This window comes from Haliotis rubra, unplaced genomic scaffold, assembly GCF_003918875.1.
Source record: "Haliotis rubra isolate DU_JTF1 unplaced genomic scaffold, ASM391887v1 Scf923, whole genome shotgun sequence".
Taxonomy (NCBI): domain Eukaryota; kingdom Metazoa; phylum Mollusca; class Gastropoda; order Lepetellida; family Haliotidae; genus Haliotis; species Haliotis rubra.
The window spans coordinates 214,562-286,650 of record NW_025767661.1 but is presented as its reverse complement, the minus strand read 5'-3'; the positions used below and the strand labels follow the sequence as shown (position 1 = coordinate 286,650).

At 39.7% G+C, this 72,089-nt stretch overlaps 3 protein-coding genes across 3 annotated transcripts; 1 reads left to right on the top strand and 2 right to left on the bottom strand.

Moving 5' to 3' along the window:
• The first annotated feature begins 4,719 nt into the window (after positions 1 to 4,719).
• On the top strand, positions 4,720 to 19,511 carry LOC124264426. The gene is made up of 4 exons (XM_046699167.1): positions 4,720 to 4,851; positions 10,064 to 10,132; positions 11,968 to 12,219; positions 19,227 to 19,511. The coding sequence occupies exons 2-4, from the start codon at positions 10,090 to 10,092 to the stop codon at positions 19,457 to 19,459; spliced, it is 528 nt and encodes a 175-aa protein (XP_046555123.1). The 5' UTR covers positions 4,720 to 4,851; positions 10,064 to 10,089; the 3' UTR covers positions 19,460 to 19,511.
• A 5,295-nt stretch (positions 19,512 to 24,806) lies between these two features.
• On the bottom strand, positions 24,807 to 29,361 carry LOC124264440. Its single transcript, XM_046699183.1, has 4 exons — positions 29,231 to 29,361; positions 27,687 to 28,075; positions 26,957 to 27,166; positions 24,807 to 25,255 (listed from the first exon to the last, which is right to left on the bottom strand). The coding sequence occupies exons 2-4, from the start codon at positions 28,042 to 28,044 to the stop codon at positions 25,008 to 25,010; spliced, it is 816 nt and encodes a 271-aa protein (XP_046555139.1). The 5' UTR covers positions 28,045 to 28,075; positions 29,231 to 29,361; the 3' UTR covers positions 24,807 to 25,007.
• A 19,349-nt stretch (positions 29,362 to 48,710) lies between these two features.
• On the bottom strand, positions 48,711 to 67,117 carry LOC124264422 (orphan steroid hormone receptor 2-like). Its single transcript, XM_046699163.1, is given in 13 exon segments — positions 48,711 to 49,771; positions 50,371 to 50,508; positions 51,235 to 51,374; positions 52,188 to 52,344; positions 53,637 to 53,733; positions 54,505 to 54,689; positions 56,938 to 57,106; positions 58,223 to 58,356; positions 59,451 to 59,504; positions 64,113 to 64,292; positions 64,907 to 65,036; positions 66,962 to 67,026; positions 67,029 to 67,117. Coding segments are annotated over 13 exon segments (1,926 nt in total). The 5' UTR covers positions 67,072 to 67,117; the 3' UTR covers positions 48,711 to 49,337.
• Between the last annotated feature and the right edge of the window lie 4,972 nt (positions 67,118 to 72,089).

Sequence of the window (72,089 nt, the reverse complement as noted above, 5' to 3'; positions counted from 1 at the left end):
TATAGGTGTCACAACTGTCGATGTTTTATACTTTTAATGGGATAAGTAGTTTAGCACTTTAACAAGCTTTATAGAGGACACCTGACATTGGATTTGCGTCAGTCTAAGAAAGTCAGATGACCATAGATTTTGATGTTCGCCCACTGTCCATCACGAGATTTACCATAAAATCTATATCAATATCGCGTGAGTTCACCTCTATTCTCTACCCGTCAAGATCCGGGTTAGAATTGATCTTCAGTAACCCATGCTGGTCGTAAAAGGCGACTAACGGGATCGGGTGGTCAGGCTCGCTGACTTGGTTGGAACATGTCATTGGTTCCCAATTGCGTAGATCGATGCTCATGCTGTTGATCACTGGATTGTGTCGTCCAGACTTGATTATTTACAGACCGCCGCCATATAGCTGGAATACTGCTGAGTGCGGCGTAAAAGTGAACTCACCTCTATTCTGAAGACAATCCCGGATTCGACTAGGCATACTCCTAATCAAGTGTCCAATGTCAGTTTGGTTCATCCCATCCCACTCTTCATGCTGGGCAGCACCAAGTTCCTAGGGAGAGATCGGGTGAGGTAAGGGAAGGTGAGGTAAGGTGAAATTGGGTTTAACGTCGTGCTTGTGAATATTTCGCTTATATGACGACGTGCATGCGTGTGTATGTGTATGTGTGGCTGCTTGTACTAGCCCAGACTGAAGCTGGTTTTAGTCCACTGAGATACCATGCCGCAGTGAAGCATGAATACCCCACTCAGACACATTATACTGACTCCGAGCCGACCAGTCCTTGTTGTACCCATTAATGCTGAGCGCCAGGCAGGGACCAACAAGTACCATATTTTAACGTCTTTTGGTATGACGCCGTCAGGGATCGAACTAAACTACACTCACTAACGAAATTAGACACTGGATTATCTCCTTTTGATATACCTTTATTCAGCAGTGTAATATTTTTAAAACACTGTAAGTGTATTACATTGTTTCTGTTTAGATTCTGTGGAAGTTCATTACATTTTGTTTTAACAATAATTAGTTGTCATGTATGTATTACTATCTAATGTAAGCAGCGGTGTGGAAACAGTATGTTTCGAAGTTATCGGCATATCGGCCTGTTGTTTGCACACCGTTTATAACGGTGTGAACAACGAGTGACACTTATCAGCAGTGATGTGGAACCGTAACATTAACGGTAAATCTGATGCGAAACGGCAATCTGATATTCCACTCACCTGGCTCACAACTGTTAGAAACTGTGAACAATACATCCATGAAGAGTGAAAAGTCCAATCAGCATGAAAGGTGACAGGTCCTGTTCAGATAAACTCTGTCAAAAAAGAAACGCAACCCCTGTCCTCAGATATGAAAAATTCGTTTGAATGAAGTTATTGCTTCCAAACTAAATTTTATTCGAATGTATTGAAATGATACACGTAATTAATGAAGATTACCATCCAAACAACTGCATTTGTACGCATAAGTGTATTTTATTGCTTATTCCGTCACAACGCATGAAATGACCCTCATGGTGACTTCGCACAAAAAAAACACATGCAAATCATGAAAATGGCAGTTAATGTAGGGGTGTATAAAAGCCCATGTGCTTCCGTATTATATTCATTCATTTGTCGCGAAAAGCTGTGTTAAAAATGCCACGATTGAGTGCTGCCGACCGAAATATCGCCATTGGTCGTGTTCAAGCCGGAGAAAGTTTTGGAACTGTTGCACGGCACCTAAATGTTCACAAAACAACGATATCCCGACTTTGGAGCCGCTACAACAACTTCAATTTGACCAACGATCGCCCGAGAAGTGGAAGGCCAAGAATCACGACCCCCCTTCAAGATCGGTACATCCGGGTCCATCACCTGCGTAATCGGCATGCCCTACCAACCGTGACTGCCACACAAATACCAGGTTTGAGGAGAGTGTCAGCTCAAACGATTAGGAACCGTCTGAAAGAAGCGGGTTTACGTGCCTGTAGACCAGTTGTTGGACCTGTACTACGCCCCCTACATCGACGCCGACGACTCAGGTGGTGCAACAACGTAAGGATACGGACTTTACAAAACTGGAGGCGAATCTGGTTTTCTGATGAATCACGTTTTTCTTTGCAACGTCACGACGGAAGACAGCGTCTGTATAGGAGACGTCATAAACGTTTAGCGCCCATCTGCGTCCGACAGGTGGACAGATTTGGCGGAGAAAGCGTAATGGTTTGGGGAACCATCTCATACAACCAGAAATCTGACTTGGTGATCGTTCCAGGGAACCTGACAGCCCAACGTTACATCAACCACGTGTTAGAGCTTCACCTTCTCCCGATTATTGACCAACAGACACAGATTTTTCAACGGGACAACGCCCGGCCTCATACTGCACGTGCAACAATGAACTTTCTGCAGAATTCCAACGTCAATGTCTTGCCATGACCCTCTAAATCACCAGACCTCAACCCTATTGAACACCTGTGGGATACTCTGGATCGACGCGTACGTCAACGTCAGCCGCCGCCACAGACGCTGCAACAGCTCGCCGTTGCACTGGAGGAGGAGTGGAGAGCCATTCCCCAGGAGAGAATCCGGCGTCTTATCCGTTCTTGTCCAAGGAGATGCCGTGCAGTGATTGCAGCGCGTGGTGCTCATACGAGATACTGAGACAGACGCCCCCCTGGTGACAAACTGGTGTCTGTGAGATGACTTTTGAAATTACAATTTTAAACATGCCCATCTGGGTTATTATTCTGCCAAATTTCAGACTTCTGTCTTAAATAATAAAAATGCCGTGTCGTCCTAAAACTTCAGATCAAAATCTCTAAAATACAGGGGTTGCGTTTCTTTTTTGACAGAGTTTATGATGGCGTCGTCACAGGTTGTGCGTGTTATATACTCAGAGGCAAAAGTTATTGTTACAGTATTTCATTGGTAATCTTGAATATTTGGATTTGAACCCGAGAAAGTGTTTTAAAATGGTTGAAGAAAAGGAACCAAGCAGTTGTTGTTCGAATTGCACGAATTTTGCAAGAAGCATGACCTATTCGAGGAAAATGTCAGACAGCCAAACACTTACCATTTGTACTGAATGCTGTCTTAAGAAGTGGACATGTCAGAAAACACCTGTATTCGTCGTTCCGGACCTGCCAAGTCTCAGGGAAAATGGCAGATTGAGAGCTATAGGTATGCTTCAGTTTGGATGGTCGTCGATTCAACGTCAATAGAAACACCATTTGGCACTTATGATGACGTTTTCACCAAACCAAGTTATAGACCGTCCACGTCGTGGCCGCACACCAGTAACGACCCCACGTCAAGACTGATGGATTCGAACCACACAACACCGACACAGGTTCCAGCCAGCAAACATTACAGCGGTACCATACCTGGGTACAGAGGAGTATCTGCAGGAACAGTTCGACGACGTCTACGGCATCCGTAGAAGACGACCGGCCACTGCTGACACCAGAACAGCGACGTTGACGTATCCAGTGGAGCAGACAACACTTGCGATGGGGGGCCACGTGTGTGGGAAACAGTTCTCTTCAATGATGAGTCACGTTTTCGTCTTCATCGAGCTGAGGGCATGTCACCTGCCCTGAGTTGTCACCCACTGAGAGAGAGACTGTGTGTGTGAACAACTTTTGCATTTGGGGAATTACATTTCCTTAGTAAAGTACAAATACATGATGGTTGAGTCCTATTCAGATTCGAACCTAAACTCTCAGAGTAAGAAGGCCAATCTCCAGCTCACTGTCAGTGAATACAACCACTCAGCTTCCACGTGAAATGGAGAACTGGTCCAGATCACGTTCTTTATGCCAACTATTACTCGTTGAGAACGGCCAGTGAATATTTGGAACAGAATCTAGGAAGGACAGTAGTGTGACCACATCATATTGGTTAATATTGTTATATACTTCATACTACATGTAATATTGTTATATACTACATACTACATGTAATATTGTTATATACTTCATACTACATGTAATATTGTTATATACTACATACTACATGTAATATTGTTATATACTACATACTACATGTAATATTGTTATATACTACATACTACATGTAATATTGTTATATACTATAAACTACATGTAATATTGTTATATACTACATACTACATGTAATATTGTTATATAATATATACTACATGTAATATCGTTATATACTATATACTACATGTAATATTTTGGTAAGATACTCCATGTATAGTTGGGCTGGGGGTGGAGGGTGGGGGGACGCCGTGGACTCAATATACATAAAGTTATCACACGGGCTGCTGGGGTAGCCGAGTGGTTAACATTTCTCATCGTTCCTCCGAAAAAAAGGTTAAAATATAGCATGATCCTATTGATCAAGTTTTTGCTTGGCTACTGGCTATTTGTAATTGCTGCAATCAGGATCAGACAATCGACTGATTGACATCATGGGCAGCGATCTGTGTAAGTGGGATATCGATACAATGACATGTGTTAAGCAAGTCAGCGAGCTTGACCACCCGATTCCGTTACTCGCCTCCTACGACAAGCATGGGTTCCTGAAGATCAATTCTTCACGGGTATCCTACGTATCATTGTTATATATATAACACGATTCAATTGACAAACAGATACTCTCGTCAGCTTCATCAACTATCAAAGTACACTATGGTATTTGAAGGTGTTGACAATGTAACGTAATACTCTTCCCAGCTGTTGAATCAATGTGTCTATACACTATTGAAACCTTTATTAGTTGTCATATCTGCTGGTGTCACTTTGCTGGATGCAGGAGAGATGACGAGTGTCACATCCTGCTGTTATATAATGTAGAACTCATCAAGCCATCCATAACCGCTGTGTCGACGTTACGGTAAGTCCTCTTTCTACAGTATCTGGTTTTTTTATGGCAGGGAAGTCAGCGATAGCTTCACATTAGCTTAAAATCATTTGACGGAGAATGAGTCAGTATGATCGTTGAGTTAGCACAGTCTTGAGATCATTTAAAGGCGAAGGAAACAGAATGATAATTACGTTAGCACTGGGTTAAGATCATTTGATAGCAAAGGAAACAGCATGATCATTTCGATCATACTGGATTGAGATCATTTGGTAGCGAAGGAAACAGTATGTTCGTTTCGATAGCACTGGATTAAGATCAATTAATGGCGAAGGAAACAGTATGTTCGTTTCGATAGCACTGGATTAAGATCATTTGATAGCAAAGGAAACAGTATGTTCGTTTCGATAGCACTGGATTAAGATCATTTAATGGCGAAGGAAACAGTATGTTCGTTTCGATAGCACTGGATTAAGATCATTTGATCGCGAAGGAAACAGTATGTTCGTTTCGATAGCACTGGATTAAGATCATTTGATGGCGAAGGAAACAGTATGTTCGTTTCGTTAGCACTTTATTAAGATCATTTGACAACGAAGGAAACAGTATGTTCGTTTCGATAGCACTGGATTAAGATAATTTGATGGCGAAGGAAACTATGTTCGTTTCGATAACACTGGATTAAGATCATTTGATGGCGAAGGAAACAGTATGGTCGTTTCGATAGCACTGGATTAAGATCATTTGATGGCGAAGGAAACAGTATGTTCGTTTCGATAGAACTGGATTAAGATAATTTGATGGCAAAGGAAACAGTATGTTCGTTTCGATAGCACTGGATTAAGATAATTTGATGGCAAAGGAAACAGTATGTTCGTTTCGATAGCACTGGATTAAGATAATTTGATGGCGAAGGAAACAGTATGTTCGTTTCGATAGCACTGGATTAAGATCATTTGATGGCGAAGGAAACAGTATGTTCGTTTCGATAGCACTGGATTAAGATCATTTGGTAGCGAAGGAAACAGTATGATCATTTCGTTAGCTCTTTATTAAGATCATTTGATAACGAAGGAAACAGTATGTTCTTTTCGATAGCACTGGATTAAGATCATTTAATTGTGAAGGAAACAGTATGTTCGTTTCGATAGCACTGGATTACGATCATTTCGTAGCGAAGGAAACAGTATGATCATTTCGTTAGCATTGGATTAAGATCATTTGATGGCGAAGGAAACAGTATGTTCGTTTCGATAGCACTGGATTAAGATCATTTGATGCCAAAGGAAACAGTATGGTCGTTTCGATAGAACTGGATTAAGATCATTTGATGGCAAAGGAAACAGTATGTTCGATTCGATAGCACTGGATTAAGATCATTTGATAGCGAAGGAAACAGTATGTTCGTTTCGATAGCACTGGATTAAGATCATTTGATAGCGCCGAAACAGTATGTTCGTTTCGATAGCACTGGATTAAGATCATTTGATGGCAAAGGAAACATTATGTTTGTTTCGATAGCACTGGATTAAGATCATTTGATGGCAAAGGAAACAGTATGGTAGTTTCGATAGCACTGGATTAAGATCATTTGATGGCAAAGGAAACAGTATGTTCGTTTCGATAGCACTGGATTAAGATCATTTGATAGCGTTGAAACAGTATATTCGTTTCGATAGCACTGGATTAAGATCATTTGATAGCGCGGAAACAGTATGTTCGTTTTGATAGCACTGGATTAAGATCATTTGATAACAAAGGAAACAGTATGTTCGTTTCGATAGCACTGGATTAAGATCATTTGATGGCAAAGGAAACAGTATGGTCGTTTCGTTAGCACTGGATTAAGATCGTTTAATGGCGAAGGAAACAGTATGATCATTTCGTTAGCACTGGATTACGATCATTTGATAGCGCCGAAACAGTATGTTCGTTTCGATAGCACTGGATTAAGATCATTTGATAACAAAGGAAACAGTATGTTCGTTTCGATAGCACTGGATTAAGATCATTTGATGGCAAACGAAACAGTATGTTCGTTTCGATAGCACTGGATTAAGATCGTTTAATGGCGAAGGAAACAGTATGTTCGTTTCGATAGCACTGGATTAAGATCATTTGGTAGCGAAGGAAACAGTATGATCATTTCGTTAGCACTGGATTAAGATCATTTGATAGCGCCGAAACAGTATGTTCGTTTCGATAGCACTGGATTAAGATCATTTGATGGCGAAGGAAACAGTATGTTCGTTTCGATAGCACTGGATTAAGATAATTTGATGGCGAAGGAAACAGTATGTTCGTTTCGATAGCACTGGATTAAGATGATTTGATGGGGAAGGAAACAGTATGTTCGTTTCGATAGCACTGGATTAAGATCATTTGATGGCAAAGGAAACAGTATTTTCGTTTCGATAGCACTGGATTACGATCATTTAATGGCGAAGGAAACAGTATGTTCGTTTCGATAGCACTGGATTACGATCATTTGATGGCGAAGGAAACAGTATGTTCGTTTCGATAGCACTGGATTGAGATCATTTGGTGGCGAAGGAAACAGAATGATCATTTCGTTAGCACTATATTAAGATCATTTGATGGCGAAGGAAACAGTATGTTCGTTTCGAAAGCACTTTATTAAGATCATTTGATACCGAAGGAAACAGTATGTTCGTTTCGATATCACTGGATTAAGATCATTTGACAACAAAGGAAATACTATCTTCGTTTTGATATCACTGGATTAAGATCATTTGATGGCAAAGGAAACAGTATGGTCGTTTCGATAGCACTGGATTAAGATTATTTGATAACAAAGGAAACAGTATGTTCATTTCGATAGCACTGGATTAAGATCATTTGATGGGGAAGGGAACAGTATGTTCGTTTCGATAGCACTGGATTAAGATAATTTGATGGCGAAGGAAACAGTATGTTTGTTTCAATAGCACTGGATTAAGATAATTTGATGGCGAAGGAAACAGTATGTTCGTTTCGATAGCACTGGATTAAGATCATTTGATGGCGAAGGAAACAGTCTGTTCGTTTCGATAGCACTGGATTACGATCATTTGATGGCGAAGGAAACAGTATGTTCGTTTCGATAGCACTGGATTAAGATCATTTGATGGCGAAGGAAACAGCATGTTCATTTCGATAGCACTGGATTAAGATCGTTTAATGGCGAAGGAAACAGTATTTTCGTTTCGATAGCACTGGATTACGATCATTTAATGGCGAAGGAAACAGTATGTTCGTTTCGATAGCACTGGATTACGATCATTTGATGGCGAAGGAAACAGTATGTTCGTTTCGATAGCACTGGATTGAGATCATTTGGTGGCGAAGGAAACAGTATGATCATTTCGTTAGCACTATATTAAGATCATTTGATGGCGAAGGAAACAGTATGTTCGTTTCGAAAGCACTTTATTAAGATCATTTGATACCGAAGGAAACAGTATGTTCGTTTCGATATCACTGGATTAAGATCATTTGACAACAAAGGAAATACTATCTTCGTTTTGATATCACTGGATTAAGATCATTTGATGGCAAAGGAAACAGTATGGTCGTTTCGATAGCACTGGATTAAGATCGTTTAATGGCGAAGGAAACAGTATGTTCGTTTCGATAGCACTGGATTAAGATTATTTGATAACAAAGGAAACAGTATGTTCATTTCGATAGCACTGGATTAAGATCATTTGATGGGGAAGGAAACAGTATGTTCGTTTCGATAGCACTGGATTAAGATAATTTGATGGCGAAGGAAACAGTATGTTTGTTTCAATAGCACTGGATTAAGATAATTTGATGGCGAAGGAAACAGTATGTTCGTTTCGATAGCACTGGATTAAGATCATTTGATGGCGAAGGAAACAGTCTGTTCGTTTCGATAGCACTGGATTACGATCATTTGATGGCGAAGGAAACAGTATGTTCGTTTCGATAGCACTGGATTAAGATCATTTGATGGCGAAGGAAACAGCATGTTCATTTCGATAGCACTGGATTAAGATCGTTTAATGGCGAAGGAAACAGTATGTTCGTTTTGATAGCACTGGATTAAGATTTTTTGATCGCAAAGGAAACAGTATGTTCGTTTCGATAGCACTGGATTAAGATCATTTGATAGCGACGAAACAGTATGGTCGTTTTGATAGCACTGGATTAAGATCTTTTGATGGCGAAGGAAACAGTATGTTCGTTTCGATAGCACTGGATAAGGATCATTTGATAGCGACGAAACAGTATGTTCGTTTCGATAGCACTGGATTAAGATCATTTGATGGCGACGAAACAGTATGTTCGTTTTGATAACACTGGATTAAGATCATTTGATAGCGACGAAACATTATGGTCGTTTCGATAGCACTGGATTAAGATCATTTGATAGCAAAGGAAACAGTATGTTCGTTTTGATAGCACTGGATTAAGATAATTTGATGGCGAAGGAAACAGTCTGTTCGTTTCGATAGCACTGGATTAAGATAATTTGATAGCGACGAAACAGTATGTTCGTTTTGATAGCACTGGATTAAGATCTTTTGATAGCGACGAAACAGTATGTTCGTTTTGATATCACTGGATTAAGATCATTTGATAGCGACGAAACAGTATGTTCGTTTTGAAAGCACTGGATTAAGATCATTTGATAGCGACGAAACAGTATGTTCATTTTGATAACACTGGATTAAGATCTTTTGATAGCAACGAAACATTATGGTCGTTTTGATAGCACTGGATTAAGATCTTTTGATCTCGAAGGAGTTGGTAATATCGTTCCGTCAGCATTTGTATTATTTCGTATGATAAACACACGTGGCTTGACATGTTTGCCCACTCTGTATTACATTTGATTGAATTTCTTAGAATTTGACGGATTACAAAGTAGGCATAATAACAGTTAGTTACATACGATAACTAACTCTAATAACATCGTTTCGGTCGAAATCCATATACCGCTTTTGTTAAAGTTAATGTTGGCTTTAAAGTTAACATTTGTCTTACAACTGTGCTAAGGGCCATGTTGTCTGGATTTCGAAATAGACTTGCATTGATTGTTAAAGTTTATGTTATTGTACTTGGGCCCAGGCCTTGTCCGAAATAGACTAGACTGAATTGATTAACCGATTGACTGATTAACCGATTGATTCACTGATTAATCGATTGACTGATTGAGTGAATGGCTGATTTGCTGACACTATTATCCCAACTGATTATAACTGATTGATATTTTCAGGCTACACTCGAACAGAAACAATCGCGATGCTTCGTGTCTTCATTGTGATGGTGATTGCCATGGGCATGTGTAAGTTGTAAATTATCACATCTTTCTTTGAAGGGGGCGGTGGGGTAGCCTAGTGGTTAAAGCGTTCGAACGTCACATCGAAGGCCCGGGATCGATTCCCCACACGGGTACAATGTATGAAGCCCACATCTGATGTCCCCCGCCGTGATATTGCTGGAATATTGCTGAAAGCGGCGTAAAACCCAACTCACTCTTTCACTCCCTTGCTTTCAAGGGAGGGGCTGGGTTTGAGGAGGTGGAGAGAGGCGTTTGGATGTGAGAGTTGATTGTTGCTGTGAGAAGTGGGTGAGTTGAAAAACGACTACTTTTATGAACATAGATGGTTGATGTTCGAACATAAAGGGCTGAGAGAGAGGGCTGCGGTACAGGTTAGGGTCCTTGTCCGTTTTGGATAGAAGTTGGGGAGTGAAAAGCGGGATGCGCTGGTAGGCCTTGATAATTTCTGTTTGGAATAGGGAAGATGGTGAGAGGGCTGCGCTGCTAAGCGTTAATTGTTGCTGGTGAGAAGGGGACGCATGGAGAGAGGGGTGTGCTGTTGGACCCTTGATCCGTGATGGTGAGAGAGTGCAGTGATGGCGAGAGGGGTGCGGTGAGCTCGAGAGGGGTGCAGTGAAGGCGAGAGGGGTGCAGTGATGACGAGAGGGGTGCGGTGAGAGTGAGAGGGGTGCGGTGATGCGAGATGGGTGCAGTGAAGGCGAGAGGGGTGCGGTGATGGTGAGAGGGGTCCGGTGGTGGCGAGATGGGTGCGGTGATGGTGAAAGGGTGCGGTGAGGGTGAGAGGGGTGCAGTGATGGCGAGAGGGGTGCGGTGATGGTGAGAGGGTTGCAGTGATGGCGAGAGGGGTGCGGTGAGGGTGAGAGGGTGTGGTGAGGGTGAGAGGGTGCGGTGATGGCGAGAGGGTGTGTGGTGAGTGAGAGGGGTGCGGTGATGCGAGATGGGTGCAGTGAAGGCGAGAGGGGTGCGGTGATGGTGAGAGGGGTCCGGGTGATGGCGAGATGGGTGCGGTGATGGTGAAAGGGTGCGGTGAGGGTGAGAGGGGTGCAGTGATGGCGAGGGGTGCGGTGATGGTGAGAGGGTTGCAGTGATGGCGAGAGGGGTGCGGTGAGGGTGAGAGGGGTGTGGTGAGGGTGAGAGGGGTGCGGTGATGGCGAGAGGGGTGTGGTGAGAGTGAGAGGGGTGCGGTGATGCGAGATGGGTGCAGTGAAGGCGAGAGGGGTGCGGTGATGGTGAGAGGGGTCCGGTGATGGCGAGATGGGTGCGGTGATGGTGAAAGGGTTCGGTGAGGATGAGAGGGGTGCAGTGATGGCGAGAGGGGTGCGGTGATGGTGAGAGGGGTGCGGTGATGGCGAGATGGGTGCAGTGATGGTGAGAGGGGTGCGGTGATGGCGAGATGGGTGCGGTGATGGTGAAAGGGTGCGGTAAGGATGAGAGGGGTGCAGTGATGGCGAGAGGGGTGCAGTGATGGCGAGAGGGGTGCGGTGATGGTGAGAGTGGTGCGGTGATGGCGAGAGGGTTGCAGTGATGGCGAGAGGGGTGCGGTGAGGGTGAGAGGGGTGTGGTGAGGGTGAGAGGGGTGCGGTGATGGCGAGAGGGGTGTGGTGAGAGTGAGAGGCTGCGGTGATGGCGAGATGGGTGCAGTGATGGCGAGAGGGGTGCAGTGATTGCGAGAGGGGTGCGGTCAGGGCGAGATGGGTGCAGTCAGGGCGAGAGGGATGCGGTGAGGACAAGAGAGGGGCCAGTCGGAAAGAGGTCCAGGGTGAAAAGAAAGAGTGAAGTGCACTTCAGAGTCTTCACTCACAACATAGTTTTAACCTCCCACTTTCAACCCATTCTAGCATCAGTTCTGATCGCACCAACAAGCGACATGAACCCCATTTGCAAGACGACGACGGAGACGCTGATCGCCCACCCCACTAATTGTGCCCAGTACTACAACTGCAGCACTCCCGTCAGGATAATCGACAGCTACCTTAGAGAAAAGAACCTACGGGAATGTCCCTACCCACAACTGTACAACTCTGACACACAGAGATGTGAGCACTATAGCATGGTCCAATGTGGCAACAAATTTGAGCCCCTTGGTATATGTAAGTAGCCTGCTCCTATCTATTCTTCTCGGTAGAAAGCAAGTGGATGAGCTCAGTCCATGCATCTGTTCAATAAAATGACATAGGAATGTGAGCATTACACTCGTAAGAGGCGACTAACGGGATCGGGTGGTCAGGCTTGCTTGCTTGATCAGTGGATTATCTGGTCCAGACTTGAATATTTATAGCCCACCACCTTATAGCTGGAATACTGATGAGTGCGGCGTTAAACAACAAACAAAATAGTGAGTGAGTGAGCGAAGTTTTACGCCGCACTCAGCAATATTCCAGCTATATGGCGGCGGTCTGTAAATAATCCAGTCTTGACCAGACAATCCTGATCAGATCAGATCAACAGGATGAGCATCGATCTGCGCAATTGGGATCCGATGACAAGTGTCAACCAAGTCAGCGAGCCTGACCACCCGATCCCGTTAGTCGCCTATTACGACAAGCCTTTTGTGGCAAGCATGGGGTGCTGAAGACTTATTCTACCCCGGATCTTCACGGGTCACAAACAAAATAGAACACACATGTTTTAAATAGATAGTGCCAATGCTTTATTTACTGATTGGTTTTTCAAGATTTTATGGTGTTCGGGCTACTAGGCCCACTTACACATAATACATCCTTTATGAAGTCCTATATGCACAATAAAGTAGAAAAACCGCCATGTACTTTGATATCAGCAATTACTTTCTGAAGTTCATGGCGAACGATCTTCCTGGAACAAAATCGTCCTGTCAATGAGAGGTCAGTATTGAGAATTGTTAAAGACTCCACCTGATGCTGAGATATTTATTTTGGGTCAATGCGGTAATAATTAACCAAATTGTCAAGCTGACCTGGCAAACTGTATGATTGTATAGAATGTCGAGATATGCACCAAGACCACACTGACCAAGACAAAGTCTGTGGATGTGATCTTCTTGCTTTGGACAATCGTGACTTTTCTGACAAACGTACGATGTACATAGTCGACCACAGTCAAGGGGAGACCTCTGGAAAACACATAGAACATTAACATTCTAACTGTTTGGCGGATGTTTTTGATGGAGTAGCGCCCTTTCGACTTGGCATAAAGAAAAGATGCGATTGGTAGAATGGGTAAAGGTAACAAAATTAATCTTGGCTACGATAGGCCCATCGTATCGCAATATTCGCTCTGCAGCCAATCTCAGTTAAGGTACCAGGGGCGGTGGGGTAGCTTAGTGGTTAAAGCGTTGGCTCGTTACGCCGAAGGCCCTGGTTCAGTTCCCCACATGGGTACAATGTGTGAAACCCATGTCTGGTGTCCCCCGCCGTGATATTGCTGGAATATTGCTAAAAGCGGGGTAAAATCCATCCTCGATAATCTCCAGGGTATACGTTCCGATAAATCTCCTTTAGTTCATGGATGCATCTACGGCTCGCCCCGATAATTGTATTACCTCCATTTTGCTGGCTTTTGATCCAATCAGGTGTCTACGCTGGGAAGTCGAGCGTACCAATCACAAGGCTTCTATCATAACTCACTTCCGCTTCCTTTATCTAACCGATTAAACTTGGCAACACAATTGTTGCCGAGGTACTCTGAAAGAGGAAGAAGGAGTTCTTGCATATATATTTTAAGGTTTCAAACCTGTCAATTTGTCTGTATGAATCGTTCCCTAAATCTTAGTCGACTGCGGCCGCCATCTGTGTTCATTCGTGACCAACTCGTGTTATTCCGGGACAAGCCGAATAGCGACTCGTGCCCCTCTGGAAGGATTTCATATTGGTGTAGGAACATCAGAACTACTTCAAACAGGAGCGATAACATTCGTGACCAACTCGTGTTATTCCGGGACAAGCCGAATATCTTCTTGGAGGTTACGGAAAGGGGCGAGTGGTGACGAATGATCTTTGTTGACACTGGCAAGCTCGGTTATAACGGCTTATCTGATTGGCTACTGTGAGAAGGCGAAGCGAGCAAAGGGAGGTTATACAATTATCGGGCCGGTATTTTCCCTGAAAGCCGGTTAACAGGTATTATTAAACCAATATATAAAAGGAAAAGAAACACTCGAAATCCAGAAAATTACCGCCCAATTACTCTGTTAAGCTGCTTGGCAAACTTGTTACTTCTTTATTAAGTAATCGACTGAATTTATTTAGAAAATAATGTTATTTTATCAGAGGCTCAGGCCGGCTTTAGAAAAGGTTATACATTGTTTAACCTTTCAGAACTTCTAAAGTGCAGAAAAACAACAACTGTACTGTGCATTTGTGGATTTCCAAAAAGCCTTTGATAACGTTTGGTGCGTGGGACTTTGGCCAAACCTATGGCAAATAACATTTCTTGCAAATATTTCCGAGTTATACATAACATGTATAGAAATATAAAATCCTGTATATTATGTAAAGATGGTTTTACATACTTCTTTCCCTGTACGTACGCCAAGGAGAGAATGTATCACCCAGTTTATTTGCTATTTTTATGAATGATATTGAACTGTCTTTTGACAAAGATTTTTGTGAAGGTGGGGAGCTTAACCCTGAAGATTTTAATGATAGATTAGAAGATATCATCAACATGTTTGTATTATTATATCCAGATGATGCAGTTCTCTTGGCTTCAAACCCCCACGATCTTCAACACATGTTGGATTCTTTTGATGCCTATTGTTCCACATGGAAACTTGATGTCAATATTGCTAAAACAAAAGTGTTAATATTTGGTGGTTAGAAGAAAGATAATAATATCCCATTCAAAATTGGAAATAACGTTCTGGAAAATGTTCAAAACTACACATATGTGGGGTTGTATTTAAAAAAAGCAGAAGATTTACACTAACAAAAGAAACAGCTGTTGAAAAAGCCACAAAAGCATTGTATTTTATTCTTAGCAAAAGTCGGAAACCCATCACATACACAATTGCAATGTAAGCAATAAACAATTGTCGACAGCACGCGTGCAATTTACGTTATGTCAGATTGTATTACCCATAACTAAAAAATAGAAAATGTTACAATATAAAAAGATGTGTTATGTAGAGCATGGAATGATATAGTTTAGATAGCAAGCATGTTATGTCTACGAAAGATACAGGTTAGTTGAACACAGACCAGTAATGTTCGTTTAGAAGACCGATTTTTTAAGAACGTAATGAAACGTGACGGTGATGATATTGTGACGTTGCTGTGAAGCGTTATGGGACCATTGGTTACTTTGAAACTACATTTCGTTCTATCGGTTAATACAGCTTCAACGCAGAAACACAGCCGCAGAACCGGGATGATCACTTCCGACAAACAAAATGTAATTTACGTTTAATTGGCAGTTACAATGGTCCATGGCGTTACATGGGAAACCCCAAAGACACCAAAAAAGCACGTGTTAGATCCCGTTTGAATGTCTGCATGCGAGCAGAGCAATGCTCATTCTATGGATTCCATTGTCGATCATGCCACTTTTTCACCCTAACGTAAATTACTAAAGGTGTTACGTAAATTTCAAACGAATATTTCTTACGGAATCATTAATTAAGATGATAAAACAATTTAATATGTTAATGAAATTGAAGTGTACGTTTTGTCAACTTTACAGATTGTTCTTTAACTTACTCTAATAAGTATGAATCCAAAAGTAAACAAACGTTTTATCCCAATGTCTCATTGTGTGATTGTTGCTTGCAGATATCTAAATGTTGCACGACTGTCTAGGCCATGTTTCCAGATTCACTTCTTTTTTGATTACATATCTGGTGCAAACATTTGCTGTTTTGGGCATCTTTGGCGTTTAACAAAAAGCCAGTCATTGGATTAATCAAGAACGGAAGTTACAACGTAATATACGTCACGCTGTAGAACTGTAAGATGGTAAACATGTTTATTAACAGTTAAAGCCAAAATATATTCATTCCCATTTTGTGTGATTGCATGGCGTTTTCGTGAAAGTGTCTGATATTAATCTTTGATACACTATAAATGTGGTATGCGTGGGTCCGTCAATTTTGAATTTTGGATTATGGATTTTGAATAGGTATCATGTGACGTCAAAAGTGTGAAATATGCTTTACTTAGTACACATTCGTTTTGATTTTCAGATGAATTATTTGTTTCGATATTCGATGTTTGAATCAAAACAAGAACAAAAGAGTTCATTTTCTCGCGGTTTATGTTGATACTACTTCGTCTAGCTACCTATGAACGTAAATTACTTGGGTGTTTATGGGTACCTTACTTTAAACTAGTGCTGCAAGTTTAATACTGTTCACTGGGTGCTTAAAAAGTATAAACTTTTCATTCACATGTTGTAGTTTTGGAAACTATATAGTTTTCTTGGGCTGACGTGATTTGAATTGTGCAGTTTCGTTGAGAATGACTGTTTAACGACACACATTTTGGAAAAAGTAAGCATAAATGGATAATGAATATTAAACATATTTTGGACGAAATTGGTTACTCAGTTACTAGTATATCTTGAATTCCCAAAACCTTGAAAATTTGAATAAACTAATCATAACAGTTAAATGTAAACTAGAAGATGCGTATAAGCAAGTGTGGTTGTCTACGGTAGAACATTCATCCAAAGGTATCATATATAACTCCTTATCTAACTTAGATTTAAGGCTAAGTGAATATTTTGATATTTCAAATGATAAGTGTTCAAGGACATTGTTACGTTATAAAACAGCAAATCATAATTTGCCCATTGAAACAGGCCGTTGGAGCAATAAAATGTGATAGAATATGTAAACTTTGTAATGGTTACGACACTGGCGATGAATTTCATTATTTATTTATTTGTTCTCACTTTATAAATGCAAGAGTTAAATATTTAAAGCCATATTTTTATACCAGACCAAATGTATACATTCTTCAATAACAATAAGATAGGTATTCTTAGAAAACTCGCTTTATTCCGTTATATTATTGTAAATGTTTTAAGAATCATCGGTAAGAACACTCCATCTAAATATTTCTATATGAATTATATATTCACTTTATGCAGTCTATTTGCATATATTCACTTTATGCAGTCTTTATGCAGTCTATTTGCATACACACACATACACACACACACACACACACACACACACACACACACACACATATATATATATATTAGGGGTGTCACGATACACCAATCTCACGATACGATACGTATCACGATTTTAAGGTCACGATACGATACGTATCGCGATACATAATTATCGCGCCTTTTCATAGCATTACCTTACCGGCAACGTACGCGTTCGCTGACTGGTCCATCAAAATAGTCTAGCCAATCACAAAAGCTGTTAGTTTCCAACCTATTTTTTAAGTAAAGCTAGCTACATCTATTTATCGGAGCGGTCTGGTATAATTTTACTATCAAGACTTTGACGGAGATGGATATAGCATAAAAATTTGAATCGATAAAGTTTTAAAATAGGAATCGATACACGCAAGCATGTATCGCGTATCATATATATATATATATATATATATATATATATATGTCATGTATTACGTATTCATCTTTATATATAGTATGACCAGAAATTATTGAGAATTTTAGGAATATGTTTAATTGGATTTCTAGTATAAATAACTTTGACCAGCTATCAAGTGCTTGGTTTCATTCAAGAGAGACAACTCCGTTAATCCTTTTTCATTAGTTTTTTGAAGAGTTATCCCCCTTTGTTTACTTGCTAGCAGACGGCATTTTCAGTGATCCTCGGTATGGATGATTTAAAGAAGAGGAAGTTGATTTTAGAGTATTATAACAAGGACATCAGATCAGCTAAAGTGATTTCAAGTAGAACAGGTATCCCTTTGTCCACTGTTTATCGTGTTTTGAAAAATATTGCAAATGGGCATTGAGCATCAGGGAGGTGCAGGTAGGCCCAGAAAGTTGACTGTCGGTGACAGGAGGCGGCTTGGTATTCTTGTTTCTAAAAACAAACGAAGGAGTTTAGAAACTTAAGGCTGGATATGATTGATAAAGGAACTGTGGCTGTCTGTAAGGAGACAATTAGAACTGAGCTGCATGCAATGGGTTGGAAGAAAAGTCGAGGAATACCATCACCGATCATGAAACCTGAACAAAAGGAGCGAAAAGTTGAACTGGTGCTTACAGCATAGAAATTTTAATTGGGGCAATGTGATTTTCTCAGATGAAAGTTCTGTGTGGCTGTTTCCTAATACACTGAAATTCTGGACCAAACAAACTGAAAAAACCTTTGTATCACCGCCCAAAGTACAGTCCGAAATTAAACGTGAGGGGTGGCATATCTGTGTTAGGGGCAATGCCCCTCTGTGTATTTGAAGGGAATATGAACAGTGAGCGGTACACGGATATTCTCGAGGGACATTTACTTCCATCTGCTCACGTTTTCTCTGGAAATGTTTGGATTTTCCAGCAGGACAACGACCCAAAACATCGTTCAAAGCATTCACAGGCCTGGTTTCGGACCCAAAATATGATATTATTAGATTGGCCAAGCTATAGCCCTGACCTAAATCCAATAGAAAATGTTTGGGGACTTATGAAGGAAAGTGTCAATAAGAAAAATCTGACACATATTGCTGAAATGAAAGAAGAAGTGGTTTCGATATTGGGTCAGCATGGACCACGACTTTCTAACTTCTTAGATCAGTAGTATGCCCCGCCGCATTGAAGCCTGCATTGCTGCCCATTGTGACTTGACAAAATACTAACTGTTCACCTGTCCTTGAATCTGGAGTTATGTTAATATTCACAATTACAATCTTTAAATTCTCAATAATTTCTGGTTGTACTGTATGAAATACTCGAATGCACATATATTGTATATAACTATATGGATATATTTAATTGTAAAGCATATGTAACCTCATATGCCGCTGTCTACGGCCTGAATTTAAATGACGTTCAGTTCAGTTATATATGCATCCAGGGTACTAGTGAAGATTTATCGGAACGTATACCCTGAGGATGATCGAGGATGGGTACAATCATACTCACTCAGTCCAAGTACCGACACGTCTGTGCATACAACTTCTGTTATGTCTGTTTTTAGGCGAGTATAAGAACATATGTTTTGGCGGAAGATACTGTGGGGCACCTTGTCATGTCTACAACCCTTCCTGTAGGAACCTCTCCGACGGCCTCAACGTCTACGAATATCGAATCAAATCCTCTTACTTCGTTGTGTGTGTCAAACAGAGACTGGTCTACAGTGGCCAGTGCCCCGATCTCGGAACGGGGAGACCACGCTTTGACCCAAACTTACGTGCCTGTAGTTGTTCGTAAAAACTCAATGGTTTTACAAATCCAAAAGGACAATAAAGAACTTTATCAACAACACATACTCATGTTTCAATGATCGGCATCCAAGTGCGCCTCTCTGCTAACTTAAACCACTGGACAGTTGGAGATCAGTTTTTATCATGAACATTTTGTAAAAAGAAAACTCAGCACTAGACACACTAGATACACTTACGACGTGTTCCATATTCAATTTTGCATGTTGACCCTTGTATCACACTTTCAAAGTTCAGTCTTAAAACGAATGTCATACTTTGTCAGTATTCTTAACATCTACATTGTGTTGCGATGACATAATATTCTAAGTTCCATAGGCGGATCCAGAGGGTGTGTGCGTGTGCGTGCGTACGTGCGCGCCCCACCACTCCTTTTGTCCTGAAAGTATATTAAATGCCCCGCGAAAACGGGTGAAAATGAAGTGTGCACCCCCTTTCTCAAGAGTGTGCACTCCCCTTCTCAAAAAGCTGTATCCGCCCCTGCTAACGAAGAGTGAAGTAACTGTTATCCAAGTATAATATTCCTGTAAAACATATATTGTGTTTCTTATAAAACAACTTAAATTTAGTTAATAATGTCAGTGGACGGACTAGAATATGTTTCTATTTTGAAACTTTCGTTGTGATCGAAATCTTTCGCAAAACTGAAAGGTGTAAACAAGATGACTGGAGTTTGAAAGGAGTGCAACCGTTACGGCGCGTAGGTACATTAATTTACTTACTGCACATGCGCATCACTGATGGTCAAGGGCCACAACCCCCTTAGGGACATAGTCAGAGCACCTCTCTGCCGCATATTTTAACGCCTTTTCATATACTGTGACCTTGAGTCGCGTCGTCCAATCGTGGCCCTTTGGTCTTTGCTTACTTTGTTTGTTGTTTAACGGACCACTCAACAACATTCAAGCTATATGGCAGTCTTAACCAGACAACCCAATGATCAACATCATGAGCATCGGTCTACGCAGCCCTTTAGTAAAAACGATAACTAGTATTGAAATCGGTACAATGTGACGGTACAACTGTCAATGTACCTTTAGCATTGTCAGAATGTCGCGCTTTGATAATGTTGATACTTGTCGTGAGAACGAAGGGGCCACACTGTGACAATAGCCATTAATCGAAGAAGTATATAGTGAACGATACTTGCTTGATGTTTGTTGAGCTGTATCATTGTTTGCATACTACTTTGAATAGCAGGAATCCGTTCCTTAAAACAATCAAAGCAGTAATCTATATGACTTTATTACCCACGTGGTCAACGTATGGGTAGTTGCATACTAATCTCGTACGTCACACGAGTGTCGTATCACGTTGACCTGTGTCGTAACGCCTTGACCTGAGATTCTAACGATTTGATTGGATAACCGATGACCTATTTTTTCATTCATAACAAACACGTGAATTCATTCATTCTACAACTTATATGCATTGTGGGAATGTAAACATTGCGAACGTTGCCGTGTTCCTTGTTTAATTGTGAGTCGAACTGAGACATTATATCCGTCGAAAAACATAAACGCAATGTTTCCACCAGTGATGTTAGCCGAGTGAAGCAACTGCAAACCAAGAAACGGGGTGCTACGGAGTAGTTTACTGTAGGAGGCTGTACGACGCGATGACAACTGACATGCATCGTTTCGTCGGTTACCAAGGTAGTGACGTCATTACTGTGTGACGTCATGCAAATAGTGTACTACAGTACAAAACTCTTCCGCAACCTCTTTATGAAACCGGTTTCGGTTTGAAACCAGAAAAATAACCAAAAAATACGCTATTGTGTCAATTTAATGCATGTAAGACGTGGGTGATAAATAAAATACCACACTCGGTCTCATTAAGACGAATTATATGAAACGAGTGACCTTCCTATGGTATCTGACCGAGCGAAAGCGACGGTCAGATACCATAGTAAGGACACTCGTTTCGTATAATTCGTATGTAATGAGACCTCGTGTAGTATTGTCTATATATTCCACTCACTGAACAGAGACATTCGAGTTTGATAAATGAGATCTGTTCATAGGACATCGCCCTGGCTGAACACAGAGACAGGTGGGGTCCAGTGGCCACTTCAGTCATAAAAGGGCGTGACATCTCATTCTGGGGTTGGGGATGGGGTTGGGGTTGGGTAGTGGTTTAGGAGGTTTCTACTTTGGTGACGCCAGAACAGAATGGTGCTAATAGCCCAGCCAACACAAAACGTTTTCAGAACGTTGTGGGAAGGTTGTAGATTGGTAACGTCATGACACAATGTTGTCACAACGTTAGTATTACGTCATTTTATAACGTATTTCACAACGTTACAGCAACGTTATATATACACGTTGTCAAAATGTTGTATATCGACTATTACACAATAACTTGGTGTCATCATAGAGTTTTCTGTAAAACTTTTCACTTTGAGATTCCTTCTTCACTATTCAGTTCCAACTTCAGAAAACACACGACCACAACAACATGCAAATTGACGAATAAACATTGAAGTGAATTTCTGCTTTGTTCCTAATATACTGTTCACTATTGGGGAACCTGTCCAACTAATAACGTTAAATAGAACGTTAAGACAACGTACATAACGTTAGCATCAATTAACTTTTAACATTGTGACGACGTGAAAATGACGTATGACAACGTCACGTCACAACGTTGTGACAACATCATCCCCATCGGGTTCACACTCCCAACCACCCCCCTCCCCAACCCCATACCCCACTCATCCTTTCACAAGATTACAGTCCGTTTGGCTCAAAGGCGGACCGATGAATTGCAATCTAACTGGAAAACTAATAAACATACAATGCTCAATGAAACGCTGATCATAATGAAAACATCAGACCAACTCTGTGAGTGTTTTTGCAGAATTTATGTCCTAAAAATATAAAAGTTGTTTAACAAACTATCATTAAAATATTGACAGAGTTCATTATATGTTACGAGGGAGGAGTGCAGAGAAAGGGACAGCCAAGTGTTCGCGAAGCACGTGCACAAGTATGGACAAAGCTATTGATTCATTAACCTGTGCTGATGCTCCATCCTTTGAAAACATCGCATCCTGTGTTAATATTTTAATGATAGATTTTAGATTTCTAAATTTGAATGCAGGTTGTGGGCTTGATACAAAGCACTTACTTCATCCAATCACTCGAGCTTGATCCAAATACATCACGGCCTGACCGCTGTTGATTGATCGATGAATTGCCGAGGGCGTAGACCGAGACGCAAATGGTGTATTTGGACCAAGCTCTCGTATTAGAATGAAGTAACTACTAGATATTTTATTTGTGTAAGAACTGTTTCTCCGTAAAATAAGTTCATTTCAGAGACTAGATGTGATGTTGAGAATTCCTTAAAACAACAGTTGTATCCAGTCATTAGATGGGCGTGATATTGCAGGCATACTGCTAAAAGCAGCATGTTCAACTCAGCCAAATATAGTTAATCACGTAGATTACACATTTTCAACTGAACCAAACATTGTTAATCTCGCTGGTAACACATTTTCAGTTGAACTAAATATAGTTAATCACGAAGATTACACATAATCAATTGAACCAAATACAATTAATTACGTACATTACACCTTTTCAACTGAAACAAACATAATTAATCTCGCTGATAACCCATTTTCAACTGAACCGATAGTTAACACGGTGTCAGTGAATGCACAGGCTGTTTTGTTCAACTTGAAAATTGTCCGGATCTTACCAATACAATGCAAACATTATGTGTTCTTAATGATCTGCTTTGTTGGTATTCTTGGTTTGGCCTGACGCGACCCATGAAGATCCCGGTTAGAATATGTCTTCAGCAACCCATGCTTGTCGTAAGAGGCGACTAACGGGATCGGGCTGTCACTCGGGCTCGCTGGAATGGTTGACTTTCATCGTCATGGTATCCCAAATGGATAGATCGATGCTCATGCTGTTGACCACTGGATTGCCTGGTCCAGATTCGATTACTTACAGACAACCGTCATATAGTTTGGATATTGCTGAGTGCAGCATTAAACAACACACAAAGAAATAAACCGTTTACAGGCACGACAATTTAATACATTTACTGTGTCTATGCTTGGTAGGCCATAATAATAATAATATAATGCAGTTGCTTGCCACGTGCGCTTTTACGTCAGAAATCCATTAAAGATGTTGCACAACGACAAAAAGTGATGTCGTCGTCGAAGTCGTCACCAGGAAGACAAACAATGCAGATTGCCCCAACACCCATCCTACCCGCATGTTGCGTTGATTAAAAATATATAGGAAACTTTCTCTTCCGTTATTTGCTCCCTAATTTGAAACTGGGCGACTGTATCTGTTTGAAAGACATACTGCATTGCCAAAGGGAAGCGATAAACCGCTCCTAATGTACATATTACGACACATTAAGGTTATCGCTTGCTTTTCTTTACTTGACCTTTAAAAGACGTTTTTACACGAGGCTTAGTGAGCTTTAGGTATTTATGTTGCCAGTATATTCATACTGCCATGCCATGTTGGGAAAGTACATTTAGATTGGGATGGGAGAACTAGCCTTCAAAACGCAAATTCCGTGTGCGATATTTTGCAAGTCAAAACATTGATTACACAACAGTCTTCGTTTACTGCTGACTGGGTTCTGTCTATAAAGCGCAAATTAGTACAATAACCAGTCCAGAATCTTTTAGCCCAATTCATTCAGCTGGATATATAAATAATAATCAATATTATTTGATACATCTAAGCACTTGTATATTGCAACACTACGCTACTTCTAATCCTTGCAAAACACGTCGTGCAGGCGTGCTCTGTCGCACTGCGTGCTCTGACAAACGGAAATCTGGAAATCGTGGAAATCTCAAAACGAGGCTCTGCCGCTAGAAAAGTTTGGCGATGTGGTATCAATTACACTGTGCGTTACAAAACTACATTGAATAAGCGCAAAGAACACATAACAGATATAACCAGTGAGCCAGGTGAATTGTGAATCATTGTACGACCTCATCAAGCAGGGGCAGTCTGTGACGTCTTAGTTAAGGTCATGCTGCCTACACCTCGCCATAAAATATAAAAATACGATGTTATTAAAGTTTAAAATTAAAGTTCATTTGTTAATACTATTTTCTTATGAAATAGGAAATTGGAATTCAGTGTAACCATAGTTGTTTGTGGTGTCTCTTTTCACTTTTACACGAGAAAATTCGGATCGGCTGAAAAGTAGGTCATTGTCTGAATAGACTCATGTTTCGGTTTGTAAAATAACTATTGCGGAATACCTGATTCTCTCCCTTTGCGTGTCAATACATGTTTTAAATTTAGTCTTTTCAGATTAAAAAATTCCAAGTTAATCTGAACAATATTTGGTATTCTTTATTATGTTGCAAAATATAGTGTGTTACTATCAATCGGTGACACTACATGTGCGATCTCAGTATGTCGTTAAATAGTTCTGAGATTCAGTTCTTGTCGTACGACTTTCACTTCGTACCGTTATATCACATTTGTATATCTCAATACATTCACACCCGGATTTCAATTCCACTGCCATGATCTTTTTCAATGATCAACACGTCGTTGAACCGAAGGGTATACACCCTGAACAAAAAAAGGGGAGAAGAACATTCCGTCTGGACATTTCAAAACATCCAAAGTTCTTCCTCTCTCACACCTCAGGTACCACGGGTAGTTTGTCCGAGTTGGCAGAGCGTGGTTCCCATCCGGTTTACCAACACAAGATGGCCGGAGCTCCGAACAGGGCAGACAGTGTGGATCTGTACATGTGATGTTGAGAGCTTGATAGTCGCCTGTTGGAAGAAATTATAATTTTAATCTCATGAAAATCGGATCTTACAGCCTGCTTCATATTTCTGATTATGTCAGAACTTTCGCGAACTTTGACCGAGCAGTGATAGCCAATCGTGAAGCAGCTTCACGGCACTTGTTTAAAGTGGCGACTGCCAGTCCTTATCACACTTGAAAAATAAATTGAAAACTAAAAACCGATCTGGAACTGTCTAAATATTAGGGGTGGGTATTGCAGAGAATATTCATATTGCGATATATTGCGATGCGAAAGCATGTATTGCGATATGCATTGCAATATATTGCATGAAGTATTTTTTAACAAAAAAACTACTTATAATCGAGTTACTGCCTGATTTATAGAGCAAAAACACAACAAAATCACTATGCTTGATTAAGCTTTAATAACAAATTTTAATCATGATAAAATAAAAATGTGAATAATATTTGGCACAAATGAAACAAGGAAATATCCGAAGATTTCCGAGTGGTACGACGTTTTCCGAATGCATGTCAAAATACCGGTTTTCGATCAGCGTATTGCAATACGTATCGTTTTCATGTCTGAACCGGTAAATACCGGTAAACCGGTTATATTGCGCAGCCCTACTAAATATATGGTTAGTATCAACATAGGAATCAACATGGTACAATCCTTTTTTCGTCATGTGGTAGTAGATGAAGGATAATAATTTTGCTTCAGCAAAAACCCCAACTACTATACCACAGTGGGGATGACGAATTATGCAAGTACGCGGATATATAGGTCCACAAAGACACTCACCTGTTAAAACGTATTTAGGAGACGTTTCATTCACTATCACAATTTTTGTGTTTGTTGTTTTAGGCCGCAATCAAATATTTGTACTATATAACGAAATTACATTTTTGGTGTAATGCATACCCTCTATATTAATCTATAAACCCTTTCAGAAATAAAAACATATATTCATCTGCAAGAACGAACTGTAGCCGTAATGCTGTAGTACCCAAATACGTTCACATAGGCTTACTGTTGGCATGTCTAACTGACTGACTGACTGTCTGAGTTTAGTTGTACGCCGCTTTTAGCAATATTCCAGCAATATCACGGCGGGGGACACCAGAAATGGGCTTCACTTATTGTACCCATGTGGGGATTTGAACCCGGGTCTTCGGCGTGACGAGCCAAAGCTTTAACCACTAGACTACCCCCACCGCCCCTGGCATGTCTAACAGCCTCGGAGCTGGTGGGGTAGCGTAGTGGTTATTTAAAGCGTTCGTTCGTCACGCCGAAGACCCGGGTTCAAATTAATCCCTTCATGGGTACATTGTGTAAAGCCCATTTCTGGTGTCCCCCGCAATGATATTGCTGGAATATTGCTAAAGGCGATGTAAAACCCCACCCACTCACTCACTCTAACATCCCCGAACAACCCGCAACTAATCGCGAGACGTCCTTCACATCACCGCTCTTCTGTATGGAAGGGCGGTGGGTTAGCCTTGTGGTTAAAGCGTTGGCTCGTCACGCCGAAGACCCGGGTTCGAATCCCCACATGGGTACAATGTGTGAAGCCCATTTCTGGTGTTCCCCCCGCCGTGATGTAGCTGGAATATTGCTAAAAGCGGCGTAAAACCAAACTCAGTCAGTCAGTCAGTCAGTCAGTCAGTCTTCTGTATGGCATGTTTGAGGATGTACGGTAGTTGATATAGAATTAGCTTACATGGGGCTTTTGGTACGGGTCTTCCATCGCAATATTTCTCAGCAGACCGGAAGTCCTCACAGAGACCGGATGTGACGTTGAAGAGGTCGGGATAGGGGCATTCCAGCGCCACCGTCTCAGCGCCCACACTGCAGTCGTAGTACAAAGCGCAGCTCAGGGTTGAGGGGTAGCGCCCTCTAGCGGTCAGGCGACAGAACTCATTCCAGCGAACTGCCAAAGAAATTGTGGATTAAATAAGGTTTGCATTCTCATTTCATTCCATAATTGGCAAGGTAATACTTTTAAATGTTACTTGTTCGCCAGAAGCTTATACTTTACGTTGTGGAATGAAAAGACTTTGGTCAAAGTATGTTCTATCAAATTTCACCTTTAAATAAGTTCTTTTTGTAATGCCATCATGTTTCATCTGAGGAATATGAAAAGATTATCTTCACATTTTGAGTTCTTTTTAATCCTATTGCAAGCCTAGCAACACCTATAAGCTAAGATAAACAAGTACAAAAATAATGTTTAGCCTGTCTTAAGCAAAACATCTTATATGGTTATGTCAAGGAGCATGCCTTTCCCAAAATACAGTTTCGTCTTTAAAATAAACCAGTGTATATACTTGCATACATCCACATTACGAAAAAAAGAATATGCTATTTTAAATACGACCGCTATGCAAGACAACCATTATGAAAATATTTATTCCTAACTATATCGTTCATGAATAATACATATGTCCTACCTTTCTCCTGTCTCTTACACTCGGCGCGGTCCATCACACAGATCGGTTCCTGCAGACCAGTGACGGTTCTGGGATCCAACGGGCACCTGCTCCAGTAAGCTGAATCTCCAACACACCGGACATAGCCAGTACAGGCCCAGGGGAGGAGAAACATGACACCGTCCTTACCCCTACACAGGTAGTTCAGCTCGGGGAAGGGCAGGCCCGGTCCCCCGGGGTAAACGTGTGGTTGGCTGGCCGGGGGTTCCACGTATTTAGTGAGGGGGTACATGTACTTGACAGCGTCTGTGGTCATCAGAAGGACGCTGAGGGCCAGGAGAGTTGGGGTGGTCACTCCGAGACTTTGGGTTCTGATCATCTTGATCTGCTTCTGACTTCAGTTGTTGTTACTTGTGATGAGAATAGAACATATGAATACATAGACTAACGCTTAGTCTCTGAATGTATATAAGTCTGTTAGTACGAAATGATCCCATTTAAATTGAAGAGGAGCCCCAGTGAGATTGGAGATTCAGAACCTGAACCTGAGAAAATCTAAAATTGCTTTATTTAAGGCTTTAGCATTGCAGAGAGGGCAAGATAGTAGGGAAAATAATGTGGCTCAGGGACTGAGACAGACTAATGACTACAGTATGCGGCTGGCGAAATTTATTTAGATACAACTGGATCCGAACCCGTACTCTGGTTTACATATTCCAAGAGTGAGTGAATAGATTGGTTTAACGCCGATTTGAACAGTGTTCCGGTTATATGAAGGCTTGTCTGATTAAAGAGGGAGGAATTCCCGAAGTAATGCAGGTGTTAGATGTTGACTTCGGTCAAATCCACGGGCAAGGGTGTGGTGGTTACAAACCGGGTATAATAGAGGGCGAACTAAGATTCAAACCTGATGGTTTCTGACGTGCCCAAAGAAATGAATGAATATTGCTTCACGCAATATAACAATTATTGCAAAGGAAATGTGCAGGGCGAATTAAGTCGTCTCAGACGACTGTGCCATTTATGCCAAAAATCACAACTAAAACTCCTGAATACATGACCATCGAATTACCATTTGTTTTGTTTTTTTGTTTCATATTTCAGACAACGTTAGGCATGGGTAAATATTTTTATGTTTGCCCGGCTGTTTACCTAGATACAAGAATGGTCACATTTCATTGATTAATTCAATAGCTGGACCAGAATTAAAATCAGATTAAGAAAGAATATTGTACGTCATGGACAAATCATGGGTTGAATCTACAATCCACGGATCCTGATCCGGCTAAGGGGGCGTAACTGTTTGCATTCATCCATGGCCCTTTCGCTAATGACATATCAACACAAATTCAAACGTGCCAAGGGCGACAGGGTAGCCAAGTGGTTAAGCGTTCCGCCGTCACGCCGAAGCCCCGGGTTCGATTCCCCACATGGGTACAATGTGTGAAGCCCATTTCCGGTCTCCCCCGCAGTGATATTGCTGGGCTATTGCTAAACGCGGTGTAAAACTATACTCACTCACTCAAACGTGCCACGTAGACATCACAAAAGTTAGTAATACTTACACGGAACAGCCTCAACAGTGGAGAATGCTCTCACATCTAAAGTGTTATGATGTAGGCTATTCCTTATATACCTCACAAGGTACGGATGTCGCAATCACTGGACCGTGAGTAGACAGGCACTGCCCACGACACTGACGTAGAAACAGCCCAGTTTACTCAACCACGGCTACGTCAGCTTACGTACACATGTTTTATGTATGTCTTTCCGTGTAAACATTCAAGGGCGTGTTTTGTATGTTTCGGGTTCTTCTTGAGCCTGTTTGTCACTAGCTGTTGTAATTGACATGTTGTTTGTGTTGTTATTCGCCGTCGTTTTAAAAATATCACAGCTGGGAAGATTTGTTTAAAACGAAAGTAGTAGTTTATGGATAACAATATCTTGTTTAGTGCAAAGAGAGGGGCGGATACAGCTTTTTGAGAAAGGTGTGTGTCCGTGCGTGCGTGCGTGCGTGCGTGCGTGCGCGCGCACATTTCAGTTTCACCCGTTTTCATAAGAGTTTCAGAGTTTCAAGTTTCAATAAACTTTCGGGACAAAGGGTGGTGGTGGTGCCCCCCCTTCGCCACTCCCACCCCTTTCGGGCCTATGATAGCGATACGTGTTGGTGTAGAAACACAAGTGTTTGAAGACGGTATCAGAATCTACACCGAAACGTCGCTGTATGCAATAAACAAGAAGTAGTTATCCATTAAGTCGTATGCGTCATTACTGACTCACCAACCTCTGGAATGTCAATAAAACAATTAAAAGGAATATTTTATGGAATTTCATGCGTTTTGGGCTGGACTGCGACGTGAAATAAAAGGTCCAAATGTCCTAGAAGAAGTCATCAGGGGCGTGCTGATACAGCGTATAATTAAATCAATATCAATATAAAATATTAATTAATGACAAGTGCTCTGTTTCAAAGCTTTATGACCCGTGACGATCCGGGTTAGAACTGGTCTTCAGGAAAGAATTCTTCTCGAAAGAAACGACAAAAGGGAAACGGTGGTCAGACTTAGTTCACACATGTCATCGTGTCCCAATTTCGTAGATCGATGTTCATGCTTTTGACCACTGGATTGTCAAGTCCAGACTCGATTATGAACAGACCGCCGCCATATAACTGGAAAATTGCTGAGTGCGGTCTAAAACTAAACTCACTCACTCACTAAACTTGGAATTATGGTTGTCTGGAAGTAGTCAGACAACCTTTGTTTGTTCAGACTCAGAGGGTTTTGTTTTCAGGTCCTATTCTCTCAGAGTCCAACTTCCAGTTCCAACTTACAGACCGCCATCATAAAGCTGGAATAATGCTGAGAGCGGCGTTAAACAACATACAAACAAAAGCAAAGTTTTGTGTCACAGTGAAATAAAAAACAATACAAATGAGATTTTCATCGAGTCATCTCTAAAAGAAATGATTCACTATTGAAGTCGTATACAGCATCGAACGTGTTGTTCCCTCTGTTCACTTCCCATGCTGACGCCATATTATAGCATACATGGAATTATCATGGCGGCTCCTCCCATTATCAGACTCATCCATGCTGTGTATATTTCATAATATTCACTTGCGGCAGGTGACCCTCGTCGCCTTTCATTCCCAGCACGCCATCTTCCCGCGAAGGGCGAGACCCAAAGGTCAAGAATCCCTCTCGGCGTGTCACTATCCAACGAAAGACTCATTAAAACCAGTCAAACATCATGTCATGTTGTCAACAGGTTCCACATTTTGATACGTTTAATCATTGTATATACATGAGGATGAAAATACAGTGATAATACGGCAGGGACATTCAAATTCCGCAGCAGTTTCTAACACCACACGAACAAACGTTCGTATCTGAAATTGTTTGTATCAGGCTGCAGATCTGGCTTGGCAAATACTTTTCGTTTTTACTGTACGTAATAATCGAATATAAAGAGGATTTACTCGCATTTGAACTGAAAAGGTTACAGAGAGTGTTTATGCTCTCAACAGAGCATAAACACTCTCTGTAACCTGAACAACCCTGGCTGTTGTCTGATAGACTTGCCACGATTCCTCAGTCCACATAAAAGTGGTTGTTTTTTAAAGAAACACAAAATAAATGGAGCATGTTTTTGTCATGCATCAGACGTTGTGGAAAGAAGATTTTCAGACATCACTTGATGATAAAATCATATACTCGTCGTATTTTTAACGAATACCTTGCAGTCGTCTAACTTCCGGTATACCAACGAAAGATCGAATGAAGAAAACGTACCGAACACAATCAAGTTTCATGTACTCTCTCTACAGGCTGGCCAGGTGTTTAGCCAGAGGCGGTTCTCTCGTCCGCCATGCTAGGGACGGAGCTCAGGCAGCCAAGTCGCAGTAAACGCTGATTTAGAAGGATGAAAGTCTCGGGGTCGTGGCGCGAGAGAGAGAACTTCAGTTCGTATGATTCACTCCAACTGATTCCAAGCATGCCCTACAGACTGAGCGTGTGAAAGCGTGTTCCTTGTCTGCCCACGCTGTTGTAAAGTAATGCCCCGAGGGTGCAAGCTCTGTGGCCAGTGAGTGAGTTTAGTTTTACGCCGCACTCAGCCATATTCCAGCTATATGGCGGTGGTCTGTAAATAATCGAGTCGGGACCAGATAATCCAGTGATCAACAACATAAGAATCGATCTACGAAATTGGGATACGATGACATGTGTCAACCAAGTCAGCGAGCCTGACCACCCGGATCTTCACAGGTGCTCTGTGGCCAGAAACCATGGGGTATTTTCAGTTGGGTGTTCTCCTACCACTCTCCGTCGGTCTGGCGATGGTGGTGGACGCTCTGCTGATGCACCAGTTGACTCAGCACCCAAGGAGAAGTTGTCGGTGACGGCGAGGTAGGCGAGGTCGTCGTTGTTGATGATACCGAGTTCGCTTGTGAGTAAGTTGTTACTCCAGGAACATATTTGGCTTAAATTGCTTATAAGTGATAACTGTAGGAAAACGTTTTGTGATAATGAAACCATTAAATGTGATTTGCAAACCATTATGTTTAGTTTAATTCACTTGTATTAAAGACTTCTGCCATTACGAGTCTCGTACTTCAGGGCTAGATCATTGCAAACGTCAGTCATGTTTACTACACAATATTATTTACTCGCTCCTGATTGGTCCGTTCCTGGGGAGACCGCCCTTTAACCTCTCTGACCCGGCATCCCTCGCATACATAATTAGTTAGCTGGCGATCACTAATGCCTAGACTTGGCAGTGGGCTCTGAACCCGCAAAACTTCCACTTTCCATACCTCAAAAACTTTTCAAACACCAACATGAAGATTCATGGAAAAACGTACGAGATTCATTTCAACAACAATAATAATTTATTCATACAGTAACATATCTACACATATACACTTAAAATGAGACTTAGAAAAATGCTCTAAATCGGTGTATTCTGATCATGACGTCCAAGCACCAACTGACTGATAAAGCTAATTAGAAGTTCCCCCAAAATCATTATTAATAATTCCTATAAGTCCAGGGCCCCGTTCCTCAAAGCGATCGTAGCGTCTCGCATTGTATATAAAGCCACGTGACCACCTATTTACCTAACCCTAGAGAACGATCTGTCTTTGGTTGTACGCCATGTGGTGTCGATCTGTCTTAGTTTGTACCGACACCACCTCCTTGAACTCTAAGCCTAAATGGAAATACTTGGACGCCATGACCACCCACAGCCTCTAAACTCTAGGCCTCATGCCTATTCTTCCGCTGGAGTCCACGATGGAGATACTAATGTGCCGAACACCACATCATTTACCCATTGATGCGGTGAACTGATATCCTGACTTGAAAGTCACGTGATTATACGAGAGATTCCCAAACAAAGATGACGGCGCCCATGACAGTACCTGTCATCTCTACGCTATTTGACTATTCTAACAACTATTGGGCTTATGTAAATTTATCATCCTAACGGTAAGGTTATAAACGTATTCTCTATATACCCTAAAACTAGTTTAATGATGTACAATCGCTTCCTAATGTAACCTAATACTCAACCGGAAGTATGATGGACATTCGATTTGACGTAATGACTAGATCTAGTACGTTTTAGAATAAGCTAATGACACCCTATTGCGCTTCCAAATCTATCAAAAGATCTTAGCATTATTGTTTTAAGCATTATAGCATATTTCCATTCGTAAAACATCATAAGCTTGTGCCATCACATTACGCTATTGTTTTAAAACACAGCTGTAGATTCTACTTTGTAAGAGTCAATGTCAACAACGTCGCCTGTCAGAACGATCTCGATTACTTTTTCAAGAGTTTTTGAATTGACCATAACTTTTTTACATTTCCTCGCTCTAAGCGTCCAGTTACGAAAACTAACTAACAGATATGCATTAATCTTACCTTGTTCTTCGACAAACTGATCATAATCCCTTGACACTCGGTAATTATCCATTCTTTGGTGAATTTGTGATCAGGGCCGAGCTACGTGTTTCGGTGACGCCCGCCATTTTAACTTTGTGACAGCCAGTCTATTTCGCAATGGGGTTACCGCTACTTTTGACTCAGATTAGTGTTTTGTATTATAACGTTTATGTAATCTTGTGAATTACGTACAGAGGAACCCAGAATTGTATTTGATGATATGTCAAGTCATGTTTCAAAGCCGTTGTTAATTCTGACAACGGGAACTATGTGATTCTCACTGTTGTATTCATACGCGATGTTCAGCATCATTATTTATGAACGTGTTATTCATAAATATGACTTCCAGTGCCACTGTCAAATTGTATAAGTCATCTTGTTAAACATTTTATGTGTCAAATAAACACCAATTGCCTCCTGAGGTCTGTAATCTTCCTCTTTGAATTGTCCATCGTAATTCCCAGTGGATATGTTGCTTGTTGTTATTACGTCCCGTCAGCAGGCAGCAAGGACGTAGCAAGACGTAGTGAGACGCAATTGCTGATCTGTATGATATAAAATAAATCAGGGAATTACAGGACGCGAATCCCTATACGCATAAAAATTGACAATGAACGCAACGAAATTTATTAGCGCATCCACAGGGACGCAGAAAAAGTCCAAATACTTTTGTAAAAATTCAAATCAAGTAACAATAAGTTATCACTCAGTTTGCTTCTAGCTGGGTTATGGTATCATTTGCAATTTCATTACTGTAATAATGAATGTGATGATCATGATACAAAATATAAAAACAGTATTAATAGCAATATGTAAGTGTCTGGGACCCCCATTTTGTTGTCCAGGAGCCCTGAAAATTATAAGCATGAGTCCAAGGGACCCTCAAATTCAGGACTCAAGGTAAATCCCTAGATATTGGGAGGCATTTAATGAATCAATTAGACATAATTAATTGGTTGGTAAAAATAGTCACATTCCTACCAGATTACCTCCGGAGGTAATTCGCCTTCCACTTTATTGCAGTGGTTTCATGTTGTTAAAGTAGATCCCTTAAAAGAATAAGGACGTCAAGGGACGTAATATCTCGTAATTTGATTGGTCTAGAACGGACATGTGACCATTTTCTCACACCTATAAATACGATGAGATCCATGTTGGGTCATTCTGACTTTGGCAGTCTACAGGTCAGTCTCAAACCAAGGGCAGACAATTCAGCCCAATAGTTCCCCTTGACCTTGCATAATTATAATAGATGATGCTGATTACAATAATCGACATCCCAAATCATGTTATGAAATGTTAAAGCTGCAAGATGATAGTGGCAGCTGCAACTGGGTTACCGATGTGCGTCTACTTTTATTCCGAACTGGATTTTCTTATGTTTGGATTACACAGGAATGTGGGAATATAGAAATGTTTATAAGTGAATTTAGACAAAGACGCCAAGATATAATCAAACTACCATAGTCATAGGTCATACTTATATTCCCTAACACTGGTCCATGCACATAAACCTAAGCTTGAGAGGGATCTACTTATTAAAAAGAGCATTGTACTGTTCAAAGTACATTTATACCCATGAATAAAAAGCTATGTATTCATTGAAAAGAAGTGTTCGACTCTTCCTGAAACCAAGATTGACAAGGTTTATTAGAGTCCCGGTCGCCACAATATAACTGAGTTATAATTGCGGAGTGGGACGATAAACAACAAATAAACAAATTGTTACTTTGTATGCGTCACATTCCATGCTCTTTCCGTCGTCTATAGCGCTGAGCAGGATATGGATTCGCCAGGATGTTGTTTATATAGCTGTTAGTGCCAAGATACAACTTGTGTTTTCGCATTATTCATATTCAGCCTATGACGCTAACGTAACGTCTATGCTTATTGATAATATGTTGTATTTCCTTTATGCCGGGCGCCAGGCAGGTTAACAACCAGTAACACCTTTTGATTTGGGAATCAAACCACCCAACTTTTGCTCTCCGGGCAGCCACTCCATCCACTACACCACCGAGAAGGCGGTCTACACCTCGACAAGTTCAGGTGAGGTGAAATTGGTTTTAACGTCGTGCTTGAGAATATTTCGCTCATATGACGATGTGCATGCGTGTGTGTGTATGTGCGGCTGCTTGTCTGACTGACTGAGTATGGTTTTACGTCGCTTTTAGCAATATTCTAGCAATATCACGGCGGGGGACACCAGAAATGGGCTTCACACATTGTACCCATGTGGGGATTCGAACCCGGGTCTTCGGCGTGACGAGCCAACGTTTTAACCACTAGGCTACCCTGCGGCTGCTTGTACTAGCCCAGACTTAAGCTGGTTTTATAGTGCTAGCCCACTGAGATACCATGCCGCAGTGAAGCATGAATACACCACTCAGACACATTATACTGACTCCGAGCCGACCTTGTTGTACCCATTAATGCCGAGTGCCAGGCAGGGACCAACAAGTACCATATTTTAGTGCGTCTTGTGGTATGACGCGGTCGGGGATCGAACCCGCGGACGCTCTAACCACTACACCACGGAGGCGGTCTACACCTCGACAAGGACAAGCTACAGATATACACAAAGGTTTCCATCGATTGAAGTTACTCTATCCGGGTCATAATAGGCATCGTATTAGTCTCTTTATTATCAACACCAGATATATCGTCACGGAAAACGAATACACCGCCAACTTGGTATATGGAAATATTTTGCCGGACTCTTGGTTTTTGTCTCTTCAGGTCTGCAGAACGTGGCCTGGCAAGTTTGGTTGACGACCAATTGCCGTAATATGGCCTCTAAATTCAAACAAATCTTAAGTTTTCAGTGTCCAGAATTATTTTAAATATGGCACGTCTTACCCGTAAAATTGAAAAAGTCAAAAGGGCCATCAGAAAGTCAGAAGGGCCATAGAGATAGGTCAAAAGGGCCAAACTTTTAGAAAATAGTAAGATTAAGAGAAATTTTATTACATGTTGTTGCAGTAGTTCTAATCCTATATGAGAAAATAGTAAGATTAAAAGAAATTCATTACATGATGTTACAGTAGTTTTAATACTAAACATCCTAAATACATCAGAGTGCCTCAGTGTTGTTGATTTAAAAAATCTCAGAGTGGTTAAGTGTTTACTTTATACCATACAACTGTTTGTGTAATGATTACAAGAGGTTTACACAGAGTCATGGGTGTCAGACACTAGTCAGTAGTCTAAACAAGATTAATGTTTTAATTTGTTGTGAATCATGGGTGTCCAGCTACTGCATGATGGGAAACTTCAACGCTACATAAGACACTCTGCAAAAGAAGATCAGGAAGAACTGTTTGGGGCATGGCAAATGTATAAGGATGAGGAAGTGGGCCTGCTGCGCTCTTGAACATGTGCTCACGAATCTATGACCCTACCACGTCAGTGGAATGTGTATGATGATGTGTCTAGTGATGATGTTTGTGGTGAACTCTAAAGATGAGTGAATTGTGAACATTTGAACCACTTAAACCACCATTTGAACCACTCAACTGTCGAGTGTATGATGATCACACTAAAAATTATTACTTTTGTTACTATTTACATATTGATACAAATATAAATAATAATAATAATAATAGAAGCTGGTTTTTCACTGGGTTACTGACAAACAAGGAGCAAACCATCTTTTAACTCCGCAGCCCAGTCAGCCTTCCTCCGGTAGTGACACCAACCACACTGGAGATGGGACTTGCCCCAGGGGGAAGGCACAGAACCCGACCAAGAATATCTTGGTCAAACCACCTTAAAACCACACTACTTGAGTGTGCGAGAGCGACAGGATGGCCTGAAAATCCACGTATCAATGGCAAGTCGCTGAAGCTGCATTGGGACAATGCCATGCCCATGTATGCTTACCTGACGGAGCAAAATCTCCGAGATCAATTCCGGCGGCTTAAAAATCTCATGCCCCGTGAGCCAGTTCAACCCACAACTGGTGCCCGTCAGGAACCTTTGCATGAACAGAATGCTCAAGTGGCAGCAGACCCAAAACTTCTAATGGACGTCCGTGTCAACCTCTTTCCTCTTGCTGATGGAAACTCTTCCGGCATAGAGACAATTGGCCCCGAAATTTCGGATGCTCACTCTTCCTCTTCCTCAGTTGCAGATCTTTCCGAAAATCCTGTGTATATTTTGTTTCATTCTATTTATGCTGAAATATGTGACATACCTTTAGAAAAACGGAGGCCAATTCAACAAACAAATGTATCTTTTCCCAAACATGAAATTAATTTATTAAATGTCATTATTTCTATGAAACTTTCTGCGGACTGTTCATTACATGAAGTTAATTGTTGTGTCTATGCTGCCGCTCGAACCTTGGAGGAAATTCACACAGTTTCCAAAGAAAAAACATCTAATACTAAGAACAATACACCAAAGAAAAACCGGTTTCAAGTAAAACTAACGGAAACTAGAAAATACATTTCCTGGATAGAGCTGTGCCTGAAACTAAGATCATCAGGGAGTCCAATGTCAAAACGGCAAAAGACAATATGGAGAAAATTAAAATTGCAGTTCAAGACAACAAAAGAAAAGGTACTTCTCCAAATTGTCGATTCCCTCAAGGCAAAAATAAAAGTTTGGACTGAAGGAAAGAAAAAATGGGAAAAGAAAAATAAATTCATCAAACAAAATAAACTTTTTAGAAATAATGAAAAACACTTCTACAGGCAACTGAAAACAAACGGTGATGGTGAGCATGATAAACGGCCTTCCATGGATGCCAATGAAAGGTTCTGGAAACAGTTGTGGTCTATACCCGGCGACTGCAACCTGGAGGCACCATGGGTCCGTGATTATGACCATGCAATGCATGAGAAAGTAAATAGGTCGTTTGTCTGTTACATCTCACCAGATTGCCTGAAAAGTGTCATCAAAAAGTCCAAATCTAATACAGCTCCAGGGCCTGATGGCATTCGAAACCGGTATTGGAAACTGTTCCCCTGTGTCCAAACACCATTACTTCACTGTTTCAATTCTCTTGTGGACACAGGTGATGTTCCTCCATGGTTCTGCAAAGGTCGCACAATACTTCTCCCCAAGAAAGGAGACTTGACTGATCCCAAAAACTTCCGCCCTATCACATGTTTGAATACTCAGTATAAAATATTCACAGGGTGTTTGGCAAACCTCGTGTCATCTTACTGCTCTTCCAATAATTTACAGAGAGCAGAAGGGGGCGAGAAAGGGATGTTGGGGATGCAAGGATAAACTTCTTGTACAAAAAATGATTTTGGAAGAGGCTAAAACATATCACCGCAACCTCTCCATGTGCTGGATTGACTACAAAAAAGCATACGACTCTGTTCCTCACGAATGGATTCTGAAGTCTCTTCATTGTATTGACCTCCCTGAGCGACTACTTGATTTACTCAAGTCGTTAATGAGTTGCTGGTCGACTCAACTTGAGATGTACTCGCAAGGGCAGGTGCAGACTTCGGAATCTATTCCAACCAGAAAGGGAATATTCCAGGGGGACTCCTTTAGTCCTTTGCTTTTTTGTTTGTCTCTGAATTCTTGGAGCTTTCTGCTCAACAGAGAGGAGGGTTACCATCCCGGACCATCTCAGCACAGATCCCTAACACCGCTTACTCATCTCCTTTACATGGATGACATCGAGCTCCTTGCCAAAGGAGATACAAATTTGAAAGAACAGGTTCTCCTTGTCGAGTCCTTTTCTAATGATATTGGCATGACGTTTGGACTTGACAAATGTAATACCCTTCATTTGAAACGTGGCAAGGTAGTTAATGGTGGATTGGTCAAGTTACAGGGGGAGGAGTACAGCGATGGGAGTAAACCAGGTGAAGTCCTTCACCAAGTCTGCCCAGAGTCGGTCTTTTGTGGAGAAGCTTTCTGAGAAGCCATTGCATTGTGTGTACATGAAGTGTGTGGAGCTGAATAGCAACCCCCACCGACTCCTTCGCCTGGATGAAGTCGGCTGGTCTTAAATGTGAAACTGAGGGCTTCCTTTTTGCTGCTCAGGACCCATTCGTAATCGCCTAAATGTTATTCTTAAAGAGAATATTAACATGAAATGTCGACTTTGCAATGAATTCACAGAGACTGTCCAACATCTTGTCAGTGGATGCCCTTCCTTGGCACAAACAGCATATCTTAAACGACATGATGGCATGGCTCGCTGCTTTTACTACCGTCTCCGCCATGTCTGTGGCTTTGACTTTAAGGTCCACCAAGGTATGACCCTGAACATGTCCAGGGCGTCATGGAAAATGATGCTTTCAAACTTCGATTTTTTTTTAGATATCTTGTGGACTATCTTAACATGCAATTTAACATGGTGAAATCTTCAAAGTGTCGCTGTGACCTTGAAAATTAAGTGAAGGTCACCAAAATCGACTGGGCCTTGCACTTTCCCTAGATGAGCCTGGTGTCAAACATGAATAAAGTCAAGAGAATGGTTCTTGAGATATCTCGCTGACCATCTTTACATGCAGGTTAACACACTGAAATCTTCAAAGTGTCACTGTGACCTTGAAAATTATGTGAAGGTCACCAAAACAACTGTGCCCTGCACCTTCCCTGGATGAAGCTTGGTGTCAAGTATGAAGAAAGTCCAGAGAATGGTTCTTGAGGTATCTCGCTGACAAGCATAACATGCAGGCTAATATGCTGAAATCTCCAAAGTGTTGCCATGACCTTGAAAATTAAGTGAAGGCCACCAAAAACAACTGGGCCCTGCGCCATCCCTAGATAAAGCTTGGTGTTGAATATGAAGAAAATCTAGTAAACTGTTATTGAGATATGGGACATGGGTAAAACGTTCAAGTCCCCTTGTGACCTTGAAATTAAGGTCAAGGTTACCAAACCTGACTGGGACCTTTCTTACACTGTGATGAACCTAGGTACCAAATATGAAAAGAACCTAGTCAATGGTTCTTAAGATATTCAAATTCGTATGTACGGACGGAAGGATGGCGGGGGATAATAAAACATAAAATATATATATGTTTGTATGTTCTTTTTTACCTATGGCCCTTTTGACTTAAGTCTATGGCCCTTTTGATTTTCCCTTGGTCCTTTTGTCTACAACCTGTAAAAGCATTAAAAACTATAGAAAACGAACAGTCTCTCTCTCTCACACACACACACACACACACACACTCTCTCTCTCTCTCTCTCTCGATCGAGCGGACTGTTGAACCAGCGCATGGCTGACATTAAAAAATAACACAAACGCGGGTATATCGTACAGGTCACTTGTCGGACGGCAAAGCAGTTTATTAAACAAAGAGCAGACGACAACATCTCGGTATACGGGAGTGAAACAGAGCCACCATAATGAAGTTCGGTCATGAATGAACAGAACTCGGCAACATGGCCGTAGGATGCTCTGGGAAACATGATAAAAAAACTGGAAAAACTTAAACAATATCTCAGGATGGGAAAAACATGAAATGCATAATATTGTTGTCTTTGGTAATTTCTTTTTGAAAAAAAAATTACACTGAAATTGAATAGTTACGTTCGTAGTCTACTCTGGCATTGGATGAAAGAAAGGAAAATGATACACAAAATACTACACAAATTTCTTCTTCTCAGTTCAATGATTTTCCTAAACTGTCCTTTATTCAATATTTTGTAAATTCCTATATAAAATATCTTGCATCTGAACTAAAAGCTACGATTACATCTGATAAAAAAAGCCTGCCTTAAGCCCATGAGTGTTTCAATAATGGAAAAGGATTAACAATGGATGAAAAATAAAGTTTAAACAACAAATGCAATGAGGATGTTTAAAACTTTTCAAATTTCATTTACTTCTGACACTACTGTAATACTTCAGTCAACTCTAAAATAGTATGTCAAACTACTGATAGACATGACAATAGTTTACTCTCAAATACTCACAAATAACCTATTTAATCCAAAGAACCCTTATGGTGGAGTGAGCATGGTTTTACACCACTTTTATCAATATTCCAGGAAAAATGGTGGGGACACCAGAAATGGGCTTCACACACTGTAATTGTTCCCATGTGGGGAATTGAACCCATATCTTCAGCATGAGGAGTGGACGCTTTAACCAATGTCATTCAACTAAAAAACTCAGTTCAGTTATACAATATACCAGTATCTCTAATACTTTAATATATGTATGATGTATCGCATGGTGACTTATTGAACACATGAGGTCAGATCAAATATGAACCTATAAAAAATGACTCTTTCATAAATATTTATGAAGGCTTCTTTCTGTTCAATTACATCATAAAATCTATTGAAGAATCTCTTCAAATTCAGAATCTAGACTTTCCAAAGTATGCCAGAAGTGTGTTAACAGACAATTTTGTTTCAGGTTTTGCATGAGAGAAGAAAGTGCTAATTGGAATCAAAATGATTCCTTTAGGTGGTTAAAATGCACTTTAACCACAAGCTTAACCCACTACACAAGCTGACAAAAAACCAAACTGTGAGTGTTTGAAATCTTAAATCATGGAAGTTTAAATTCATGATACATGTTCAAATTTTGGGCAACAATTCCATTTATTTTACCTAACATCTAGATGATCGAAAACATTTTCTACAGGTTATTTTACAGCTGACTGGCACGATTCTTCCATTTTGATGTACAAAACCGATCTCATCACCTGTTGTAGACATATTATGCACTAGGAGTGAAACGATATGCCAGTGCACGAGTTTTATATGCAATGATACACGCATTACATGTTTGTCTGCAATGATACAAGATGGCACACTTGTTAATTACTTATTACTCATTTAATGATTCCCCCACAATGGCATAGCCATGATTTATAAAATTTAAATAACTATAATTTCAAGTTTACTACTAAACAGCTGCTACTAACATCTGTCTACAGCTATTTTCTCCTTTGGAATCTGGGCTCTCTTAGCGCTAAGATATTTTAAGTGCCAAACATTAACTTAAAACTATCTTAGTGCTAAGAGAGCTTCGAAAATCTAGGCCATGCTCTGTAAAGATTATTGGCAAGACATTTCCGAGCGATTTTTATGTAAATACGGATATATTGTGATGTGTATCATATCTTGACCTATGTACCGTGATACATATTGTACCATGACCTATGTATCATTTCACGCCTTTTGAGCAGGCACGTTGTTCTATAGTGAAATAATGGCACTTGTGTCTACATAAAGACAAGTTATATTCATCCATTTGACAGACACCGATCTACCTCAGCCGTTGAACTGACCACAATCTCCAAGAAAAACCCTTTAAAATTCATAAACAAAACTACTGTTCGACATTTCTTAACATCCATTAAAGAAACCATTTGTACGCTCTTTGACCAAACTATTTCAATATCAGGTAACTTTTTACGCCACATGAACTTAAGGAACGATTATACTGTTCAGAGAATAACATACCAAAACAACAAACAAAATAAATACAATAATAGCAAAATAACTGCCAAATAGTAATACAATACATACAATATTTAAAATCTAACTTGAAAATAGTGTTTACACATCCCACGTCAATATATATTATCTGTTAATTGTGATTTCTTACCATTAAAGGTCTAAAACCTGTTAAAATCTTCAAATGTACAATGATGTCAGAAAGGAAAGATATGACTCAGAGTCATAATAAGAGTCACATTTGGCTGATGCTAGGCATCCATTGTGTATTAACTACTCTAAACAAATATTCACAGGATAAAATCTACATTAAAAACTCAGATGAGAGGATGACATGGCTTGTAGTCCTGCAGACATCTGAGATGAGGGTGATGAGAGGTCATCTTCATGAGGCAGGGGAATATTTCAATACTGGTCCATTTTAATCTGGGATGGAGTCATTTGTAGCTTTGTATCAATACCAGAAAGTTAGTGAGGTAATGTGGGTTTATTGTTTTTCATATTTTTGTTGCTAAGAGTGGACCCACTGCACTGGTGTGGGGAATTGAACCTGGTCTTTGGCATGTCAAGTTGACTATCCAAAATATGGGCACCATGAATGTTTGTGGGAAGTGTGGGGTGAAGGGAGGGGGAAGGGCGTGGGGGTAAGGGGTAAGGGGGCAAGGGGTGAGGGGTGAAGGGTAAGAGGGTTGTCACAGGGTTGGATAAAAGGCTATCAGAAGGTTGGAATGAAGGGTTCATGGAGTGTGGGGTGAAGGTTTGTGGGCACGGATGGAGGAGGCTTCATATCACAATATGAATACATGTTCATGCAAGGGTTCATATATGTGAGGGTTCAAATGAGTGAGTGAGTGAGTTAAGTTTTCCGCTGCTTTCAGCAATATTCCAGCAATATCACAGCAGGATACACAAGAAATGGGCTTCACACACTGTACCCATGTGGGGAATCAACCCGGCCCTTCGGCAAGACGAGCAAACGCTTTAACCACTTGGCTACCCCTCCACTCGGTTCATACGAGAACAGGATGAACAAATATCAGTATTCTTTAGGAGTGATAAAGGTCTTGAGGAAGGCAGGATGAAGGGTTATCAGGGGATAAGATAAAGCCTTGCCTCACGATGGATAAATGCTTAAGGGGAAGGTGAATGGGGTGGGTGGGGTGGGGGAAGAGGACCCATGTGAATTGTAATAAAAGCTTCATGAAGTGTTTTGGGGAAAAGTTGCAACAGAGAGTATTGCATTAAGGTTGAAACGACCAGTTAAGTGGAACAAGGGATTCATTAAAAGAAGATAATAGTTAACAGAAGGAAATGAATTTTTACAGACAATATTGTACCTGACTTTCCCATAGGATTGTATGTTCCCAAGTTACAAAATGTGAAAGATTGCATTCAATCCAATTTAAAAACCTGGGTAGAAGTTCAACCAATCCAAAAACAGATGGATGTAATCTAACAATAAGAACAAATTTAAGTAAAATTTTCGTTCTGGAGAATTGCAAACACTTTTGGAAAAAACTGTTACTGTATTAAATATTCCACTTATATGATGTTACATAATAATTAGTAATAGCTTAAATTTCATCTGTTTCTACATAATTTACAACACACTCCACACAATGAGGACAACACAATGAAGCAAAATATACAATGCTGCTTTTAGCAGAAACAGCTGTGGAGATAGCGATATATTTATATATGTACACAAACTTGTTTAGCACAAGTATTTAACACAATGACTCAAGGTTATAAAACTCACAATAACTATAATACAATATTCAACACATGAAATGTACAAATGTATTCAATAATACAATGACAAGAGAGACAAGGAAATGGAAAGATGTTAGAAAAGAATTTCCGCTACGGAACTCTTAATGTTAGTCGCCGTCCGCAATTCTAGCGAGAATGAACAATATAGTGAGACGATATGAAGAAGGTATATATGAATGAAAGACATGATAAAAACAAGAATTTCTGAATGTGACAAGCGTTGACATGGCCATCATCAACATAGATCTGACATCTGACAATGATGCAGATGAAAATGGTTATGTCACATTTTTAATGACAATTGTAATTGATATGACAAAAATCAGTGAGTCATTGACAAAACACAAAGGGCAAAAGATAATATTAGTGAATTATGAACTTAACCCTTAGTCTGTTGAAAACAAGTTCTATTTGTGTCAGGGATTCCTGCCACATGGAAAGGGTTAATGACAGCACAAAACACGAACAATTCAGAATTCTTATTATGCTTGTTTTGAACACAATATCTGTGACAGGTAGACATGCAGCTTGAAAAAATAAAAAACTCCAATTTACACATGGTTACCATGGTAACAAACAATGATGAGCTCCGGAACTTAGATTTTGTCCTCACGGAACCATTACTCCAGTCAGTGAATGATTTACCATTCCATTTTTGCACAGATGACAGGCACATGTGATAAATGCACATTTCTCAAAATTCAAAACAGCCAGTATTATATTCTTCAGATTTCAAAGACTTACAACAGTGTTTTGACTCTGAACCTTAGCTGATCAATATTAGGGTTGTAGATTATTGTATTTTGTGAAAATTTGCAGTTTGTTCATCACTGTATCTCGTGGTATATGTATGGGTAATGTTTAACGTTGCTCTTAGTTCATGTAGATTTATGAATATCGATATCAGAATAATATATATCTTCACCACACAAACTTTCAGTTTATAACATGCTTAAGTCTTTGAGTTAGAAGTTTGTGGCACATGTAGACACTAATTTTGATGGACAACTTTTATATTGTTTGAGACAATGTTTCCGTGGTAATTTTTGCTGCTTTGTCAGGTGAAAGTGTTTTTTAATTCCTTCATCAGAACAATGCTACTTCTAGCCCCTTCATCAAGTGAATGATATATAAAAAGTAGGCATGAAATGTTGCAAACAAGAAAAAAAAGTTCTTATCAATGAAAGTTTCATGTCTTCATGTAATATACTTGGTGCACATGACAGTCCACACTAAGCCAATCAAAACACTTTCCCTCCGATTAGAATCATGGCATTGAGCTCAAATCCAAGATGGCTGCCAACATTATGACAACACAAATGGATGAATGAAAACTGGCTCTGAAGGCAATCCTGAACTGTGTTGTAAAGCAGTCTTGTTTGTCTTTGCCTGTTTGTTTGTTTGTTAAATCCACAATATGATCTTTGCACCCCTATTTGTAACTGGAAGAAAACTGATAATGTTTGACAACCTTGCCTTTGTATAGACAAAACTGTGCTTTTCTAGTAACCAAATTTAAAATACAAACCTGCTTTGAAACGCTGTATCCTGAATATAATAACATCATGCTATGGCGCATTGGCTGCAACCGTTGAAACGAGTAATGGTTCTTGTCTAAATATGATACTATTGGATGACGTGACGTCTGCTGCCTGGATCAGTCTCTGTCATACAGTTTTATGATATGGAAATATGTAACTGCCTGTGCTTTACATGTCATGGTTAGAGAAAACAATCATTATATTCAAACAAACAAATTAGAGACAAAAAGACAAGAGTCATTGCTTTCACCACATCAACATGGAGGATGTACACAGCGTTCTAAGAAGAATACTTATGGCCACCAGAAATCTGGAAAATGTCACTTGAATTACCACTACAATTCATGAAAACCTTACAGGAGTTTTAGAAAATGTACCAACAAATTAATTCAGTGTTAGAATTAAGTGCAATCTATGGGTTCCTGTATATTTTGGATGTTGGATCAAATCATAGGACTTCTTTAGGGAATTGGCTAAAGATCAGGGCTGATGACTGGCTCAACTGATTGATCATTAGGGCTGGCTGCGATACAGATCACAGAGATTGATAATCTCTAACTGAATATTGATCACCTATCGATAAATATCAAGAAATAACAAAGCAAAATGCAAAAAATATTTGAAAGAAATCTACATATTTCACATCACTGGTGGGTGACACATTTAGATTTGGATTATTAACAAAATGCTGAACATAATTTAGAAGCAGCTTATGAATAAAGACCTAACTTTGTGTAAGTTCTGAGTAAATTGAAACTTCACCATAGTTTACGCACAATGTTATCGATGAGACAATATTAATATCGATAATCAGTAATCATTTTTCCCATTTACAAAATATTTCCGATGATCGAACTTTTTAGCCAGCCCTATTGATCATAAAAATTAATTGGTTAAAGTTATTTTGTTGTTCTTCAATGAAACTTGATCACACTTGAACTAAAACACTGAGAAAGAACATCTACATTACCATTGTCATAAATCTAGACATGATTTAATTTATGACCTGTTTTTTTAATCATCAATCATAGAAATTGTGTTTGATTTACCTTCAATCGATCCTTGATTATTTCAGTTTATCAGAACAACTGTATATGGATCCCTTTATAATACCTATTTCTAACACTGGCTTCTTGATGAAGGAACCAAATATTAAGGAACATCTCTGTTGTAATGGATTCATTTACTTGTGAAATGCAGCAGAATTCTACTGTTGACTATCAATGCAGGACCTTAAGATTTGCAAAATCGCAAACTCTAAACATTCCGCATAATTATAATAGGGGCAAGGAACACTCACAGGTTTTCATTTTAGAGACCCAACCCATGTCTCCGGCCCAAGCAAACAAAACCTTATCCATTAGACTTCCCTTACAGTCCTTATTCAAGTCAAACAGTCAACAGATATACACATGAGTTACAATTTCAAAACTAGTAACATTTTCATGTATTCATGTTTAGGGCCAGAGGTTGACAGTTTTGGCCACAACCATGGATATTGTAGTAAATTGAAAGCAAAGACACTCAGTGGATATACAATACATTATGATATGATTCAGTGCAATAACCTTTAAAATAAATACTTAGCCATGTTCTCATCTCAGTGTACCAAGGTTTCTCATATGAACTTGGTTTCTGATCCACAAATGAACTTAGCAGTATTTTTCAAAACAAAGAATATCTTAGACCTACAGTGGGTATGAAAGACTCTCAAATATCTTAGCAAAAGCCCTGTAAAATTATTCTTATAATCCTATTCATTTGAAGGTGTTTAGCAGTCTGACCCTTCAAAGAACCTAAGCAAATTCCAAATCATTCATGGGTATTTTGCAGGTTGACCTTTCAAAAGATCATAACAGTTGGCCAACCAATATATCTTACTCATACTTCACATACCCTTCAATAGACCTCAGTATGACCTTTAGAAGGAACTTTGACACTTTGAAGAATCTTAATTCTGAAGACCCTGGAAAGGATGTTAACAATGTGTTTATTATAAGAACCTTGGTACTATGAAAACTTGTGGAACAGAACCCAAGAATCAAACCGAATATGATAATGATTATTTATCTTTCAGATGATCACATAGACCAAAAATCAGAACCAGGTTCAGCTTGCCTGTCTGTAGAGATCCTCTTGTTGCCAAGGCTTCCATAAACCTACACTAGATCAACTAAACCTGGATCCATTCCTGATGTTCTTGCAATCTCAAATAACAATCGCAGATACTCCATTGCCAGCTTGATTGGCTATGTTAGGTCTAACAAGGCAATCAGAATGTGGGTAACAAACCAATCTCAATGTTGGGATTGCAATACCGCATGGCAACTAATCCCATTGATTAGGATTGCGTTTGAGGGAAAATTTATTATTTAAAATAAGACTGACATGCAAAAGAAAGTCTTCATGTCCATTAAAACTGACACTGGCTTTGGTTTCTTGGTAACATGAGTTAACTCCCTTACCCTTTCCCATATCTGAGATTTGATTGGATGTTGAAATGTTCAAAATTCATGGTGGGCACTTTGGGATCGCAAGAACCATGGAATAGATCCAGGTGTTAAAAGAGGTTTACTGAAATGCTAGCCCTGGCAACATAGAGGATTGTCTGGGGGTGTCTCTCAATTAAAGTGCACCACTCGTATATAGCATTCTCTGCATCATAAGACACCTAGAGCATGACTTTTTTTCACTGGCAACGCAATATCAAGTATTCTACAACATGTCACAGCACCAGAGTATACAATAGATCATAACCATCTTAAATAATGAACAACCTCTTCTCTCAGGCTGCTGTCAGTTGCAAGAAAGAATCCAGTAATTGTCTGTTCCATAGCACTTTATAATGGAGTTGCAAATCCCGTCATCAAAAGACAAGGATGCCTCCTTTAAAAAAAATGAAAAACTGATCATGCTCACATCACCTTTTGGTGAAAACAAAATGTCAGCCGACTTGATAATGAACATCATCCTTCCTGACCAAAGTAACTCAGGTCAAGGTCATGTGTATGTCACGCACTTGACCCTGGGGTTATTGTCTGTGCTTGCAGGACCTGGGCGGCTGGGCCGTTAATCACTGAAGCGTTGAAGTCCTGCAAGACGGTACCTTGTGCAGGCAGTCCGTTGACAGAATGAATGCTGTATTCCGTAGCTTGTCCCTGGGCTGGGGAGAGAAGCTGCCCGGTCATCTGAAGGTTGTACTCTGCGGTCTCCATCCGCAAAATATAGGGAATTATGCTGTCGATTTGGACGCTGCCGATCAGCCCGGAGAAGAACAGCTCCTCCATTGTGTTTGGACTGAATGTTTTGAGAGGGGGAAGACGCAGCAACAGTTTGGCTATTCGCTCGGAGGAGGATCCCATGGCCTGGACGTGCTGCACAAGCTCCTTGCTGGTCTTGTCCTGGAGCTTCTCGATCTGACGTTTGTTCCGGATGTTGGGGTTGTCTGGAGGATGGAGACAGTTCAGGAGTTAGTGAGGTTGTTAAATGCTTCAGTCAGCTTATTTCAGCAATATCACAGCTGTCTGTATTTAAAGAGGTGACTAACGGGATCGGGTGGTCAGACTCGCTGACTTGGTTGACACATGTCATCGGTTCCCATATGTGCAGATCGATGCTCATGCTGTTGATCACTGGATCGTCTGGTCCAGACTAAATTATTTACAGACCGCCACCATATAGCTGGAATATTGCTCAGTGTGGCATTAAACTAAATCACTCACTCATTTAATACATCTAGACCAGCAGTGTTTGTAGCATTGTGTACTATGGTGTATGAAAGCCATTGGTGTACTCTGACACACAGTCAGCCTAGTTACAATGTTTGTTCTTTAACATGACACTAAAAAATATTACATTTATATGACAGCGGAAATTAATCAATTGGGATACGATGACATGTGGCAACCAAGTCAACAAACCCTGCCACCAAAACCTGTTAGTCACCTCTTATTACACGCATGGGTTGCACTTTGGCTTGAAGTGTCGATTTATTGCTCTGGAACAAATTTAGAGAATAAAAGCCTGTTGATGAGTGTTTATTACCTGAGAAAAACAGGACCAGTGTCTTGAGATAGGCGTACTCGGCCGAGGTGACCTGTAGCTGAGACATGGCAGTGATGTAATCCTGTAGACGAATGATATGCTCGATCACCACCTTCACCTTGTCTTGGTCGGCTTTCTCTGAAAAGGTCGAGGTAACAACTTTATCACTATCCCCTCCCATGGGGCTGATTAGAATTTGAGATATGTATCACAACGCTGATTTTCTAACAGCATGCAGAAGTTCTAAATAAAGCAGTAAGCAAGGGAGGTGAACTCCAGAGCAAAAAATACTCATATAGCGCCATCTGCAGTCTTGACAAGTATTTCTTAGATAAGCATGAAAAGTTTCATTTGTGCAATATCAGTAGCTTTTGACAGAATGTTCCATTGCAAACACTATGTACTTAGTAAAGTAGAATGGATCAAGGACTGTAACTCTCATTTGTGTATCGTCATCAGTATGCATTCAGTTGAAAAGAATTGAGCAGTGATCTCAACTGAAAATTTATTTTAGGCACTAATTGTTGCTTATGGCAAGTAACTTCGATGTGTAAAGTTTCATTTCTCTAAGTCAAAAGGTTTTTGAGAAAATATTGTCCAATTGAGAAGCAGACGGGCAAACTCTGGTTCTAGATCCCCCACCTTCTTCAACCACTTTTCAAGAAACTGAGAGCAGACGGACAGATCAACTTCTATAAATGTAACAATATCCTTGAAAGCTGAGAAAGGGTGGATGCAGAATGCTTGTCATGCTTGACAGGAGTAGGTTATATGGTATTAGTTGTGCAGATGCGGAAAATAGGCAGCGTACATGGAGACAGAGAGTGTTAAAAGAAGGCCCCGAACCTGCATTTGCGTTTGTACCTTGCTGCAGACTGGCCTGAAGATGGTTCAAGATGGCTGCCAGGATGGTGGACAAACACATGGTGTTGGAACACTGTGCTAGCCCGAGGCAGAACAGCTCACTCCAGCACGACCGAACGATTGTTGTCTGAAGATCAGGGCTGAAATAAACAAAGATGGACGCAAATTTAATCATTGATCTGGTTGACCTTGTTTGTTTGGTTTCAACTGTAAGTCTTTTGAATATTACACCTCTCCTATTCACTATTGATGATGATGATGGCTGCAGCTTTGAGTTCAACCTAGACTGCCCACAAGGGCTTTACATTATTACTATTCTGGATAAATGTGCACTCAATTTTCATCATCATCTTCCCGAGGTGAGGTGAGGTGAGGTGAGGTGAGATGAGATGAAATTGGGTTTAACGTCATGCTTGAGAATATTTCGCTCATATGACGACGTGCATGCGTATGTGTATGTGTATGTGCGGCTGCTTGTACTAGCCCAGACTTAAGCTGGTTTTATAGTGCTAGCTAACTGAGATACCATGCCGCAGTGAAGCATGAATACCCCACTCAGACACATTATACTGACTCCCGAGCCGACCAGTCCTTGTTGTATCCATTAATGCCGAGCGCCAGGCAGGAACCAACAAGTACCATATTTTAACATCTTTTGGTATGACGCGATCGGGGATCGAACCCGCGACCTTCCGCTCTCCGGGCGGACGCTCTAACCACTATGCCACAGAGGCGGTCTCTTCCCGGGGAGTATACAAACCGAGCTGCCTATGAGGCTTTAGTAAGTGCCCTGTCACATCTAAACCCACCAGGTACCCATTCACAGCTGGGTACACAAAGGCCTCTCTCTCGAGCAAAGCCACTTGATTCAGAAGACACCACAGTGTGGCACAACAATATACTCTCAGTTTACTTGCCCTTAAAACAAACAAACAAACAAGCAAAAAACTTACTTGAGAATCTGAAAGGCGTTGATTGAGCGTGTCCAGTGCATGGAGAGAAACAGAAGGCGAGATGCACTCTCACATATGTAGTGGACATTCAAGTAAGCGGGCATGGGAGATGGGGTGGTCAGGTTGAACTGGAAGTTGGACTCCGAGAGAATAGGACCTGAAAACAAAAACAATCATCACGTCCGGGTCTGGACAAATGAAGGTTGTCGGATTACTTCCAGACAAACATAATTCCAAGTTTAGAAGTTGAGGGAATATAGTAGTATGATAGTGATAATGAAAAATAGATTTTCTTTAAAAACAAAAACAACAAGCATTTTCACTAAAGTGACAAAATCCCCCCGCCGTGAATTATCAAATCAAACTTAAAAAGTAATGAAAGTTTAAGATGAAGTTAAATGTCAACAAAAACATGACCAGTCAACCTCTCTTGATCTCTTGCTCTTTAGTTGTTTAAACACACAAATATTTTCAAGACTTACTTTGACCTTGACATGAATGTCATAGTGTATGAAATATGCAAAAGTGGTACTAAAGAAATTGCTTATTGAAAAACATTCAAGGGAAGTCTTGAAAGTCTATGAAGAAAATCCAGGGAATTCAGGTTAACATGCTGAAAACTTCAAAGTGTCGCAGTGACCCTGAAATTCTCAAGCAAATATTTTTAAATATCTGATTAAAAACCCCACTTTTTATAAAATTTAGTTTACTAGCTTGCAAAGATCTCCATGTTTCTGAAACAAATATCAAATGCTGCCATCTTAATCCAAGTCCAATATACCCACTAGAGTTACCCCCCTTGACAAGCTCACTTCCTCAAGTGGGCAGCAATTGTGACAATATCTTGCGATATGCATATGGGCAGCCCTTAGAATATAATGACACCAGCAATATAATTTTAGTTCATAGTTTTATTGGATTTCTGTTAAAATAATTCCTGGTTCAAAGTCCTCTATTGGCCCCCTTCCCAAAGTAACAGCCGTGCACCAAATGCATTTGAATCTGTTTGGTGCTGTTGTCTTATCTGCTCAGATTCAGGCATGTCTGATTAAAAATAGCAGACCATCGGAAGGGAGGTAACTCTTATAAGGTTTCTGGATATAACTAGATCAAAATAACACAGGTGAAAAAAATTACCTAACAATATCTATATATTACTCATAAGGCAGAATGACGGCATATATTTTCAATATTTGCAAATGTGCATTTTAGTCATTCTCAATGCTGATTGGTCAATTTAAGCCAAGTGATGTCCAAATATATCACATCGTCTAAACAATACATTGCCTTTTAGTGTAGTTTCTCTGTAAGTTTGCATTTTTTCTTCATTTTCTCTCTTGAAATGTCAATGCACACAGAATAATCTACTCAAAACTATGAAATACCTATTATGTCCCTTGTGAACAAATGCTAACTCATGATGTAGTTTTCTGCCATTGTTAGACTCACCTTCGATGTCGATGATGAAGCTGCTGTCTCCTGACTCAGTACTCATCCCCGATTCATTGAGGCTGGTCTCGGACACCGACTGGTCTAGTGTGCTGCTCTGTAATACACAGATTCACGTTCACTGAGTGATAGACAATAGGTCTGCAATGATATTTTAGAGTGAGTGAGTGAGTGAGTTTAGTTTTACGCTGCACTCAGCAATATTCCAGCTATATGGTGGTGGTCTGTAAATAAGCGAGTCTGGACCAGACAATCCAGTGATCAACAGCATGAGCATCGATCTGTGCAATTGGGAACCGATGACATGTGTCAACAAAGCCAGCGAGCCTGACTACCCGATCCCGTTAGTTGCCTCTTACAACAAGCATGAGTTACTGAAGGTTCATTCTAACCCGGACCTTCACGGGAAGATGATATTTTAGAACGTCAATGACCACGGGCAAAGTGATCTTAGCGTCTATGATCCAAACAAGGTTCAGGCCTTCAATGAACCAGTTCTAAACCTGGTCTAGGCCTTCTCTGAACCAGTTATGAACTTGATCAAGACTTTCTATGAACCAGATCTATACCTGATCGAGGCCTTCTTTGAACCAGTCTAAGACACTATATTTACTGGACCAGTCCTCTCTAGGCCTAGCATAAACCTGATCAGAGTTCTCCTGACTATTGGCACAATATTCTATCAGAGATAAAATCAGTTCTGTCTCCAATACAGTGTGTTAAATATCATGCATGTGATGAGACCGATCATGACCCACATACACGTTCACAAACAAAACACATCCAACATACATTGATCAGAAGTTGGCATCTCTGCTACAAAACGTACACGAGTGAGAAGTCACAGAGAAGGTCATACACGCATTACCTGACTTGACTGGGGCTGGACAGCCTTGGCCAGAGTATCAAACGCCTTGGCCACCGAGTCTGTGTTAGTGTCCACCTCCGAGTCCCCGTTTGACGGCGTGAGTGGGTCTCCCCCTTGGCTCTGATCCCCTTCGTTCTTCCCCATGTTGGCCAGGGTGGTCACGACACTGGCCAGAGTGCTCAGATCTACAACAGGACATTGTCCATACAGAGCTTGTACTACTTGCCCAGAATTCCAAACTAGATAACATGCAAATTAGGAAAGAAATCAAAACTGGCATATTTAATTTGTCTGTTGTTTAATGCCTTATTCAGCAATATTCCAACTATATGGCAGCGACCTGTAAATAATCCAGTGATCAACATCATGAACATCAATCTTCGTAATTGGGATACGATGACATGTGTCAACCAAGTCAGTAAGCACTCAGAAATATTCCAGATATATGGCAGCAGTTTGCAAATAATCGAGTCTGGACCTGACAATCCAGTGATCAATATCATGAGCATTTATCTACGTGGTTGGGATATAATGGCCTAAGAACTAAGATTCCAAACTAGATACCCTTGAGAGTACAGAATAGAAAACTGGCAGTTTTTTAGAATTATTCGCCTAACTTCAGAGATATGTTAACATTTCATACTGTTCGGTAATTCAAAAATATATATCAAGCATCGTCATCTCAATTCTTCCTTGACATCAGTGAAACTCAAATAAATATATTTCTATTTGGGAATTTTCAGTTTCCTGAAGTTAGGGGGTTATTTATCAACCCTTGAGCATGTCCAGATGAATTCCTGCTTAGTATATACAATGCATACATTCTGGACAATGTGACACTGATATTTCTGTGCAAGGTATAGAAGTAGTAATTCTGTTTCTGAATATCACAATACATTTAGGGTTTTTTAAAAATTATGTTTTTTTGCTGTTAAATGCATGTAGCAACATAATTGCAGTCTGTGTGTGTTAAGAGTCTGGACCAGACAATCCAATGATGGAGGTCATCTATGCAATCAGGATACCTTGACATGACAACACTCAATTCAGCGAGACTGACCACCCAATCCCTTTAGTGGCTTTCAACAAGTTTAGGTTGCTTGGGACCTAATCCAGAATCACCACACTGAGTTAAAAGTAAGATAAAACTCCCCACAGGGAGTTAAAAGTATGACAAAATCACAGGGCGTTAAAAGCATGGTAAAAATCCTCACAGCAAGATAAAAGTATGATAAACCTGAGTGATGTAGGAGATGTTTTTGCAGTAACTGTAGCATCCCAAGAATCTGAATTGACTACAGGAAGAAAAAAACCTAATCAATGATAAGCTCACACAGAAACAAAAGTTCAAGCAGTGTATAAAATAGTTTTGACATGTGGCCTGTCCAAGGACTGGCTGTGCCAAAAAGTGACCTGTCCTGAACAAACACAGCCAGTCCCAAAAACTAAAACTCTTCATTCAAACCAAGTTAAGTTAATTTTTCCAAATATTTCCACCGACCAAAGGACGGCCTTACTTATTTAATAGACCGTTCTTCATAAAAGGGACAGGCTATATTTTATACACTGGTTCAAGGCTAAATATGATGTGATGTTTGTGGAGATTATACTTCAGGTATTGCGAACAGTTTGTAACAATCTCACAAACAAATTGAAACTAATGTTTATAGCTGTGGAACATTTTGTGAATGATGAATAGAACCTTGTTCTTGTTACAGAAACTCAACTATACATCCTCTAAATACACACTATAAATCCATTTAGACAGTACATTATTGCGACACGTGAACATCAGGGCCTAGATTTTCAAAGCTCTCTTATCGCTAAGATAGTCGTAAGTGAATGTTAATGTATGGCACTTATGACTATCTTAGCGCCAAGAGAGCTTCGAAAATCTAGGCCCTGGGTTAGCAAACCCATGCTTGTCATAAGAGGCGACTAATGGGATCAGGTGGTCAGGTTCGCTGACTTGGTTGATGTGCCATTGTATCCCAATTGCGTAGATCGGTCTTCATGCTGCTGATCACTGGATTGTCTGGTCCAGACTCAATTATTTACAAAACGCCACCATACAGCTGGAATATTGCTGTGTGCTGCTTTAAACAACAAACCAACCAAACACCCTCTAAGTTCATTTAGACAAGGCATTCTTGCCCATTTTGGTGATTGTTATAACAGACAAAACTATAGAACAGCTTGTTTCAATTTAATACACAACAAAACACTTGCTTTTTTCGCGATACCCGTTCATATTACATGTAACCATGGTAACTGTTGCTACTGCACTCAAACACATGACCTTGGGGACCAGCAAGGACAAATCGATGTGTGTCCCTATAATCACTGGACGAAACAGCTTCTGTTATCACACCAGTTTACATGTCCAGTTATAACGTGAATAATGCCACCTGTTGCCGGGCAACAAGAACTGACCTGTGTTTGCAGTGGTGGAAGGCATCTGGGAGCTGAGAATGACCATGCCCTGGTCAGTCTGGATGACCCTCTCCTGCAGGTTGGCCAGTAGGCTTCCCCCCACAGCCTTGGCTGTGCCGTCTTCAGGGCTCTGGAGTTCATAGGAATCTTGTTGAAGGTTCGGTACAGGCTAAATCATATCAGTCATACTCTTCGTCAATCATATATTACACATGTAGTAAGGACTGGCTATTGATCATAGTGATTGATAATCATTAACTAAATATCGATATATTATTGATAAATATCAGAATTTTGATCAAAAATACCAAAAAAGAAATCAACATATTTTACATCACTTGCAAGAGGTGACATATTTATGCATGGATAATTAAGAGAACAGTGTCCTGTACATAATTTAGAAGCACCCGTGAATAAAAACCAAACTTTGAGTATTGTGTGAGCAAAAATACTTTTATTCTTTCACAAAGGCTTATGTATGATATGACCAATGACACTATTTTCATAATGATAATCATAAATTATTTTCCTATCGACGATAATTCTGATTATCAATCTCTTTAGCCAGCCCCACATATATCACATTGCAGCTGTTGATCCTTACTGCCAGAACCAAAAAAGCATAAACATACACAAATGACTTGAAAATAAACTGTAACAATAGTAACAGTATAGAAACATGTACCCAAATATCAAAACATGGAAATCAAAGGGTCGTAACACATGATAAGCCTGGACTGAATATGTTTCAAATAATAAATATTATCAGTGTCTGAAGGTTTTTCTTATTTTTTTTAATGTATCCTCATCTCAACTTACAATACAGTGTAGGGCAGACTGATAGAGTTTAACAACTTGATTCAAATGAGATTCTATTTACTATGGTACGATACCTCCTTGCATGAAGAACTAAGGACCCTTTTGAAAGAGATCATGTCTAGTAAGAGAGACACAGTGGGTATAGTTTTTATTTCCTTTTCAGCCATATTCCAGCAATATCATGGTGAGGGACACCAGAAATGGGCTTCACACACTGTACCCATGTAGGGAATCAAACCCGAGTCTTCAGCATGACGAGCAAATTCCTTAACCACTAGGCTACCCCCACCATTCGCTCTAGATGCCAAAGTCACAGGTTCGATTCCCTACATGGGTACAATATTTGAAGCCCATTTCTGGTGTCACCGATCGTGATAATTGCTGGAATAAAAGAGGTGTAAAACCTTGCTAGTTGGCGCACTCACAAATATAGAAAGAAGTATAAAGTGCCAAGATATGAACTCACTTTAGCTGCAAAGGTCGGGATTGCTGCTGAAGGACTATTGAAGTCCTTTCGGATGTAGATTCTCTGCGTGGACGTAGCAACAGTAGTCTGTATCTTATCCTTCTGGTCCGGAGGCTTGCGTTCTTGTTGCACGGCTGTACACAAAGAGACAGCGGAGTCAGCAAAGGCTCGCAAACAACATGGCTTTCGTACACTACAAACATATCTGCCCAAGGTCAATAACAGGAAGGGGACATCACTCTTGCTGTACATCCTTAAGTACTGACCTCATTTCAGACAATCATCACTTAAATGGGAATGAAATATTACTTGATAAAATGTTAGTGAACTACTCAATAACGTGAAGAAACATGTTTAGTGCAAATTGTGGGCATTCGTGAACTAGCTTCAACAATGGCCAAATATTGGTGCTCAAGGGGGAATTACACTTTAATAAATCTTAGTAAACAATGCAGTGTGTGAAATAGTCTCAAAATATTGCTGGCCACGTGGGCTAACTTACAAATTTCAATAGCTTAAACAAGTGACAGTTTGTCCTCCAAAACTTGATTCTGCATCAATAAAGTAAATCCCAACTGCATCATGGGTCAAATATTATGAAAGGGGGGATTACTCTCGATCTTCTGACCTTGATTTGTTACTGATAATAATGATATTCTTTTTTTTGAAGGTCACTTTTATTCTATCTTTTTAAGATCTACAAAAAGGCACACTTTAAAATATCACCATTAAAATGTCAGTAGCAAGGACCATTTCTGAACGAGTTCGATCGAAAGTTTGCTAGCCACAGGCTTGCAGGCAAGCGGCTATTTCGCACACTGAATTAACATAAATTGGAACAAGCTGGCATAATTTTACGACCGTTTAAACCAAGAGAGACATTGCAAAATCATATTGCGCTGATTAAAGTTGGGATTAATCCTTTGCCCTGTGGGTAAGGGACATTTCGTAGCTGATTCACACACCAGTAAAACAAGACAAGACTTTGCGCGCTGTAGAACTGTCATCCGACTTTTCAGGTCTAAAGGGTGTTCATAAAGCACAGTACCAACATGTTTGAAGCTAATCATTTAAAAGCAGCGGGTGTGTGGAATCTGCCAACATTTTTCAGTGCGTGGGCCAAACAGAGTAACAACAGATATTCTGTCTTATCAAATGCAATTTTGAAAAAATAGCTGTGGCCAATATATTTTGTAGTGTACAGAAAGCCAGGAACATCGACTCTTACCCTCAATATACGGAGAAGCCTGAGCTTGCAAATCAGCTGACTTATCGGCGAAAGCTACAACAGTAAGTAATATCTCAAATAACAACTCTAACAAAAACATGGAAAACCTTGATGAGATCACACTTTCTCACTCACATGCCTTGTTAATGACACAAAAAACAACATCTAGGGCTGTGTATTGGCAAATAAATTGTGTTGTAATGTATTACGATTCTGGTTCCCGTATTCCGATATTTGCAACATAATGTTATCTTCAGTGTTTGACAGTGAGTGACATTGATTGTACATACAGAGCCTATTTTCTTCACACTAAAGCCCTGAAAATATATCTTATGACTGTCAACACAGAAACCTCGAATTTAGATTTGATTTTGACGCTTAGGCCCGACCAATTTTATTTCTTCTTTTACGGATTTTTGTCCTCAGAAAACCGAAAGGCAGGAGGGAATAAAATTAAAAAAATTAAAATAAATAAATACTATAAGTATTTTCCTTTTGGCAATTTATGAAGTGTATATGGGGCAAAACACAATCTGAAAAAAAACCCCAAGTTTTTGTGTAAATTTACCTTTTTCACCAATAAACCCCCCCCCAAACATTAGGATTTTACTTTTTGAGCTGGGAAAATAAATATTTAATTTTTTTCTTTTTCTTGAAAAATAATGACCTTGGAAACTTTGTGTCGAATAAAAAAAATACTGATTCAAAACTTAACCATTTTTTAATTACGAGTTTTTTCACTGTTCTAGCTATCAACTGAGAGAAAAAAATATCTGGAGACATGCATTCTCATGAATCACAACAGGTATAATTGTAAAAGTATTTAAAATATCTAAAACCCATGATTCATAACCAATGCTTATTGTAAGAGGTGACTAACGGGATCGGATGGTCAGGCTCGCTGCCTTGGTTGACACATGTCAACTGTCCCAATTGTGTAGATCAGTGTTCATGCTGTTGATCACTGTATTGTCTGGTCCAGACTCGATCATTTGCAGGCGGCCGCCACATAGCTGGAATATTGCTGAATGTAGCGTAAAATTAAACTCACTCTCTCACTCAACAATTTACACTCAACAACTCTTTGGCTGTTCTTAAATTCAAATGGTATTTTCTTTTTTAATGCACTTTTTCTACAGCCTCAATTGTAGTTTAAATGAGACTTAGGACCAGTTTGCAGGATAATATTCTTTCTATATCATTACAGATTTTGAAAAATACTGTTCGGAGACTGTAAGCCAGTGTCCTTGAAAACAAACAGATCAGAAAGCCCAAAAAGAATATTTACTTCATTGTCAAAACACCTTCAGCTTTGACCAATGTTGCTTAGAGGGTACAACAATAACAAACTTATTATCTCACAAATGATGGAACTGTCTTTCTACTTTTCTGAGGAATTAAAAATAAGTTTCAGAGTATTCGTGTAAATGGTGCAAATAGGCTAGCAAACAATGTCTCAAAATACGCTTCACTTGTTTATAACATAATTCCTATCCTCCACCTTGACAAATCCTGTTTAAAATTGTGTTATATCTGTGAAAAACATGAGAAATTTGAGAAAAGTGTGATCTCCTCGGAAACCGTCATAAAGTAACAAATATAACAAGAATACAAAATCTTGTCAGCAGTAACCATGACAACTAGAAAATTACTGTCTGTGAAAAGAGAACAAACAAAGATGTAACATGCATTAACAATATTCTCATTAAACACTCTTTTCCTTTTCTTGATGAGTTGCCATGACAACTAGAACTGTTGATGGGGTCTTTAAAGAATTCATACAAGTAGTCACTCTCTAACATTGGAAACTCAAGTTTAAACAGTTCCGTTAACAGAACAACATCGATCCTGTGCTGCTATATGTGAACACTTTATCATCAACATGAACACATTTTCCATGATTTCAAAGCAAGACACCATGGGAATTCATATCACAGTAAGATGTCAACACTTTTTTCACTGTGAAGGGGTTTTCACCGCTAGTGAAAACTAGTGTTGGGAATTGGTGTAAATCTCATAATTGATGATTGGTTCATTACAACCGATCAATCATCGAAAATAATTGGTTAGCGTCATTTATCAAAATTTCCTGGTTATGTTTGTTAATGCACAAAAAATAAAGAAAAAACATGTAGTTCTCTCGTTTTTTTCCGCAAATTGCACAAAATGCATTTGCAAATTTCACATCTTTAAAGGATGACTAGTGTGTTAGGAACATACATTTCCTGGAGTTGTTAAGATAAATTTAATCATGACTTGGAACGAGCTTGTAGTGCTTATGCAATGTCGAGACAAAATCAACCTTTTGAAAAATATTGTTATTGCAAACAAATGGTCCAAAATTGTTTGTGTTCGATTATGAGAAAACATGATCGATTGCTTGGTCGTTTTGTCATTGCGACCAATCTTCGATTATTTCAATTAAACGGACCACCACTAGTGAAAACCCCTTCACATTAAAGAAATTACTACTTGTTATTTTCATTCGATGTTTGCTCAATGTACAAATGAAAATATTAAAATGATATATTATATACAATATAATACTTTTTTGTATATGTATCTCAAATTATTCATTTGCTTGTGTTTATAATCATGTTGTACCCTGTACCTTTCAAAAAGAAATAAAGTGATTTAAAAAAAATATAAAAAAATGTCAACACTTCGATCACAATGTGTGAAAAAACAACAACAATGGGCTTGCAATCAACATGGCCCAGATTCAATAATTTACAGGGCCACAGGTAACAGCAGGACAACTAATGAAAGCTAAATCTGGAATGTGTTTCAGCTCAGCCAAACAGTGATAATGACATTTGAATCAAATCCAGACTTAAAGATTGTCAGCGCAGACTCTGATAAGTGGTCTTTAATGAATAAATACTGAACCCATTTCTCTATGAAATGATGCTAGATGGCATGAACATTGATGGATGCATGTCACAAGATTCCTGCATCTTCATCTTGGAAGCCAAAACCAGATGCACTTGTACAAAATACTTAATGAATAAATACTGAACCCACTTCTCTATGAGATGTTCTGGTGTCCCCTGCCATGATGTTGCTGGAATATTGCTAAAAGCAGCGTAAAACCATACTCACTCACTCACTCACTATGAGATGACGCTAGATGGCATCAACATTGATGGATGCAGGACACAAGATCCCCTGCATCTTCATCTTTGAATTAAAAAATAGATGCACTTGTGCAAAATATTTCTCCAGACAGACAACTGACCAATGTGAGCTGACACTATAAGCTCCCTCACTTTGACGAGTGAGTGAGTGGGTTTGGGTTTAATGCTGGTTGAAACCCAGGGCCTCGATTTTCGAAGCTCTTTTAGCACTAAGATAGTCGTAAGTTAATGTTAATGTATGGCACTTACGACTATCTTAGCGCTAAGAGAGCTTTGAAAATCTGGGCCCAGGATCATAGGTTGCTTGCGTGCCCAAGGGAGGTAACTCTGCTCGACAGATTGGGATGCCTGTGACTACTTGGCAATCCATGCCCCCATAATCTTGACCTTGAGATAGTATGAACCAAATCTACTTCATCAGAAGACCTTTTTCTTCAACTGCTAGAAGCAGTATTAAATCAAACACATTTGGTAAGCTGTCTGGGAAATGACACAGTGGAGACAGCAAACGAACTACTGTCAGGGTTAAAAACCTTTAAAGTGTCTCGATAATTTGAAATATAAAAACAAGACCACAGGAAAAACTTGGTGAATCTGACTTCACACCAATAAGATTGTGTCAAAGAGGGGAAATATGAGATTAGTTGAAAGCAGATAACAATTCACAATAAACAACTGAAAACATACAGGTAATAACTCAAACTATAAAACCAAATTCTTTGGTTCTCAGACTACGGAACATCATACATGTAGCCTTATCATGCTCCTGCCCATAGGCTAACACAGATACATAACTCCCAATGTCTAAAGCTTTCCCTAGGAAATCAGACAAATAAATTGCCTGACAAAAGAAAACAGACACTTGAAAATTGTGCTTCACCACCAATTACAAAAGTTACCACACTGAAAACAGTTATAAAAAAGAATGTAAATTTCACACCCAACAAACTTATGAAACCAGTATCTCAGTTTTGAAATTATATTTCAAGTGTAGTTAATTGCCATCCACCATCAAACATGCATGCATACTCTATTTTGGCTCTCAGTATATTTTTCTTGATGAGGATCTTGTATGATTACACAATGCCATTTAGAAAGTGGTCAAATGTAACATATGTTATGTTTGGGATTACACTTTCTTAGTAAAGTACAATTCTAGTACTTTTTGAGTTGAGCCCCTTCCGGGATTCGAACTCACACCCTCAGAGTCAGGCACCTAATCGCCAGCACACAAAGTCAGCCGCCTAACCCGCTCAGCTAACGCGACTTCCACAAAAATGGAAGTCGGACAACTGGTAGTCTAGACTGCGGGCTTTGTGTATCCCTCTGATAAGTTAATTGGCACGGCTCCCACGGCCAAAAGCTATGATTACACAATGCCATTTAGAAAGTGGTCAAATGTAACATATGTTATATTTGGATCTTGTAGTTTGAAAGAGTCTGAGAACCAAAACATTTTTTTTTTCTGCCTCAATTCTATGAAAGTTCAACAGAAGACCAAGGGAGACAACTATGTTTGGCTTACACTCTGATCTCATTCCAACAGCCAGGCATTTTTGTAGTCGACAGTACTGGCATCGGTTACGATGGAGTTTTGTGACGGGACAGTCTCGAGCCCCTCGACAAGCATAACCCAACTGCTTCCTGATGCTCCGTTTGAAGAAACCTTTGCATCCCTCACAGCTGATGGCTCCGTAATGGCGACCTGTAGGTAGAAGCAACATTTAAACTGTTCCTTTCATGTTTGACGCCACAGTGAAACCAAATGTTTATCATCACAGCAAACAACAGATTTATAAATGTCACCATCTTCAATGTCAGTGAAAATTATGAAAAAATATGGTTTCATGATCTCGAATACAATTGTCATAAATCTGTTTTAATGACAATTGTAACACTTCTTATTCAAATCACAGTCCTCATGCACAAAAGACTCAAATTCTATTTAGTGAAAATGACATAATTTATGAATCATCATTATGAAGGTCACCATAACCTTGACCTTAACACTGATCGAATGTTTTCCAAATACAGCACCACTAAAACAATGGGATGCTTTGCAAATACACAATAAGTACTTTCGGAAGCAGATAAACTGTTTTTATGCATGATTCCAGCACCATAAAGGTTTAATCATGTTTACACTTCCTACAATACCCAAATTTGTTTGTTTGTTGTTTAACGCCACTCTCAGCAATTTTACAGCTATATGAAGATCAATCTGCTTGTGATTTGAATCACTGGATTGTCTGGTCCAGACTTAATTATTTGCTAGGTACAAACATGATATTGTGTGACTGTTACAGTTATACACATTACCTGAAGCACGGTCGCCACAAACAACACAAGGCTCATATTTGGCCTCGAACTGTTGTTTTTGCGTTAGCTTGTCCCGGACTGCTTGTTGCTCTTCCCGCAGTCGTTCCAATCTCTGGGCATGCTGCAACTCCTGCAAGAAACACATCAAACTATATTACTTACGTAACAGGTGAGGTAACCCAGTGGTTAAGGTTTTTTGCTTGTTAGTCCGAAGACCGGGTTTGAATCCCCAAATGGGTACAATGTCTGAAGCCCATTTCTGGTGCCCCACGTCATAATATTGCTGGAATATTGCTAAACGTGGCATAAAACTAAACTCACTCACTTAAATAACATGTAAAAGATTGACGCCCTATGAAGACAGAACTTATCTCCAGCTATCTGAGCTGGTCATAACAGGCCACCAAGTGGACATGGTGGTCAGTCATGAAAGACATTTTTTACTTGAATTTGGGTGTTACTATATATCACCTCGATAAGGCAAGTTTTTCATACCTAGAATTAGAGGGGTTTGAAGTGGGGTCACTTTAGGGTCAAGAAGATCTCGCATTTCGTTTTGACTGATGTCCAATGCCTCTGATGTTGTTTGCCAGTAGACATTAGAACTTCACATTTCATTCGAAACAACCGTTCCCAGAACTATTTTGGTCAGTAAGCTTCCATTGTTTGTGAAATCCTTGTTCATACTACACATGGTCTGCAAATAAAGGTTCAATGAGCCTCACCTCAATTACAATTACCCAGCCCGGTATTTATCAAAGCGAGATGTGCAAAATAGAATATATCCAAGGCTGTTAGGATAATAGTCAACACTCTTATGTAACTAATTTGACACTAATATGGTCACTGGTTATTGTCATGATAAATTAACACTTTCAGCAAGGTCAAAACATTTTAAAATATATATTTTGTTATTGCTTCACTGAATACAAGGAATAATACATCAGCTGTTGACTTCTTACTGTATTCGTTACCCAATATCCATGACGTATCATTTTCGCCTGAAAGTTGATTCACTGCAGACCTACTGAACATGTGTTTCACATGATTATAGCGTTATAAGATGGAATATTACAAACTGAGCTTACTGGACTAAACAGGAATTCACTAGACTTAGGAATCAGACAGTGGCTAAAACTTATTAAAAGTCTCAGAAAGGGGAGAGATGGTCTTGTGGGTAAAGCATTTTTTGGTTACACCAAAGACCTGAGTTCTATTCTCTATACATAAAGTCTTGTGTTCTCTGATATTGTTCAAATATTTCCAAAAATGGCATTAAACTCATTTACCAGGCATGGTGCACACAGGATTACCACAAGACAAATATGAAATATTTAATTTAATTAATCATCAATACATCAACTAAAACGTGTTGCAATTAATCGTAAAATTGAATACTGTATATGTTTATTGATGAAAATAAAAATATTATTTTTGTAGACGATGCTAAATGTGAATTAAATGATCCAGGTCTAAAAAAAATAATGTTGTGGTTCCAATTACCCGACCGACCCTTGAATTCTGGTGCCGACCCTAGTTTTTTTAAGAGGTATGAATAAAATAAGCTTTTAGATACCATTGTTTTTTCCTGGCACCAACGGACATTGGTCATTCTGATAGAGAAAGTTGACATGATGGCTGCAAGCTTGATTGAATAAACAATTACACATTTATAAATGTGTTATTTGTTCGTACTTAACTTCTAAAAAAAATGTGAAAACTAATAATTCCTTCCTAAATTTTAAAGAGGTGTAATCGGAACCACAACATATTTTTTTGTTAGGCCCTATCAAATGTTTGAAATTTCTGCCTATGTCCCTCTTACTATGGTAACATTAATAAATGTAAATGATTCTGTGACTAAACATATGAATTTGGTACCAATATTCATAAAATGGTACCAATAATCATGAATAGGTACCAATATTCATAAACTGGTGCCAATATTCACAAAATGGTGCCAATACAGTACTGACACAAAAAATACCTCAACATTGCTACATGATGACATCACAATGAATATTTTTAGCAAAGTGAAAAAGAGTCATTTGTCACCTTGAGTTTAGCTGCCCAGTCGACTGTGGTCAAGGAGCCAGCAGGGACCTGCACGACCTGTGTCGGAGTGACCCGTCCTTCAGCTTGGCCGCTAAATCTGCTGGTGCCATAGTGGACACAACGACCTGTTGGGTGCCGTTAGCTTGTATGTTGGACCCTCCCTACAAGGAAATGCCATTAGGAGAATCAGCAACAAAGGGAGACAATCTTTCATTAGTCCAGGACGACATGACGATAATAGTGTTGTTGCCCTTTAAAAATATAATTACTATATTATCAGTAAATCATTCACTGCTTTCTGAACATCATATCCCCTGTGCATTACACACGTGTATATCAAAAGTCCTCAACTGAAACATGGTTTAGCACACATTTCCATGCCTTATGAATGCTGAACATCTTGGGTGTATCTGTTGCGTAGTCGCTAAAATGATGAGTGAATGAGTGAGTTTAGTTTTATGCAGCATTCAGCCATATTCCAGCTATATGGTGGCAGTCTGAAAATAATCAAGTCTGGACCAGACAATCCAGTAATCAATAGCACAAGCGTCAATCTATGCAACTGAGACATGATGACATATGTCAAACAAGCCAGTGAGCCTGACCAGTGACAAAAGTGGGCACCCGATCCCATTAGTCGCCTCTTACAACAAGCTTGGGTTGCTGAAGATCAATTCTAACCCGGATCTTCATGGGTTCTTTCATTAGTCAAGGATGTCATGAATAGTTTTATTGCCCTTAAAAAATATAATTACTGAGAATAAAATAAATCTGTAACTGCTTTCTGAACATCTTATCCTCTGAGTATCATGTAAAAATTCTCACAACAATGCCCTTAGCTCAAACATGGTTTAGGGCACTTTTCCATACCACAACACTACTGAACACCTTGGTTGCATGAGTTGCAAATTCTTGGATTACCGGACTGAATCTCTGTTCGCCTTGATATTAATGATAATGTTTCTACGTTTGTCACTGTAGTCCGTTTGGCTCAAAAGCGGACCGATGAATTGCAATCTAACTCGAAAACTAATCAAAATAAAATACTCAATCAAACGCTGATCATAATCAAAACATCATACCAACTCTCTGAGGTTTTTGCAGAATTTTTGTCCTAAAAATAAATAAGTTGTTTTACAATCTATCATTAAAATATTGACACAGTTCACTATTTGTTACGAGGGAGGAGTGCAGAGAAAGGGACAGCCAGGTGTTCGAGAACGGATGGAGACGGCACAGCACAGGTTAATGAATAAATAACTTTGTCTGTGAACGTGCTTCTCGAACACCTGGCTGTCCCTTTCTCTCACAGAGTGGGTATGATGATTTGATTATGATCAGCGTTTCATTGAGTATGCTATGTTTATTAGTTTTCGAGTTAGATTGCAATTCATTGGTCCGCTTTTGAGCTAAACGGACTATAGACTTGTGCTTATGGATTTGGTAAATGTGGTATCCGCCTGAAAACTGTACTTCCTCAAGCTTTCCTTCCTCAATAAGAGGTCGTGTTGTGATAACCCTGAAATACCGTTCAAGGCAGTATTAAATCCAATTCACTCACTAACACAAAGAAAACACTTAAACAGCGTTCGAAATACCTTCCTGCCTGACCGCCCGGGACGGGTTATTTTCAACAAGGACTGCCAGATTCTCAAATTCACCTGCCCGACGATTGGGTTAAAATTTGGACATGTATATGAAGATATTCATCATATCTCAGGATAATAAATCATCATTAATTCAATCGTAAAAATAAATGATTCCAATTGGATGATAAACTATGTGACTTGGCAAACCAAAACTATTTGCAGGCAGGTAAGTTTTGGTCAGGGCTGGCAAGTTTTACATCTAACGAGCCCTGTGGTCTGGCTGAAATGTTTTGTGAGTTTCATACCCTGACTTAAACCAGTGAGCGCATGTTGTTCAAAAACATTATCCGCAATATTCCAGCTTTATCATGGTGTCTTGTAACTATTCAATTCTAGCCCAACAGACCAGTGATTGATAGCATGAGTGCCCATGGGGAATTTCATACAAAATAAACATAAGATACAGCATATTGTATAATAGCATTTGTTAAGCTGTCAATACTTCGAATCAACAAAAATACTTCACACTATTTTGACATACTGAAATGCACTGAAAACCCATCAACAAATTAACTCCTATATAAACTTTTATGTTTTTGAGCTCAAATGTTTCTAAATGTTTTCTGTAACCACATATGCTTCAAACACATCAAGCGAGATTTAAATCCATTGTGATGCTGTTGATCACTGGAAGGTCTGGTCCCTGACGATTATTCACAGACTGGCCTTCTACCTTAATTATTGCTGAGTGCAGCATTAAACAACAAACCAACCAATCTTGCCATTCTGCCAATATTAGAAAATTGAAAGCAATTTCAGTTAATGTTTTCAAAGTGCCATGCAGAAATATTGAACCCACTTATGTTCAGGAACTGTTATCATGGTCAAAAGTCTGATGGACTGTTTTACTGAAAGTTTTACTGTTTTACTGCTGCTCATCCTCAATACAAACCTTTGTCTGAATATTGGTTCTTAGAGGAAGAGGGAATAGAAAAAATGGTTATTTTAATTAGTGACTTAAACAATTTCTGCGCAATTATCCCTGAAACACTACAAACAATAACAGATGCCATCAATCCAAAGGGACAAAACTACTTAATTCTTCACATTGTTTATGCGTTTTCCTTAATTGGCAATTACTTCACGTTGTCAAGGTTGAGTCAAAGAGTCAAGGGAAATAAATAGAACCTTTCCTTGATCGTTGGCAGCAAAGCTACTGTCCTGGTTTTGCAAAAAAGCAGCAGAGGCAAAATAAATTAGGAAAGACATTATTTTGCCCCAAAGAGGAGTTTCTTTCCAAGTATTCTGTCCTTAAATTCAAAAGTATACTGGTAGTTATTTCGTTTTCATCTCAATGATATCACCAGCACCTATTCCCCCAAACCGGTCTATTAATACTACAGTGTAATCTGTATAATACAGAACGTACATGGCTTCAAAAGTAATGAGAATCACAAGACTTTGAGAATTATTTATTCCTGTTTGTTAATCCTTTGACAGATAATGTAGATTTGGGACATTGTACTATTGTTGTACCTAATCCAGGTTTTTGACAGTTAGACTTGACAGGGTCAGAAGAGGGGTTGCACATAGATTGGGCAAAGTTCTAACAAATGCTTTCAAGCTGTCAATGTTGGTAAATACATGTGCAAGTTCTTATGACAAAAAACGTTACTATAGTACTGTCGGAAATGCTAGAAAAATGCTTTTTAGCCTTAGTATCTTTATAAAGGTGAAAAATGTACTATGTTGTCAATATATCAACTCGCCTATTGTCTACGTAATTTTTATTTCAATCGATTTAACATCCCCATGCATTTAAAGGGCAGTTTACAGGAGAGAATTTGGTACCAAAACAGCAACTTAAGATTTATTCAGAGTTCAACAACAGAAATCTGAAATAGTCTTTACATTTATGCTAATAATACAGGTGGTGTAAAAATATGAATTAACGTTTTTCCTAAACAAATAAATGTTGAATGTTTGTGTTACTTTACTTAATTATCGTTTTCTGTATTGAAGAAATATTAATATAAATGTTAAGTCTTGATAAATAGGTTTTCCGTCATGCATGCACATCTTTATCACAGCGTGCACTATGGCCAACGATTTGCAGTCGATTGTTGCAAAGGTTTTTTTCTGCTTAAAAAAGACAGAGGTAAACCTTTCATTAGTGTAGAGAGGGTTTATTACAGAACTTGTAGAGCTGTTGGCATGTCTTACCAACAAGTTTACAATATTGTAAACAAATCAGACAAGACAGGGACCGTCTCATATGCAAAACCGAGGCGTAAAACCATCCTTGACAACTTTGACAAGGGAGTGCTTAGGCCGGACGGTCTACAAACTTTATGAGAAAGAAAATATATATAATATATATCTTTGGCCAATGTTCACAACTAGATTAAACTGACCGAATTACATCCATATTTTTCAATGAACTATACTGTTGACATGCAAAACATTTATTAAAGCGTTGCACATTTCTACAATCAATCGATAAGATACCACAAGTGATAGGATTCTTTCAATGTACAGTAATTAGGTATGTTTATGTCACAACAAACACACATACACAAATGATCCCTTACATAACTGATCAGTATACTATCATACGTACACATATTCAACATTTTGCAGAAAACATCTATTGAGATGACCCCTCGCCCGAGCGTGTGGTCAGGTGTCAATTTCACCTGTCAATACCATGCATGCTGATGACGTAACACAGGCAGTTAATGTTTGTTTCAAATAACGTCCAACTACCCCTTATTTTTCTAAGTTTTTGGTATTTTCATCAGTAAAAACACAGTTTAGAGCATGTCTCTAAATTTATTCCCCCGGCCTACATTAGGTAGATGTTTCTTGAAGTGATATTTGTTATTTAAGTAACTGTAATACCTCTGAATTTTAAATATAAGTCAAAAAGCATTTTTCTAGCATTTCCGACAGTACTTTAATATAACAGGACTGCATGGTATTAGCAGTAACCGCAATACACCTTTCAAACATTACATATCGAAATATTACTATAAACTGTATAAAAAGAAAACATATTCCCTAACTATGTAACCTAATTTTGAGATTGCTGTATCAGTGAGTGAGTGAGCTTAGTTTTACACCGCCCTCAGCAATATTCCAGCTATATGGCGGCGGTCTGTAAATAATAGAGTCTGGACCAGACAATCCAGTGATCAACAGTATGAGCATCGACCTGCGCAATTGGGAACTGATGACGTGTCAACCAAGCCAGCGAGCCTGACCACCCGATCCCGTTAGTCGCCTCTTATGACAAGCATGGGTTACTGAAGGTTCATTCTAACCCAGACCTTCACGGACATGTAAATATTCGAGTCTGGAACAGACAATCCAGTGATCAACATCATGAGTATCAATCTATGCATTTGGGATACAATAACATACATCAACCAAGTCAGAAAGCCTGACCACTCGATCCCGTTACTGAAAAGGAATTCTAACTCGGATCTTCGTTGGTAGGTTGGTTGGTGGGTGGGTGGGTGAGTGAGTGAGTAAGTGCA

Excerpts from the sequence above, each read along its gene's own strand:
- LOC124264426 (XM_046699167.1), top strand. The coding sequence starts at position 10,090 with ATGCTTCGTGTCTTCATTGTGATGGTGATTGCCATGGGCATGT. Across the intron at positions 10,133-11,967 it reads GGTGATTGCCATGGGCATGT|CATCAGTTCTGATCGCACCA; the intron begins GTAAGTTGTAAA and ends AACCCATTCTAG. Across the intron at positions 12,220-19,226 it reads ATTTGAGCCCCTTGGTATAT|GCGAGTATAAGAACATATGT; the intron begins GTAAGTAGCCTG and ends GTCTGTTTTTAG.
- LOC124264440 (XM_046699183.1), bottom strand. The coding sequence starts at position 28,044 with ATGATCAGAACCCAAAGTCTCGGAGTGACCACCCCAACTCTCCTGGCC. Across the intron at positions 27,167-27,686 it reads GTGTAAGAGACAGGAGAAAG|TTCGCTGGAATGAGTTCTGT; the intron begins GTAGGACATATG and ends TTTCTTTGGCAG. Across the intron at positions 25,256-26,956 it reads ACCCGTACCAAAAGCCCCAT|GCGACTATCAAGCTCTCAAC; the intron begins GTAAGCTAATTC and ends TTCTTCCAACAG.